We start from the raw sequence: 63,596 nt of genomic DNA, 5'->3' as shown, positions 1-63,596 counted from the left end.
TGGTATTATCTTGACAGCCTTTGACGGTCAAAGCCAGTTCCCCATTTAGTTACTCCGCCCAAACTAAATTTCCACCTGGTTTTGCTTTGCCAACCCTTTTTGGTATAATAAGTGTTCTGTCAAGTTATGGTCATGTCAAAGTACCCGTGCGCCGAAAATCAGCACCTCGCACAACAGGTTATTACGCAACAGCTGACCGCAAAAGCCCTTGACGGCCAAACCATATGCTGGCCAACTTTGTTTTCTCTGCTTTAGAACCACCTTTCGTAAAGTTGTTTCAACTGGAAGTACAGTCCCTTCCTACCTGTAAAATCTCCACCTCCCACGACCAGTGGTATTCTCTTGACAGCCTTTTCAGCTGTCTTAATGAAACTTGGCACGCTATAACACAACATTTTGAGTCCAATATTGGGTACAGCTTTAATTCTATATCCGTTAGAAACATAACTTTCACACCTGCTGTCTTAATGAAACTTGGCACACTTCGTGCACAAACTCAGTGAACATCTCACTCGCCTCCAATATCATCGTTCCAGCAGTCCTACGTTTACAGTGACGATCGAAATAAATTTCCCAGTCAGAGCAATTATGGTGGCGGCCGTCTTGCTTTTCGGAAAATTGCTCTGACTCCTTTTTCGGCCGCAACTAGAGAAATTACCCCTAATAACGACTCAAAATAACGGGGGGGAGGAGGAAGGGGCAGAATTTTTGGCGCAAGGATGGCGCACAGGAAACCGAAAACTAAAAACGCGACCATATCAATTTCTTTTCTTTTTTCTTTTGTGGAACGTTGTAGAATGTTGTAGGCACGTTAGATCTTTTTAAAGGGACCATGAAATGATTTTAAAATCGAATTTCATCCACCGCACGTCGTAAAAGGTGTGAAAACAAACACAAAAACACAAAACTAGGGAGCCAAAAAAATTATTTGCTATAGAACTTTTAAAAGAAAAGTGGACTCTTTTGCGCCTTCCTTCCTTCGCCTGTTCACTACGATGCATCCGCGGAAATGGAGCACGTCAGCCAAATCCAGGTCGCCTATTGGGTAAGAGCCTACCTCACCAGCACCGCGATCGTAAACAATAAATAGCCGGCGAATGTTTCCTAAAAGTTTTGTTAAATAATATTCAGATCCACATTTTGTAGCATAATTAGAGATGTGTGGCGAAAATTGCCAAATTTGATAATGCTGAGAGCCAAGCGCCATCTATCGTGTGGTAAACGAAGCAACCACTGCGCGTGCGCAGTAGGGCAGGGCCGAGTTCAGAACGGTGATGTCCTTTGGTTTCCTTCCTCTCAGAACTCTGACTGACTGAACGTTTATTTTTCTACGTCTTCATCTCGCGCGTGCCGACTTCAAGCAGCAAGAAAAAAATGTACTTAAAACAGACCACGACGAACAAGAACGCTGGATCCACAAACACCCGAGAAGAGCGACAACAGCCGCGAATCCCGCTCCTACGAAGCTCTCAGGATATAGGCCTAGCAGGCACTCCGACTCGGCGCAGCGTTGCTTCGTCGCAAGACCGTCTGTCTGCCTACGACCGGCTGGCGTGCTGAATGGAATATGCCCGCGCTACCCTTGTGGACCCTTCCCGTATTATAGTTTGATCGCTGACCTCAATTTTAGGTTAAGAGGTGAGGTCAATCTCTTCCCCTTGTTTTCCGAGGCAGGGTTGACGAACACTCGTCGAAAAGGGACCCTCGTCAATTCTCTCTTCTTGTTTTGTGTGATATAGAGCTGAAATAAACGCTGTATGGATTACCTTCGTAACACGGTATGTACACTTTGTTATTGGTATGCCATTTTTATTCTGACAGACTGCACGTCACTGTCGAGCTGTAACAGTTCGTGGGAGGTATACGCGCAATACCGGTCCAACCTTTCTTTGACGAGTGTCGCGTCAGTATCGAGTTGCAATCGTAAAAGATCGGTCCCGAAGCGCTTACCAACAGCGCGAATACAGCACTTCCATCAAACACGCGCGTCCGCTCCGAGTGTGAACAGGTATTTACGTGGCTCTTGCTGACACTCGTAGTTCAAACGTATCTTTTTTAACGTCGGCTCGCTCCTGCATCTCCGAGACCGCGAAAAACGCCGCGGCAATTTGTTTCCATCTACGTCGCTTTGCAAACGACTGACACTGGCCGCCTTTTACCAAAAATGACAGTTGGGTTAACTTCTGGAGTCTTCACCGGAAGACTCGCTGCACTTCCCAACAGGCATAACGGCGTATGGGACTAGTCCCATGCTGTCGCTGTAGCGCAACGTATCTCATTGAATTTCACTCAGCTGCGATGCGGCGATGAGAGGCGCCGATTCAGAAAATACGTCGGTGACATCGGCGCAGTAAAACCTACCGGCACACCCCAACTCGTCGCCGCTAACGCTCCCATCTCCAACTGCCGAGAGAACTTCCGGTTCCGGAAGTTCTCTCGGCTTGTTTTGCGCTCAAGAAAAAGTCGATATTTCATTAATTTTTTGTGTAGAAGTTAATAAACCGAGACGAAAACGGATGCCTGTTCGGCATTCAGTGAACATTGACGGTTTAATGTAAAAGTTATCTGGAAAAAGTAAAAAAGTCATTTCATGGTCCCTTTAAGGTTTCTTGATTTTGTTGGTCTACGATTACTCTCAGAACGTTTCCAGCTCTAACCATTTCTTTAAATTTCATAATTATAGAGTTAATTATTCGAAAGTAATAAAAGCACCTGCACCTGGAAGGGCGCGGGTACTCCCACCTTCCAGGTGCTCTATTAGGGAGCGCAGCTAAGGTCGTCTCGTTGACGTCGTGCCATGTCATCGCTGTTCAATGCGCAGGAAACACTCGTCGTCGTCATCACCGTCGCTGCTGCCGGGTGGTGTCTCGACTGGGGCTCTAGACAGGCAGTCGGCGTCGATGTGCTTGCGGCCTGACTTTCAGACCACGGTCATCTTGAACCCCTGTAGGCGAAGACTCCATCGAGCTAAGCGTCCTGAAGGGTCCTTGAGGTTCGCAAGCCAGCAGAGCGAGTGGTGGTCCGTGACTACACGGAACGGGCTATCGTACAAGTACGTGTGAAACTTAGTGATTGCCCAGACGACCGCAAGACACTCTTTTTCAGTCGTGGAGTAATTTCTTTCGGCCTTGGACAGTGTCCGACTGGCGTAGGCGATGACTCGCTCGGTGCCTCCTTGCACTTGAACCAGTATTGCTTCAAGTCCTTCGTTACTTGCGTCCGTGTGAACCTCAGTTTCCGCATCCTGATAGAAGTGTCCAAGAACCGGAGGAGCCTGGAGTCGTCGCTTCAGCTCGTCGAATGCCTGCTGCTGCCCCTCTGCCCATTCGAACTTCTCGGCGCAGAGAGATTCGAACGCGAGTCACCGCGAGATCCGTGCTTCGAATGCAGCATATGGCAGTGAGTTCCAGGAGAAAACTTGGCACGCGGCATTCGAACCACAGGCATCGCGGTGACTCGAGTTTGCAGACTTCCTTTTAGTATGATGTGTGAACAATGTGACCCAGGCTTGAAGGAAGCGTGAAATAGAACATGCCGCAGATCACGTGAAACAAGCGGATCAGGAAATACACACAGTTGACAGAAGCTATATATTCAGTACAATTCCTGCTGAATTTTGGAGACTATTCTATTGTGTGAATCAGGGGAAAGTAATAAAGGAAAATAGAGCATTCACCTTAGATAAGGCGATACCAGTCGACAGAAGTAGGATGTCTCAAATTTATATTTCATCACGGGCGTTGAAATCGTCAGAAATGAGGATACGATATCGATCTACGGCCAGTTTATCACCTAAACTGTCCAGTTAATCAAAAAAGCAAAAAAAAAAAAAAAAGAAAAGAAACATTAAAGGGGCATTGAGGTCATTTTTCGAAAAAGGTCGTTTTTGATCTATTGTTTGAAAGGTGTTAGTTTTCACATATACAAGATCCTATATTACAAAACCGCCTATTAATCTCGGGGCAATTGAAAAACATGTGGACACTTTTTTCTCGCGGACTACATTGTGTGAACCAATGAAAGCCCTACAATACGCGCGGATTCCGAGTGATGTTATTATAACTCGTTTCGAAGAGAGTTTGATAGGTACACATTCGGATAAAACTTTTCTTTTTCTCCGCGGGCGAAGCCATCGCTTGCAACTCGCCGACCACTTCACTCGGAAAAAAATTCTTCCCAAAAAGGGCGTGTCGCGATCTTTGGACACGCTTTTAATGAGGAAGTTAGCTACGCACGATTGTGATTTCGGGTTTGTTGGGATGCTTAGAGCGTCTAGATTGAGTTGTCTCCACAAAAGGACGATCTCAGAATTGATTTCAGTGCCCTTCTTTTAAGACTCTGGGAAAGTATGAAGGGCCAATTAGTAAATGTTATCTTGGAGAGTTATTTCAATCCAGACAGATTCGCAGTTGAGTTCAAGATTCCACCAGGGAACAGCCCGCAAAATTTTTTTTTAACTGCAATAAGTACTCCATCTCCAAAATTAACAGACATATTTTCTATTCTCAGTCTTGACGGAACACTGAATAATCTGGTTGAAAACAATCAGTTGATACAAATGAGCTATACAACCATGTTTCACAAGTTTATCAAAATAATAACATAATGAGATAGAACAAATATTGTTAAAAACAAAAGCCTTGTTGCGCAAACCACGGATATCTTGGTGAGAAAAGCGCTTTGGTCAGTGTAGTACAATCGTTAACATGGGGTTAATCAAAGCAATGACGCAAACACTTTATATGTTCATACTGGTACACTTTCACTCGTATTGCTTAAGGACTTTTCAGAGGTTATTATTCGCCGATGCCCACACACGAAAATTATAAATTGACATCAATTATACGCAAAATATTTCATTAAAACTTGAAGTTAAATAGTGGCAACTTTATACACAAGCCTATATTCGTTTATCTTCATAATGTGATTATGGAATTATCTGTTTATTTTTAATTTGATGTGGTAATATAAATTTTAGAAAATTCTAAAATATTCTTCTCTGAAAAACACTGCAAGACATAATTCATAGCTTGTATAAACTGAGCTTAACATCCAAGCGTTTGTGACAAAAGTTTGTTTAGACAAAATGTGTATTTTCGTAAAACAAAATATATTTTCAAAACGTTTAACACTATCTTTCTTGATAATTCAGTGCTTAAAGAAAACCACTAATTTGTGCCTAAGAACAATATAATGCCTAAAAAATTGATTTTGTTTTTTTGTTTTTCAGAACCTAATATATGTATGTGTTATAATCATCGACAGACACTATAATGATAAAGAACCATCGTCAGCGCACATACATGCACTAACCTTTTCCTATAACCTAGTAGTTTCATTTTTCGCTCACTTGGTTTTGAAATATCTGTAGGCAATCGGCCGTTAGAATGGTTATGACCACACCACACAGTGATTAAGATGATTGACAGCTTACTATCGTGAAAAAAAGGGGGCGGGGGGAGGGAGGGGGCTGTGGCACAAACACCGACTTATCTCGGGTTTTCCGTGGATTATCGTTAACTGCAGCCCAGGTTTTCCACGTGATTTTAACCTTTGGTCGTGGCCTGAAGAAGTTTTTAACGCGAGCTTTATTGCTGTTTGGTCCATGCCCCCGAATAGGCGCAAACAAAACATCAATGTGAAAATGTCCTCTTATCGACACGAGTACGGCACACCCACCTCCGTGACACTGAAAATAAATATTGGCGTCATTTCGTTCGAAGGATACCGTCCAGATAACGTTCGTTTGGTCTTCCGGCGTACAGCGAATTGACGCATCTGCGATTGCAATGGCGGGAATTCTGGTTCCGCGCAGGCAAGACGCTAACGCGTTGCCGGCGAACCTTGCAACGGACGCGGCGTCTTTTTCCTCCAACGCTCTTTGTTGATCGTTGCTTCCCCGTTGACGGAGCGAGCGGGAAAGCCACGTGCTCCATTCATTTCAGGAACGAGCGAGAGCGTAAATGACATCAGAACGGATAACCAGTAGCTCTTCAGGAGCGGAAGCTTCGTGGTTTCGAGGATATATAAACATGGCGGAGCCCATGGCGTCCCTTTCATTCCGTGGTCGTCTGCTGCACTGCACGTACCGCGTCTTGTCGTCTGCTTTGTGTGCCGGCCCGAAACTCGGCAAAAACGGCGTCTTCACGGTGCGGATTTTGTCTACGCAATCAAAATGGTGAAAAGAACCGACAAGGTAAGGCTGTGCTTAAGCTTTTGTAAGATATAAGGTTTGTTTTGAGTACATTTCACATTGGTTTGTCCAATTTAACACTTTTTCTGTGAACTCGAAAAGGTGTTTTCGAAATTTAATCATATATATTTACTTTATTCTCGAATAATTAATGTTTCGTTGTCTCAGTGGTATAGTTATGTTGCTCTGTTTTGTTTTAGCTTTTTGCAAGGATTATTCCCTCCCAACACACATTATGCCAGTTTTGTCGACAAAATCGTTTGTAAATCTTAAAAAAATAAAAAAAAAATTAAGAAAACCTGTTTTACACGTTTTTTTTAAGACTATATTTTGTGTCCAACTTAATTTCGAAACCATGTTTACTACCCGTACTGATATTTGGAAACTCTTCAAAAAACCCAATTGATAGATATATCATTTCTACAATAACTAGTTTTTAAAAATAAATTCTCGAAAATCTATAAAACGAAAAAAGGTAATCCGTTGCGATATTATGTCGGTTCATTGTTATTTTAACAAAAGAAAAAAAAATGGCAGTAGGTGAATTCACTTACCGAATAAGGACCTCGCTGCTATTATTATATAACTTTGATTTGCCATTTCTGGCAAATCAAAGTCAAATCAAACCTTTCTGACAGTAGTTTTTTTTTTTTTTTTTTTTTTTTTTGCGAGCGCGATTTGAATTTAATTGCCAAGGTACCTCCAATTTAAGTTCATAGTAATTTTTTTTAAATGTTTCCTAAGCGCGTCTGCTCCACATTAGGGTGTTTATTAACTATTCGGGTTATAGACCAATGCGTCACAGAAATTGCTTAAGTGAAACAAAAACAGCTAAAACTTGCCTTCTGTTGTTGAAAAACTGGGTTAACATTCGTCCAGAACGTACTGAAACCCTGTCAATGGAAAGATAACAATAAAAAAAGTGAAACAGCCGGTTAGGCGTTTTATAGACGAAATTTGTCTTCAGATTTGTTCGCTTGTTTATACAAACAATGAAATCTCAAAGCGGCACGTGGAAGCAGCAGTTTCACAAGTGCCGTTATAAGCGTGGCTTTTACATAACAAGCAAATCTTCGAATAGCGACGTCCGTGACACTGGATTTTAACAGGTGGCGCTATTAGGCTCGCTTATACAAAACAAATATTCTAATAGCGGCGTTTCAGAAACTAAAGTTTGAGGTGCCGCCATTGTGTTTCTTTATACGAAACATACCTTCTAATAGCGGCGACGGATTAACTGGTGTCTGGCAGGTGCCAATACAAGCCTTTTTTGCACAAACCAATATTCTAATAACGGCAACTTTGCTTCATTGCGCCAGGTATTTTCCCAGCGAACGGCCGCCCGTCCCGTCCTTGGAAATACAGTAACATCCTCCGCGGCGTGAGTCAGCGTGAATCTTAAGAATGCACAGAAGTCCGGATGCTCCAGACTAAACACTCCAGCTATTAACAGCGTGGAGCACCGCATAATAAACAATCAAACACCCACATAAGAAAAACCCGCAGACGTCTGGTGAAAACGAGCTAGTGAGGCTGTGTGCGTGGCCTTGCGTGACGTCCAGCTTCCAGGCGGGTACAGTCAGTGACCTTGCTGGCTGGGGCGACTGGTTGCGCGTGTGACGGCCAAGCGTGCCCGGCGGTCATGCCGTGCATAACACAGCGACCGAGTGCGGTTCGGGTTTTTCTTTTCCCCGAAGGCGGATAGTACCTACTACCTGCCCACTACCGCTCCCCGTTCACCCCTTAAGCTGACAGTGGGGTAAAAGCTACGTAATCTTTGGGCTAGTCACGCGTCTGTCTTTCTCCACGTGATCACACCCGCACCACCACTCGGAGGGCGGGGTCTGGTGACGATTGGGATGTGGAATTGATTGGTCCCTGTAGCGCTTAACTCCCGCCGCACTGTCAGCTAGGGGTTGAACGGTGAACACCTCGTTTCAGCATAACTTGGCAAAGAGCAGACGCTGCGGTCTTTTCGGAGCGAGGGAGACGAGGCACGTGACACCCCTTAACCAAAGGTACAGAGAGGCGAGAGCCTAGACCAAGCAGTTTGAGAAGTGGGGGGAAAAAGGAACTCGGGGGCCGTGTCCAACTTATCCCAGACGTCGCTCTTCTCCCCCACTCCGGCGCGCTGATTGGCTCGCTGGAACCGTAGCCTTGGTCGTTTGCCAAGTTACGGAGAGCGGCGTCGTGCTGCGCTTGGGCACGAAAGGGTTGGGCGCCACACTTTGCTTGCTTGCATCCTGCGCGCGTAATTATGACGTAATGGGCAGGTGCGAGACGGATGCCCGGCCATGTTTCGCGGAGCTCATCTTCTTTTCTTGGTTTTCTTCTCTCGGACGAGTCTTCCTCCCGGCCGTGCAACGAGCAACACGTGTAGACCCCATCACTTTGCGAGCGCCTTCTTTTCAACGTTGTATAGTTTCTTGTCGGAGATTGCCTGTGTGTGTGTGTGAGGTCGGAATTTCTTCACGCACGGCCTATTTTCTTTTTTGTATGGTCATTGGCGGAGAGTTTAAGATATGTAGTACATTTAAAGAGACGATGAAACATAATCTGGGAGTGGGAAAACGGATACTTTATTATTCTTTCTCTCTCTCTCTCGCTCTCGCAGACGTGGCTAAGCGTGCGCGGGAAGTTTGACCACAGGGTATGACATGTCGTGTTCAGCAGTTTCCAGTCGTTCTTCACAAATTTTAAGTGTATAAAAGATATGGTTGTTTGGATGTAGTGCGAGTTCCAGCAGCTATCGAAATCTGGGAAAGAAATTTCTCGTTCACATCGGACAGTGGAGAATTCTAATCGATCGTTCCGACACCTTCGATACCAATACGCGACAACCATACAATGCATGCGTAAAGACGCCGGCTTTACTCGCCTATCGTATCGGATCGTATCGTAATTAGGGAGTTTTAGGGAACCGTTATCGCACATGCGATGTGGTACGATGGGCTCTCCGGTACGAACTGCGCATGCGCCATAACGCAGAAGACTCTCCCATGCGCAGTTCGTATTGGACGGCCCTATCGTACAGTATGTGATGTGCAAAAAATGTTCCCTAAAGCTCTCTATTGGAATTATCGAACTGATCCACTAGAACTTCCCACCTTGTTTTCGTACTTTCTTATCCATTTTTTTGGTCGTAGTCGAACGCAGGTGTGTGAAACTGTGGACGGGCCTTGATACCTATTCTACGAGTAATCAGAAACGCCAGTATTCCAAGGCGATATTCTAATGTGGTACCCCTTCTTGATGTGCAGCCTGTGCATACACTACTTTGCGCAGGGGGGTTTGTTACAAAATGTTCGCGAGTCCAATTACCAATCGCGAAACTGTGCGAATCACGCATATCCCCGCCATTAATCAAGACTGTGTATTTTACGTTGCACAAGGCGTCTTAGTTAATCCCTGATGCTTATTTCATAAAATCTTGTAAACAATTTGGAATGGAGTCTGTCATAGGAAACAAGCTGTGTTTTAACGGGTTCGGAATGTACCATAAGGATTTAATCGATTGGTATGTTTTATCTTTTTTTTTTATTAAAGTCGACTTGTCCGAAATATTTAACTTTTTTCTCTAAGAAAAAGCGTTGCCAAGGTAAACGCCCCAGCCTTGACATTGTTTTCCTTTCTTGGTGATATCTTAGAACACCGACTGATATCTTTGTTCCGAAGACCACCACCACCAACTGATTGCGTAACAATCGCGCAAACCGGCCCGTAATCTTTGTTGATTTGCCGTTGCCCCAAAAGCCCCCCAAGCAGATTGCACCTCGCGTCAATAGCACGTGCACATGCGTTATATACATTGCTTGCACTGGCGTCGCTTGGTCAGACATATTGGGGGAAAGGGGCGCGTTCGCATCTTGCCACCAGAAAGAAGGGCGGACTGACGTCAAGTGCAAGCCATGGCAGGAATGAGAGCGGAAGAGAAGTTTCATTTGTCGCACCTCCAGCGCTAGCAGCTTCCTGCCTTCGACGGTGCTTCGGCGTCTCGTGAGCCTCGCGGGTGCACACGGAGCCGAAACATGGTGGAAGGCAGCGAGCGTGTACTGTAGGCCGGACATAGGGAAGAGATGTCCTGCGCCTTCTCACTGCGAGGTCGAGGTCAATCGGTTAGATGGAGGGTCACTCTGTTCTTTCGTGTGCGAGGAATAATGAGGCTACCCAACGAAGAAGGCAACAACAACAAAAAAAAAATAAAGAAAGATTCTTTAATCTAAGGTCACCGTTTGAGGAAAGTGTACGCTAACCTTCAAAAGGGGGTAATTCCTCTTTTAGGTAATGCAATGTAATAAGATATAACGACCTCTCTTACGCATTTTCTTTTGTGAGGGATTGTTTACTCTTCTGTTTTTTCTTCGTCGACTGAGAAAAATGTACTGCTTGGCTGGCCCCAATTTATCCCCCCCCCCTTTTTTTTTCCTCCTTTTTTCTCTTTTTTATTAGATGTAGGCAAGGTACGACATGCTTTAAAAGTTGTGGCACCGTTTCGTGGTCCCTAGCCATTAACTAAATCACAACACGCGCACACATACACACAAACAAAAATCTTTGGTACTGGTACTTTGGTATGTTAGTTCGGCAGCCTCATCTCCGCTGTGTGACCGTATGAATACGGAGGCTGCCAAAATGTATTACAATTGCATCCTTGTTCCTCGTGTAACCTTTCACCGAGTATGCAAGCGAATATTTTTCGACCTGTTCTAAAAGGCGTTACGTAGTAATTCGTCTGAAAGTCTGAAGTTGCATGTTTAGGTGCTATTTCAACCCGAGGCAGATCTCACGCATCGCTTGAGCAGAAAATGGCGTCATGTTCATGCGTCGCTTGCGGGGTCGGTTCTTTTTGTTCGTTTCGCACCCTCTAAGGTTATAATCATGACGCGTTTCACAATGCCGTCGGCGCGCTCGGATGGCTAGCAAAAACCGCAACTCAATACACCCTTTTCTAAGAAGTCCGTCGAGCAACATGCATCGGTCGTCATTGCTTGGAACGAAGCGTATGTGATTGGTTCCGAGTGATCGCCGAACGCTGACGTCAGTCCTCGTGTCCAATACATGCTCAGAGTATGTGATCAAGCAATGGCGGGTGGGCTTTGAGGCGGACTTTTGAAAAGGATCTATGGGAAGACCATGCACCCTTTCCCCACGCTCTTGTCTCTGACGCAGCTCGCAATGCAACTGACTTGTTGGCAGTTTGGAGCACATGGAGTCGGAAACTAGGGCCAACTTGCTAAAAGCTTTCTTTTACAGTCTCGACCGAGACTGTAAAAGAAAGCACTGCCGAAGCTAGCGCACGAGCGAAGGGGCACGTGAAGTCTCTCTCAAGAGCTCGAACTCCCCTGCGACTTCGCCGGACTAACATTCCTCATCTATCATTATTACTCCGTCTACATACAATCCCCCCTCAAAAAAGAGAAAACAAAAGAGATGAATTTTGAGTATTTGTTTCCTCGTGGTGTTGAGGGAGCGCCCGCTGTCTGCTCGCTGTCGTCGTCTGCTCGGAAAACAAGGCGTAGTCCGCTGTTTTCGCTCGAACCGTATTTGTCGGGGACGTCGCACTTCTCGGAATGTTGCAGCGACACTCCTGATTTCTGTGACGGCGTTTTGCTTTCTGTGACGGCGTCACAACAACCTAAACCAGGTGTCTGCTGAATCAGTCGGTTTTGTTCGCTTTGAGTCATCGTGGCGTTTACACAAAAGGAGTCTGACGTTTTCGGATATCAGGACCGCATTGTTCTGACAGTTAAAAGGCAGTCTTTGGTGACTGCCTGTGGCGTGGTATCCGGTAGTTTGCATTTTGCCCATCCGCTTGGAATACTCCTGCCGAGCGGCCGACAGCCTATTTGTATGTATTCCCCGTACTGCAGCTTTCAATTGCACGTTCGTTCCAAGTTTTCCTTGTTCTTGTACGTCGGCCGGCCTTGCTTTTTTTTCTTTTTTTTCTTTCGCGGTTGAAGGTTTTAGGCCGATATGAGTCTACAGCCGTTTGTCAGCTATAGACCGTATGCAAAAAACCGCCATGTAGTGTACACATGATCAATTAGTAAATTTCCTCCATATTGGAGGGTTCCCGGGCGATGGTTTCGCCCGAGGAACAATGATCGCGGCAAAGTTCTTTATTTTCACTTCTTTCGTCAAGTAATTTTTCCGTCTTTAGTGAGCGCTCGCACTGCCACGTCGCAACATGCCTTTTAAACCTGTGTCTCGAACGGCATCGGGCCCTTCGAATAATTATAGTTACCACTTGAAGATGAACTATACTGCGTTGGCGTACACCGTATGTGAGAACGAACGTACAAAACACAAGGACCAAAAACAAAGGCACCAGAACACGCACGCACAAACGCGTACCGACTTGTACGCGGCTTCTTTTGTTTGCGTGTATTGTGCCTTCATTGAAGTGCGTACAAACACTAGGAGGATCAGAACGTCAGTGAAGTCTTTCATGATTAAAAAAAAAACCCAAGGCTGCCGGTAAAAACACACACTCAAAAAGTCTCCAACCGTTTTAGGGGGTCATTAAAATAACTTTTAAGGGTGCCAAATATGACAAGCTGATGAACATGTTGAGACGGGGTCACACTACTCGTACATGATACAAAAAAAAAAAAAACAGTCTGCAAACACGAGTTACCGCAATATCCGTGGTTCGAATGCCGCGTGCCAAGTTTCTCCTCTGAACGCGTTGCTATGCGGCATTCGAAGCACGGATCTCGCGGTGACTCGCATTCGAATCTGTATGCACACCGTCTTTTATATGATGTGTAAGCAGTGTGACCTCAGCTGCAGAGCTCTTTTCCGACATAATTCTTGTTCAGAGGGCACATGTGTTGGTATATATTCGGGAACCCGGCTGATAAACACCTTGTTTTGAAAACCCGAGACTACGAGACTAAAGGAGTTAGCGAAATATTTGAGATCGATTTTTTTTTTTTTACACGTGACTTGCCGTGTTGGATTTTATGCCTCTCTATAGCTTCCCATACAAATTACGATCCCAAAGATAATTTCAGAATTCTAAACAGGTTCCCGTGTGCCCAAGAACGATGGAACGCGCAATTACGATGCCACCGCACAATTCTTTGAAGTTGGGTCAAGGTTGCAGCTAGCCATTACAGCTCGATTTATTGGTATCGCTATCCGAGCTTGTGTCGTCTTTCTGATGTGCTTGGGAGCGGGTATAAATATACAAACATCGAGACTTGTCCCAGCCCCATGATTATGTGATTTTCCCAGTCTACTGATATCATCCGCCGGGCAAACTTGGGTATACATATCAAAGGGTTGCGTCGCCTATGTGAGCTCTCGCACATGCCATTTTTCTCTTGGAATTTCTTAAGTTACAATATATAAGTGGCCCCAAATATTCGAGCCCCTCTTAGCTTTTATGGTTGATTCTCGCACGGTAAATGCACAAACTGTATCAGGTTTAGTGCTGAATTTATGGTGGAGGATGTGATGGCCGTGGTTCAGATGCTGCGGTGTTTGCTACTTCCTCGTCTTCCTGGTATCACGTGCCGAGCCGGTCTTTTTCCAAATTATTGTTATTACAGCCCTACCGTCCCTTCTCTACTTTTTTTTCCCGGAAAACGTGTCGAGAATCTGCGTGGTGAAGCATGCGAGCTCTAGTGTAGCGATCTCTAGTGTTGCGATTTGTGTCGATGTATCCCAAGATCGAGCTCACGAACTGGACAGCATGTCTTGAGTTCCGGAGGGTTGTGACTGCTGGCTACGTTTCTTCCGCTTAGCGTATTTCTAAATATCGCTTGAAGATGTTCGTACCTAGGGTTAGTTTTCTGAAAACTCACAACAAATAACGTAATTCTGTTTTATTTTTAAGCTATTGTTGTGAAACGTTTGGTAGCATTTAATGGGGCCGTAGCAGGCTGCAGAGCAACCGTTAAAATTTCTAAATTCTGTCTTCTGCTTCTCTACATATTAGGATTCCTTGTCTTTTTGTAATGTTGACTCACGTTTTCTAGTGCACTATTAAACACATCAAAGTATAGTGTTATAACTGCGTAATTTTGGTTTTTCTCATAGCTTTTTTTAAACTCTTTTGTATTAACGTTTTTATGATTGCAGCAGTTCATTTTTACAGTATATCTTAACGTTCTGCTTGATCTTTGTTTCGAAATACCGCCATTTCACGATGCTCCGGAATTGAACTTTGAAAGGTGGAATGGTAACTGTGTAAGCGGGTAACTGTAAGCTTTCCTCTGTCGTTCTTTTCCCGACAGTGGCGGATCAGTTTTTATAGGCGATACGTATGCTCTTGACAGTAAACCGTTGCATGGGCAATATTTCATACAAACTAGCAGCTCACATAAGTTTTAATTGAAGGGAACTAATTGGTACGGCGAGTAATTATTATAATCCAGTCGTCGCAAGCAGAACTTAAATTGCGGACAGCAAACGTTAGGTTGTGGTGTACATTAATTTCACCACCTCGTTAACGAGAAACCTCGTTGAACTCGATAATGAGCAAAGCATTTGATACTTGGTAAGGCCCAGCTGTGTTGGGTACCAAGAAATGTTCGCGAACCACCGTTACGAAAGGGCTCGCGTATGAATGTCCTGAAATAAAAAAAAAAAAAAGTAACAATTTTTTTTAAAATTTTTATAGTTTAACGGTGCATGAAATGGCAGTATTAAAGGAGCCATTGTTCAAATTTGTTTCGATGATATAAGCATTCGTTTCGGGGAGTGAAAAACCTATGCAATTATCATTTTCCCTTGGTGCACAGGTCACATGACGTTCATTTTCCCGCCAAGTTTAGCGGGCAGATTAAATTGGTGTACAGGTCAGGTCACGTGATGTCAAACTCCCCGCTAGATTTAGCGAGGAACAGTCTGAGGTCCGTACCAAATTTTGAGATCGCGAGCTCCATTAAAAAGCTATAAACTACAACGCTGTGACAAGTTTGGTTTTGTTTCACATTGTTGTGTGCCGGTAAAATAAATGCCACGGTGGAGTGCGGTGACGTGAAGCTTGTTTGGTAGTTGCGAACGCAGCTGGTGACACGTATACAATATACTCGCCGGATTGGTTCCCGATCTTTATCAATCCCGGGGGAGCGTCTTGTTTTCTAGCGTAAACACCGGTGCAATGTCGAAAAAGCTCGAGATAAAAAAATATAAAAATGTTTGCGATCGACGGATAAATGCACGCGAGGTTGCCTCGACAATCGCGGGAAAAAACCTACGCACGTACTGGTTTTCCTTTTTCTCTTTTTGCCGACGCATCGAACGAAACCGGAACGTGTGTGATGCTATGCGAGAGCACGAGTCCTTCGGGGGAAGTGTGCCTACTACGTCAACACCTCTAGATATGCCTCGTTCCGTTTTCTAAAGTCCGCCCGCAGTCGAGGCCCTTGCATCGCTTAGTACTCGGAGGAAAAATGCTGAGTCAGTAAACTGTGGCCGCATGCACAGCGTCTGATATATGGTACCGCACAGCAGAGCAACCGCGCGGTGTGCTCTGAAGGCGTTCCACAGCCCAGCAGACGAAGATGGCAGAGCGCCGAAGGTGACCTTTGCCTTCCGCGCTCTGCCATCTAACAATGGCAACGAGTGTCGTGACGGTGCGCTTCGGGATCTGCTTGATTGGCTGGCCATCGGATTATCAACACCTAAACCAATTTTAATAAAAAAAAAAGAGATTGAAAGACCGGTGGAAATTATCTAGGGAAAATTGAATGACTTACAACTAGGCTAGGTGGCGCTAGGTATCGCCCAATATGCACTTTTCCGTTGCTAGACTGGCTCTAATGGGTCGTAGCGTCGACTCCCTACAAAAAAACCCAGTATAACTTTTCACTATCTGGATTATGGAAGCAGAAATTTGTTTCTGCAAACCCGAAATCCAGATTTCCGACAAAGGAATAATTTCTGAAAACCTAAAATCCAGATAGAATCCAGATCGATTTCCGGTTCCATAATCCAGATAGCGAAAAGTTCTACTGGGTTTTTCGGTAGGGCAGAGCCGCCGCCAATGGCCTGTTCTTCCGATCAGTGATTTCCCTACACCCCCCCCCCCCCCCCCCCCTCTTTTTTTCTGAAGGCACCCCCTTAATTCGCAACACTTCTCTATTCTCAATCCCCCCTCGATTCCTGGTGAAACCCCTGCCTTCGGTGGTCCGAAGAATGGTCGAAGAGTGACAGCATTGGTTTTGCGACACTGCGATCATACAAAGAAGTGCGACTGAGGGTTCGAATGAGATACCAATGGTTTCGATGAAAACGGTCATTTATAGCGGGTGCGCTTTATACGGGGGGTACTGCTAAGAGACCGCAAAATGCACTGCATTAAATTTCAAGGCCCAAGTGTGGTTGATTACTTTTTCTTCTTTTTCTTTCCCCTGAAACGTGTACATGCCTTCTAATGTGACGTAAGTGTGTGGGTGTCAAAGTTGCTTAGGTGACGCTAAAGACGACACCAGAGTGCCTAGAATGTCGGCTTGATTTATATACGACCGTGTACCCATTCACGGTCATTCCCGTCAGCAAAAAAGTTATCATCCTCTGCATTTTTTTATGTGACTTTATATTTATCAGAGCCTCCCCGCCCCCTTCCCTCCCCCCAGTTCCCCTCCGCATATACACCCAGCCACTATACATGTCTTGTATTTCCTGAGGACTAAGGTTGGTGAAACGACGACTTTGCAAGGTGTTACACCGTCAGCGAGGACACTTTTCTGGGACGCATGCCAGTTTGCTCAATGCGAGTGAATTTATGGCACCTCGCGCCGCCCATCGCGAGTAGTTTATACTCCGTTTTCGCTTAAGTCCAGACGCAGCCGATGCTGCAAGCACGAGCTCCGGGCTTTCAGCGTCTGACAATCACGCGCACTATACTCTGTTTCATACTTAGCGTGCAACGCTGTGAAAGCTACTGGCGCGAGCGTGGGGCTTGATCTCGCTGATCATTTGCACGCGTTCTCGCGCAAACGAAACCATAGATGAAGCCACGCGCTCGCGCCAGTAGCTTTGACAGCGTTGCACGCTAGGTATGAAACAGAGTGTAGGAAGTATTCACTGGCGGCCATAGCTGTGTACACGACTGCTGAGCGCGTGCTGATGGCGAGCTTCCACAGTTCTTTTGTAACGTGCATTTCGCACCCTCAAGATTGCCGGTCTTAGCAGCCTATTCATGTGGGCTCGTTCAGAGCATGCGCTCTAGACATCACCCACAAATATGGCGCCCAGTGCAAGCACTGTTCAGGGCCACATGCTCGCGCTCGTAGCAACGGCTGCGTCTCGACTTGAGCTGTAACGAAATATAGAAAGCAGTGGGTTATCTAAGCACACCTACGCCTGGCTCGCACTGACGTCCTCAGGCTGCCATTGTGGTAATCATGTTGCCGGCCGCGTATGTAGGGAGAATAAACAAGGTAACCGGGAACTAACTTAATATATGGTTCCTGAATAAACACGACACAGTCCAAATACTGCTACCGGATGTCTTGAAACACAATTAAACAGTCGTACGTTGGAGAAAACCGAGAGCCAAGCATAACGGGCAAAATTCCCCGGCGTCGGTTGGGCTCGAAGATGGAAATGGGCTTGGCCATGGTATTCGCGTTGCGTGTCAGTGACGTAATTGGCGAGCTGACACTGATATATGGCTCTGTACTCTATGAAATACAGTTTTGAAACTAAAATCTAGATGGTGCTTCAAACGACGGGAGGGCGAACCGAAGGGAGTGAGAAGAAATGGCCCCGGGAGTTCCGCAACTGAGCCTGACTGAGCTAATCTATGTCGGTGACAGGGAAAGCTCCTCTTGCCTCTTACCGCCGTAGCAGAACGTGTTGGTCTATATTCTGTTTCGCTTTACCTAACGAAAGCTATAAACACCCAAACACCGTGAAAAAAAAAAAAAGGCTAGAGAGCTGTTTAGGTTTCATTGAAGCGTTATTCTTATTATCATCCGGTGATATTTTTTTCTCATTCTTGCAGATGCACCTGGAGGCTCCTGCTTTCGTCAATCCGGCCTTCCAAGCTGATGAGAAGAAAGCGGAAATCATCTCTAATGGAGACGGTGCCGTCATGGTAAGTCCCCCTTTTATTAAAGCTTGAAATGAATTTTAACTCTGCCCCCCAATCCCAAGATTGTGTCCGTCCTGCCGTCCTTTCGTCCGTCTGTGCATCTTGCTCTAAATTTGGCGAGGAAAGGTATGTCACGTGACCTATTCATCGCGGGAAAATTGACGGCACCTGACCCATATACACCAATAGACCGATCTCACCAACCGTTCGGTGCATAAGCGAACTTGAGGAAGCAACCTTGGGTGCCGCCATAACTTTTGTTGAAGGACTCAACGCGACGGACGCGGTAGAACCGCGGAGGCTGCGTACTCGCAGGTCCAAAGCCTAGCTGCTGCCGTCACCTTGTTCCTTCGTTGACGCATGACACTACCAAAACAAGCAAAAGAGTTCAGCTTTTTTTTCCCCCACTCTAAGGAAGCGGGAGTACGCTGTCTGGCTTTTTCTTTCGGTCCTTGGTATTTGAACACGCGCCCCATTTCGAGGGGCACCGGTATGTCTCATGCTTTGGCCCCAAAGTTCACTTGCAGTGCTTAGGAGGGAATGTTGTAGACTAGCACCACGGGTTCAATGAATCCCTCCCGAGAAACAAATCGCGATTTAATTAAAGGCCGACGACCGGACCCGAGATTCTGCAAGGCAGAAGATCCTCCTCACCATGGGGGAGGAGGAAAAAGGCAACGGTGGACAGGGTAGAAGGGGGGAGAGGAGGAAGCGAGGGAAAAGTGGAAAGCGCGAACTGGTCGTCGGTCTTTAAGCCCTTTTTGAGCCGTGATGTTGTTCAGGGGCACACACGTATAGTGGCAAGTTTGATTTTTTTTTTTTGTTGATATAGACACGTTTTGGGCAGTAACATCAATGTATGCGCAATCTCTTGTGCCCGACATTTGTAAACCCGCCGCACTGTTTGTTAAAGATAAGGCTAGGGTTTAGTGTTAGTTTTTGCAACGTAGTTGTCAGAGGGGAAACAGTGCAGGCTAGCTGGTTAAACGACAAAGTTAAAACCCAGAGGAAAGGCTAAATAAAAAAATAAAAAAACGGACAAGACAACAGGAGTTGTCTCGTCCGGTTTTTTTATTTATCTTTTTCTCAGGGTTTTCAACCATGTAAATACTTGGATGGTTTGCTGACAAACATGCTGAGCAACATTTCCCTTGTCGACATTCAGACCACGTTTGTTTCTGCGTTATGGTGCATTGCGCAATGCACAAATTTTTTTCTCATTATTGTTCATAACTTGGCTTTCTGCTTTGGCAAAAACATTTTTTGGGTATTTTTGCAAACGAGGCGCTAGTTTACACATTGGAAATGAGCTTCGCCGATGCTATAGTTTATGCAATGTGTCTGTTCGTTGCTTCTACCTTCGAGGTAGGTTTTAAAACATTTGGTGGTATCCGCTCGAAAGCCTTGTCCTTGGGGCTCTACGTTCGAGGCGTGTACTTGGTGAGCGAGCAAAGGCCTGACAAATTGGTGAGCGAGCAAAGGCTTGAGTTTGACAAAAATAAAATAACGCTACCGGTAAACACAGGTCGAGTGTTTAACGAACGAGTGCCGAACACGAGATAGCAGGCGTTTCGGGACGCAAACACGATCGGAGACAAGCAGGATCGCGCTGCACCTCCGACCCAGGGTTCACTTCGCGGTTCTGTCGGTTTTATTCTAATCTATTCTCAACAACAAGGCAATCGGAATCCGTGTTTGTTTCTGAGCACACACAAGACCTATTTACCGTCCCTTACTGCCTGCTCGGCGAATTTCGGAAAGTTATGAAACCCAACATTCTTGTGTTTAATGCTGCTGCTGCTGCTGCTGCTGTTGCTAGAGCCAGAACTTATACCCGTGTTCGCCCCAAGAACCATAATAAAACGATTCCGGCTCCACGCAGAACGTTACTAATTTCCCCCTCCATGTGTTGAATTAAAATATAGGTGCATCTTAGAAATATGTTATTTTATCGAGACGGACATGTTCCAAACGCCAAAAAAACTTCGATTCTTCCTTGGACAATCAAATATTCTAAAAACTACTCGCGCAGCGCGTGAGTGATGCGCACAACCTTCACTTTTTTGTGTTATGATGAGTATAGATTCACTAAATAAGCCAGGCTTATCCCCCTGCCAGAGGGTAGATTTAATCTAATTTTCATCTGTGGCTTTAAACAGTGATCGTCTCGCTCGTGTTCTGCGAACATAAGCGCACTGCCGAGCTGTAGTGCAGTACTTGCTGTAAACAGTGTAGACAAGCAAATGTATTTTCACTTTTTTTTTTTGCGTTTGAGCGCTGGTACGTGTTTTGTTCGTGCAGCAGGAACCTTAAATAAAGCTACCCCTTCGTGAAAATAATAGTTTTGCTCTAAAACAGGCCGTGGGGATCGACATGCAACCAACCTACAATTTTATAATAATTTTATTATGCATCATACTCGCGAAATGGCATAACGTATCTGACATTAGCGGCAAGCTTGCAAGACACCCGTTCATACCTCCCGACATTTTATTTACCGGGAAAAGAGTACCAATCTCACCAGACCAGACAGCGATCCTGAGGGCTCATTTCATTCCCAGACTGACAGCCGAAGGCTTCCGAGAACTTGGCGAAGTTTCGCAGAGGAATATTAAGCTTAACGTCAGGCGGCGTCTCTCTAAACTCAACGAGCCTCTTCACGTAAGGAGCGCTGTCCTGCTCGCAGTGACTAAGCGCGTAGTAGACAAAGAAGAGCTGTTCCACTGTGAAGCCTCCGATGGGTGCCCTGGCCTTTTGGGCGGTAGCAGTGTCCACGCCAAGAACGTCGAGATAGTAGTCGTACAGCGGTGCTACTATTGCGTTCTCAACAATGTTGTCTTCCAGGTCCAACATGGGATCCGCGTTTGTGAACTTGAGCTGAACCTCGTCCGTGTACTGTTTTCGAAAGCAGTACTTGATGCGGCCATACTTTTTGAGTGTCGCCTTGCTCCACCAGTCCTGGAGCCTGCTTTGGTGGTCAATAAAGGAGCCTCTCTCGTCCACCGCCATAAAAAGACCCTTCAAGAGGAACTTGGCGACCATCGGGATGAAGAGGGGCTCGATCTTGCTGGTCCACCCTTTGAGGAACGCCAACACTGCGTACGGTAGAAAGAGGTGGTTTCGGCCGCGGACATACTCGACGTCCGGTTGGAGGCTGCTCACGTGATGCTGGTTATCAAGGTCCAATGATCGATGCCAGGGATCAAAGTATGCTCTCTTGGTGCTGGCCTGAATGTCGAAGAAGCTTTGCAGGAGCTTGGATCCGTCGAAAGGCACAGACTGTGCATTGTAATAGACGGCCGGAATGCTGAGATCCTTCACGGTGCCCATGAAGGCGAAGTCCATCCGTTCTATTTTTTCTTTCGCAATAACTTTCTCGATGGGGTTGAGCCAGTAAGCGTTCTTCGCGAGGTTTGACATGAGGCGTTGGGTGTGGTTGAACATCGTCTCAATTTGAGAGTCTAACAACGTTGAGTACTTGAGCGGATGGGTGTCTCCGAGGGACATTCTAAGGAACGCTGTCATTCCAAAAGGAAAAAGCTTCTCAAGGAGATGCACGCATGCTTGAAATCGCTCACCGACTCCTACTATAGGTTTCTCCAAACTCAGGGGAACTAGGAAATTGACTTCGTCTGGTAGCAGAGGAGCCAGATGCACCATAACCCGATAGCCAATGTAGTTGGTCAGCGTTGTGTACGATGTATTATCCATGATCTCGGCAAGCTCCTTGAAGTAGCCCGTGGCAAGATCTTCCACGTTCTCGACGCTGTTAGACGCGTAGTCGAAGATGGAGTTGGTGTAGTCTAACCAACTCCACTTTCTACTCCTAGACAGGGAGGCAACTGCCTTCGTCCTGAAGGAGGGCGGACTAAATTTTTTTGACTCGATCGCCTCTTCAAGTCTCATCTCCAGAATAACGATGTTCTCGGCAATTATGTCAACCTGCTGGAGGACGCGAAGGACACTCAACGCTCTCGCTACCATCTGCGTGTAGTTGAAAACGTTTTCTCCAGTGTGCCATAGCTGGTGACGCCGCAAGATTGTCCTGGGAGCGTCCAGTTGAACGACGTGACCCTTTACATACTCTTTTGTGACCCTGATCTCGGTGAAGGGGAAGACGCCCAGGGTGCGGTCTACAAGACCCGCGATGGCTGAGATGTTTTTGTTCGAGGGAACTCTGGTGAACGGCCATCCTTCAAGGCCCAGCTTGGGGAGCATTTCCTGCCAGGGGTCCCACCCGAGGCCGTTCCGACTGTAGATTGACGTGCAGTTGGGGATGAAGAAAAGGGCCTGGCTGATGAAAGTCCCGGGAAAGTCGTAATAGGTCTGAGGCTTCATCTTGAAGTAGTTGTGGAGCGTCTTCGGAAGAGCGTGCATTAGTTTCGCCGAAGTCTGTATGAGGTATGGGGCGTTGTCGACCTACAGTCGTCCAAGAAAAAATACAGGACAAACACATGTTCATCAGCATATCAATGCAAAATTCATAACTGACATTTATAGATAAAAACATGGTGACGCTGCGACTGCCTGAGCCTCACAGTTGTTTAATTTTTTTTCTCGGATTTTTGTTTTTTACTTTAGCGTTTTTTAAAGATTCAAATGAGTTAGCACTATGCATACATACTAAAATTGTTGGGGTGTATACTTGATTCTCTTCCACTAACTTGCAACTCTCCCGCGCGGTGTGATGAAAGCTAGACATCTCAGTTTTGACAGTAAGGAGAAAAAAAAGTAAAATATTCATGCCAGATCTCTTTCTTCGTTGATACTCAATTCGAAGGCACAACAAATAAACGCTGTCTCACATGCATACCTTTGCGTCCTTGGCGGCCCAAGAACGCGAACAGACGTAGGCGTAGAAATCCTCGCAGGGTTCCTGGTATTTCTCCAGGTGTTCTCGCAGATAGGCGTCCTGGCGTTCACACACTGGCTGGCTACACACTCTCACGTCGCTTCTAAGTGATGGCCTGTCTAGCAGGGGCAACACCGTGGGTACAACCCCGCCACCAATGGCAACAGCAACATTAGCATCAGCGCTCGCAGAACCAGTGCCACCGATGGGTGACATTGAAACACGGGTCTTGGTGATTCTCCGCTCCTGTAGAAACCTGGATCGGTCAAACGAAGTCCGATTCCTGCAAGAGACCCACAAGTCGATGCCCTTGCTTGACGCCAAGACCATTCACTACTTCTATGACCATTCACTACTTCTGTGACCATTCACTACTTCTATGACCATTCACTACTTCTGTGACCATTCACTACTTCTGTGACCATTCACTACTTCTGTGACCATTCACTACTTCTGTGACCATTCACTACTTCTGTGACCATTCACTACTTCTGTGACCATTCACTACTTCTGTGACCATTCACTACTTCTGTGACCATTCACTACTTCTGTGACCATTCACTACATCTGTGACCATTCACTACTTCTATGACCATTCACTACTTCTATGACCATTCACTCCTGCCAGCTTCTTTCGGTTTTGCAGGACCTGTTTGGATGTCACTGAGCATAACAAAGAACCTATCTGAAGATGCTTGATTCTCAAGAAGACAGCCAACAATCAAGTTTGCTGTCTTCCTTCCGGGGCCGTTGATTTGCCAAGAATATTGTGGAGGGCAAAGGCCTCGTCAGGCTTTTTAGCCTTTGGCAACACGTATCTGATCGAGACCCTCAACAAATATAAGCTAAAAATAAATAAATAAGTTTCCCATGGGGTCTAGTTGAATGACGCTATGTTCTAACAGCATGATATTTGATAGAACATTTCTGAAATATTGAATAGAAACGTTTTTTCATGGCGTAAGATTGAAAAGTGTCAGGATTTTTCAAGCGTAAGAACCATTTTTACCAGATGTCGATATTATAGCGAGGAAGTTTCATCAGATTTCTTTTTCTCTTTTGTATAACGGTATCCGTATGGCGAGCTCGCAGTGCCTCTTCGCAGCATGCTTTGACGCGCGCCTCTGGGGATGCTGGGCCCTCGAAAACAACTTGCTAAAACTCTCCTATTCCCAACACCTGCCGCTATAAATGACATAAAGTTCAACCCAGAATGGAAGGCATGAAGCACGGCCACTGATATGAAGGATGCCGTCGCTCTTGCAAGCTGAACGACCAACACGGTGTAGACAGAGGCATGGCTTGTGCTGCTGTCCGATCAGCAGCTGTAGGAAGTATTTACTGGCGGCCATAGTTGATGCCGCGGCATCGGAACGCGTGCTGACGGTAAGCTTCCACGGTTATTCTCTTGCAACGTGCATTCCACACCATGAAGATCGCCGGCCTCAGCAGCCTATATATGTGACCTCGCTCCGTGAACAGCGCACCGGCGTTCAGTAAATGCCCCTATTGAAGGGCATCGCTTCTGCGTACTACCTTCACCACAAGAACAGTGTGTCCACAAAGGAAAACTGGCGGTTCTCCCCCAGCTTTCTTTGCAAGTCAAGATTCATCGCAAGTTCCTCGACTGTCTCTGAGACAGGCCTAGTGAGAGACAAGGTGTCCCCAAAATAGTGGTGTTTTATTTCTTTATATTTTTCACTGCAAAAGGAAATGCGCATCGCCGAAAGCGCATCGCCGCAAGCGCATCGCCGAAAGCTAAGCAACTAAGCAACGAAACCGTTGCTTAGTTTAAAGGTTACAAGCGATTTTCCGAAATCTTCAATGGTAAAATGGCGTCTGACAGAGCTCTGGACTGTACGGAGCTTTATGGCGCCGCTACCAAAAAAACGTTCAAAAATGGGCCCCATCTTTTCCATTTAAATATTTTGAAAATCCCTGATAACTTTTGAATAAGACAGCGGTTAGCGATGAAACTTTGTGGCATCTCACTCGAACCGATAGCTTTAGATTTTTGCGGAAAACTGAGCGTTCGGCAAAGCGCAATTTATTTTTGCGGTGAAAAAAACAAACAAAAACAAAACTACAATATTTGGGGGAAAACGAGCTTATAGTTATAGGCCAAAAAGACCGGCAATCCTGATGCTGTGAGAAAACAAAACGCAAAAAGAATGTTGCAGAAGAACTGTGGAAAGCCTGCCCTCAACACACGCTCAACAGCCGCAAACTCAGCTATAAGGCCGCGAGTGAATCCTCTCGATTCCTTTATGCGGTGCCAAATATGCGGGTTCTTATTCGGACCTTCTGCAGCACGCATATTTCGAGCCGCTGAATACGTTTTTGTTTCTCGGCAAGAATTGGTGTGAGTGACTAAGTGGAACAGTGGGATGGCGTCACGCGCAAGTCACGTATTGGCGTTAGGGAGAAAGGCGAATGGAACAAGGACGGTGCACGATCTTTGAACGCACCATGCTCTGGATTGGGCTGGCTGTGTCTGGCGTGCCCCCCAGAAGAAGACGGCCCCTATGACGATCCCGGTGGTCAAGACCAGGACCCAGAGCGGTTGACGGAGCCTCATTGCCGGCGGCGTCTTGTTTGGGCGACCGGGTTGCTGGTCCGCTGGTCCCGCTGCTTTTTCCTCTTTAGCCCCGAATGCTGCCCTCGTGCCCGACAGGGGGACACGAGCTACTTCTTCTCCGTGGAGCCCACTCGCGCGTACCTTGTTAGTAAAACCGAAATCCCTACCCCCCTCCCCCCAAAAAAAAGAATATTGCTGGAACACGTGTGCAATTATCAACCCTAAATAAAACGGAGTTCAGGGCATGGGCGAAATTCCTTCCAGCTTCCTTCAAGAAACCGGGGAATTTACTGCACGAAAATCGAACTTTTCGTTTTTTGAAAAGCCTAATAAAATTTTTGTGTGACAAAAAAAAAAAAAAAACTATGCCCGCGGCTTTTTTGTAAAAAAAATGGTGTGGAACTATTTTTTTATGTTACAAAAATCATGCAATTTTCGCCTATTTTTTTCCTGCACATGTGGTCTTGTTTTTAATGACAGATTCCAATAACGCGATTTTGCTTGAAAATTTGCAGGTGCATGCTACGTCGAACACAGGAACTTCCCCCAGTTTTTTTTTTTTTTTTCGTACGAGTGACGTAGCAATTGCGAAATCGCAAGTGAAATCGCACCATGCGATCGTTAAGTCTAGATCAGATAATGCTTGGATATAGGCTAGTATGTTGTTTTTTCTTGCACCTACGCAGCGTAGTAAACCATCACAATCTAGAGCAAAGAACGACTTTCTGAAGCCTTTCAGAAGTATAAAGTGTGGACGTGCATATATTCTTGATTGGCGCTCAATGAGCGCGAGAGCCCACACCATTGACATTATTTACTCGGAAAGTTGTACTCAAGTATATCTCATTCTGCATCACTCGAGAATAATGCACACGAGGAACCTGAATATTTATTTTTGATTGGATTGTTTACTGTGCTATCGATAAAAGAAAGGCCTTCTGGCCGGTGCTTTTATCAGCATTCTTGCTTATGACTACTCCGTTTCACTTGAACGAGCTCCGGGCTTTCAGCGTCCCTGTCAAGCGCTCGGGCTCGTGCAGAGCAAGCATTGTTCAGGACCACATGCTCGCGCTTGTAGCATCGGCTGTGTCTGGACTTAAGCTGAAACAAAGTGTCGAACCTGTGCTCGCTGGGCTGCGGTGATCGCACGCTGTGCTAACACATTATGTTTATATTGACTGATGTTTTTTTGTCATTTCTTTTCGTTCTAGAATGGCATTCACGCAGCAGAGGCTGCGAGTCCTGTCGCCAAAGAAGAGCATCCAGAGAGGGGTCAGTGGGCCAACAAGACGGAGTTCATTCTATCCTGTATAGGTCTCTCCGTGGGCATCGGCAACATTTGGAGGTTTCCGTTCCTGGCCTACCAAAATGGCGGAGGTGCGTGAGCTTTTGCACTCGCAGATTATGTGAAACTTTGTTAGACAGCGGCAGTCAGCATTATCCTACAAATCTAAAACATCTACAAAAAATATATATGTATATACTTCCAGCTAGTAGGTAAAGGGATCTAATTCTTTAATTTAAATTTTTTTAGGAATGATCAGTACCTTTCTTACTGCTACATAAATTGGTATTCGAGGAACATATTTGTATACGACGTTCACTAGAGGATTGTTCTAAATTTGATGTCTTATATAATATGGATTCACTATCTTATTCAGCTCCTTAGTTGAACCAAAGGGATTATCGGCATAACACATAGCGGGACTTGTTAGGAATAAAAAAACAACAACAGTTACTTTCTGTTGAAAAAAAAGAAGCAATTGGACTTTCTTTATATATCTTTTACGTGAAAAAGGACGCATTGCTTCCGTCTTGGTTCTTTGAACAAACTTCAGTCGTTTCGCCTTTTGCTATAGGAGAAAAAAAAAACTAAGGTTCTGCATCCTACACAACTTCTGGGTCCCCGTAACTCAAGAAATGTAGAATATCTAACCCAATCAGTTATAGCCACTACTATTTTAAGAAACGAAGTGCTACTGGTTAATGAAGCAATATCATTGATAGATGCACGGGCCTCGACACGCTCCGCATTTATTAAGTAGCCAGTATGACATATACACACCCACTATATTCCGGGAGTCTAAAAAAATTGGTTCTGGTGTACATCTCTCATCTAGGAGCCTTTTTACTGCCCTACGTCATCCTCATGCTGCTGGTAGGGAAGCCCATGTACTTCATGGAAGTTGCCCTAGGTCAGTTCACGAGTCTGGGACCACTCTCGGTCTGGAGGTGCCTGCCCATCGCCAAGGGTGAGTTAGCATTTACAGATCCTTTGGACTCTGTCGTTTTCGAAGTTTGACCCTGCGATTTCTAATATCGCCGTGCATATAAGTAAAGTAGCCGTGTTGTGTGTACGTCTATGTAGTGGGGTGTTCGTTAGTTGGTCCCAATGGGCGTCTTGTGTCTTCGCTTTAGGTGAAAAAAATTAACCAGTGAACGCAACCAAGGTCCTTGTGAATTTTTGAGTTACCCCAACTAACTGTATTTCGGAATCGCCGGCCTTTACCCTCTCCGATATGCTATGGTAGTATCGCGAAATTCAAAATAGTTATTGGGAAATCGGCAAGTAAGAATGATGCCAAAGCCAACTACCAATTTTTTGCCAATTGTTTTGAACGATTAATCTTTAAAGAAATATATATTTATACGGCCAAACGCCTTAATGCTCGCGCTGTACACAAAACTGCGCTGAACTTCTGCAGTATAGTCCGAGAGAACCGTTCTCGACTTCTGTTATCTATGCTTTAAGAAGGCTCACACAGAAGAACAAGTATCGGTCAATGGAAATAACCGGACAATTTTGTTTTCGCCTCTAGGTGTCGGCGTTGCAATGGTGGTGGTGTCCCTAATCGTCGCCGTCTATTACAACGTCATCTTGGCCTACACGGTCTTCTACATGGCACAAAGCTTCCGTTCCGAGCTGCCCTGGGTGAACTGTCACGAGTGGTGGGGCGCAGACCTGGAGACGTGCTATGTCCGGAGCAAAAATGTGGTAAGTGTGTGCATCCGAGGTTTTTGACGGAATTAATATTTCACTAGGCACTCGTCTACGCCGGCCAATAAAGCAATTCAGTGAGGCGACATGTCGGTCTTGAGAACATATATTAAAAAAAAAAATACTGCGTCTTTTTTGTGATGCGAAATGTGAGATGACGTCACGACATATTGTGTATTAGAATAAAGTGCGTTGATGTTCATATATACTATTTAAGCATAAAAATGACTAAAATACATATTTATATGCTGTTACTGATAGGCTTAATTTTTATGGTTCCTAATTTACCGAATTTTAAGAATCAACGTGAGCACTACACAGCCCAGGGTTATAAACTGGCCCCTGCAATGTTGGAGAGCATGGAACGAAGATCACACTTGGATTGAATCATTTTGTTTTATTCTTAAAAACAAAAACGGCATACAACGTAAACTCCAAAGCTGAGCACGATCGACACCTCGTTTGATAAGAAAAACAAATATTAAAATATATTAATATATAGCTTTTAAAAGTACTGTAATATGCTTTTCACTTGTCAAAGAAATGCCCCGGAGCATGCACATTCGTGACCAAATTGGTTTACGGTGCGGAAGCTGCGCCCTTAAAGCACGCAAAAAAAAAAAAAAGAAAAAGCCGCTGGAGCGCAAGGATTGATTTTTGGCTGCGCCAAAACTTATGTCAATTAAAATTATCGTTATCATATATATATATCGTACCTAAAGTTTTTTTTTTTTTTTTCATTCTTATTTTGGTATTTTTTCGAGAGTAAGCAGTGTATTCGTAAAAAGGTCAATCTTGTAGAACTTGTCCGCGTTTCGTGCTTGTGAAAAAACTGTTCAAAATCATTTTTTGTTTGTTTTTGTTTTAGGAACGCTGCGTGATGACCGGCAAGAATCTTATCCAAGAATACATGAACTCCACGAACATCACGAGCGGTATTGCACTTCTAGGCACCGACAACATGACAGTCTTCGTTCCCGAGGACGTCTACACAGCTCGCTATAGCAACTGCACAAACGCCACGCAAACAGCAAGTCAGCAGTTCTGGGAGTAAGTTCTCATTCGTGCATTCTGAAGCAGTTCAATATGTACGTTAAACCCTCGTTGCCCCACTAAAAAAAGATGACGTTTTCCGCATTATGCACGCGCTGCGCGACGTAATTTTACAAGGTATGGGAGTATGGGGGGGGGGGGATGTCGAAAGAATTGTTTTTTTTTTGCGTTTGAATTGTGTACGCCTCGATAAAATAATGCAAAGCTAATCTAAGATGCACCCACGTATATCTTAATCCGACACATGAAGGTGGACAATTAGAAAAGTTCCGCGAGAATCCGGACTTCCTTGTCCGCCATTTGTTTGGGCGCGTACCCTGAGCGTGTATTGGACACGAGAACTGCGTCAGTGTTCGGCGAGTAGTCGGATCCAATCGCACACTTTGAGCGATCAAGAAATGGCGACCACCAAGTTTGCTCGAGGGGGTCTTGAAAAGGGTCGATTGGTCGCTTTAGTCGGTACCTGACAGGTTAAGAATCCCCAAGATTCTCCACCTCGACTGCGAGCTTTGTGTCCTTCATAACTTTTCGTACCACGCGCATCCAAAGCACGGCGGGAAGGCAACCAGCGTGTGTTGGAGGCGGAGCATCTTCTGGGTTCGTTACCTCGCACAGACTGGAAATGGCATCAAGGGATTGCGAGGGGGCTGCAAGTTTGTGTTAAAGAAAGAAAGATATCTCCTGGTATATATGTTAACGTTAGTTGTCCTGTGCTTTATTATATTTTATTTTTTCAGACGCTACGTTCTCAATATAACCGGCGGCATCGAGGAGCTCGGAGTTGTTCGTTGGGATCTCAGTCTCTGCCTCCTTGCCAGTTGGGTGGTAGTCTTCCTTTGTCTCATGAAAGGAGTCAAGTCTACCGGAAAGGTATGGGGCTGTCGACTATCAATGTTTAGCGTTTGGTGTCACAAACCTTCACAAAAGGCAAACCAAACTTAAAATAAGATTCGCAATCGTTCCGCAATTTTGAGGCAGTTGTTTCGAACTGCCGAAGCCGCAGCTACACTGCTCGTTCACCATACAGACGACTCGGTGTTCGATGCAAGCATGATGACGAAGTGTGTGCGGATAGCATGTTCGAAGCAAGTTTGCTTCGTACATGCGTCCAGACATGTTTTCGTTTGACCAATGTGAGCGCCTTTATACAAGAAAACAAAAACACCTCAAACAGCGTTTGTAGCCTGTTTTATTATGATGTATTTAAGCAGTCTGATCGCGGTTTTGTTCACTTTGGAAAAATCTCGGCTGTGTGTACAGAGAAGATATTATAAAAGTGTTGTGACACTGGTGTTGGGGTGTTTCATTTTGTAACACGACCAAAACACTAGATAAACATTCTGGAAGATTTGTATATTTATCTTTCTCACCCCCATTGCAGGTGGTCTACTTCACAGCGACATTTCCCTACCTCGTTCTCTTCATTCTACTCATCAAAGGAGCCACTTTGCCTGGAGCAGTAGAAGGCATCAAGTATTTTCTCATTCCCGAGTGGAGCAGGCTTCTGGAGATTGATGTAAGTTGGGAATTTCGGCGAGCCGTCGCTTCGTTCAAGCGAGTCTGATACCTTCGATGGAGATATCAAGCGGCGGTCTGCATTCTTGCAGATTTGGCGCAAAGCTGCGGAACAACTGTTTTACTCTTTGGGCATATCTTGGGGAGGCATCATTATGTTCGGAAGCTACAACAAGTTCAAGAACCCTGTTCACAGGTTAGTTGTCACAATTCTTTTCAGCTTCGCTCGAAGTCACTTTATCGGCCCAATTGAGTTCGCTGATGACCAAGCGAGCGAGATGATTACAATCTGGTCGTGTTCACGCTCTTGCAGGGATGCACTGTTCATCAGTACCATGGACTTCTTGACAAGCATCATTGGGGGAATCGTCATCTTCTCAGTCCTAGGCAACATGTCCACGGAACTTGGAATCGACATTAAGGATGTTGCCAAAGCAGGTATGTAAATCTAATATCCTTAATATTATGGAAGCTAAAGTTGCTAAGTGGGACTAAAAGGACTGGAGAAAGGGTCAGCTCAAATCTCCTTTAGCTAGTTACCCACTAGATGACCAAAATCAGACAATGTTTAAGACGATATGACAGGCAACCTAATCTTCTTAGAAGAGAGGCGATCGGCATTTCGTCAGAAGACACTATTTTCCAAATTAAACATAATTTTTTTCTTTTTTTTTTTCGGGGGGGGGGGGGGGGGGGCATTAAGTTGCAAGAGCATGGCACAAACGAGTGCGAACGTTCCTTCCATCAACGAAGTCATATCTTGTCTGCTCCATTTAGGTGTTGTGACCTAGAGTGAGCTCCAGAAATCTTGATTTTTGCCCATTGTGAGTCATCTTTTGGTTGTTTCTTTTTTATAGGGTTAGTTCACCAGTTTTCCTGCGTTTTTTTTCTTTTTTTTTTTTGCACTTTAATAATCTTTCTTCTCCAAGTTCGTACAAAGAAGCTTTTCCGCTCGCCTTCCTAATTGATTCCTTTGTTTTCATAAGTTTCCTTCCAATGAATCCTTGAACCGAGCCTCCGAGAGGGGGACGGTCTACCAAAAGTGGTGACTTGACGAAATCAGTAGTTTGTAATCCGGTGATACTAATTCAATAGGAGCAATAGAAAAGGCCCCTTTTCAAACAAGCAAAGAAATTTGCCGCTATGACAATCTGGAGTAACTGACAAAGTAACGGATACTTTTTCAATTAATTGTCCATTTCTTTTCTCAAGTAATATAATAAAATACTTTTTAACTAAAAGTAATTGTAATTATAATCGATTACCTTTATAAATAACCAGTACAACACTGGCACCAATGCACCCAATAGCAACCTTTTTTCTCGTGTCATTTTTTTTTAATTTTTTTTTCTTCCTTTTTTTTTACAATTTATGAAGTTACGAGGCATCCCAATTAATGTGGTCGTTCCGTTTCTCAGGTCAGGGGTTGGCGTTCGTTGCCTACCCCGAAGCCTTGTCCAGGCTGGTGGTTCCACAACTCTGGTCCTTCCTGTTCTTCTTCATGCTGTTTCTGCTGGGTCTCGACAGCGAGGTAAGTTTTAAAGATAATTATTCGTTTAAAATCTAAAGGGTTTATTTTTTTAGATGGCGTTAAATTGCTCGGAATACTTGTTTAGAAACTGCGCCTATGAAACGCAAGGCCGGCGTCGCATAAAAGCAGTGTATTGGGAGTACAGTAAGCTGCTCTTAATAGTGCTGTTCACTGCTCTTGCTACCATTGTTTATAAAAAAATGGAATTCGTAAACCTGTGTACTATGTCTGGGATAGGCATTCAATAGTGTGCCCTCATAAACGCAGCAAATTACGTTACAGGTTTCTGTGGAAATAACTCCGGGATTCGGGTGGTAGGCTTCAAATTTTTTGTGCGCATCTAACTAACTGGTGCAGGCGCAACCTCGTTTAAACCTATGGCTGTTGAACTTTCCAATGGCTACCCAGTCTACAGGCTGGTCACATGTCAATAGGTGTCTGCCTTGTTCACGGTGGTTTCTAGGAACGCCACCAGTGTAGCAAAGAGCTGATGAGCTGTGGGCAATGCACACGGTTTAAATTGAGCTCCAATAAAGGCCAATCAATCACGCCAGTCGAACAGGCGTCCTAGGAACCTTAATCTCAGCAGTCAAATGACGCCGCGTTTCCTCGTCTCATTCCAGTTCGCTCTGCTGGAAACCTTCTTGACGGCCTTCTACGACGAGTTTCCAAACTCCAGAAAGTACAAGGTGCCCCTGACCTTCGGCATCTGTCTGCTCTGCTTCCTTCTTGGAATTCCGTGCGTCATGCAGGTACGCCTATTGTTTTCCTCGTACCCCTTAACGACCGCTAGTGTAGGTATTAGGTCGTTGGGACCGTTTGCTGAAGCGAGTCTATAATCTCTAACCGTGCCACCTGTCTTAAGGGGACGCGAAAAAATACACACCGCGACTCCGATTACGGCCTTCATTCGTTATTTAGAGGATCTCTCTCTCTCTCTCTCTCTCTCTTTTTGTTTTTTGATACACGCACACAAATAGTATTTCTTACCCTGTGATTGAGCAGGGTAAGACTGAACAGGGAAAGCGAAGTCACAAATAACAGGACATATCTGACGTTGTTCGTGTTTCTTTTTTTTTTTTTTCCGTAGCGTGTTAAGCAAACTAATAAACGTCAATATTTATTTTTAAAAAAATCAACTCTATTAGTTTGTTTATCTACGAGCAGAGGGACAAGCGCTAAGCGTTCTTTGTAAATGTCTAGTTCATGCGTCTGAAAGCCGCGCTCACACCGATAATACATCATAGATAAGACAGTCTACAGACAACGTTCGAGGCATGTCTTCTCCTTGTATGATGGTCTTGTCCCGTTGATTGCGCAAATGCAGACAAGTTTGAAGCACACAAATGTACGCGGAGCGCAAGCTCGTCTGCTTCTTTTGCAGGGCTTGTGGTGGCGTCAGAACGCCCATCTCTAATTGGCTCTGATTGAAGGATAGTGGGATAGATTGATAGACCTCAAGTCAGCTTGCTTTTAAGGTCTACCCACTATCCTTCAATCCCAGCCAATCAGAGCTCAGCCTTCTGACGTCACCACAACCCCTGCAAACGAAGCAGACGAGCTTGCGCTCCGCATAAAGCAAGCACGCTTTGAACGTGCTTGAGGCGCGTCCGCAGACACTTCTGTCGTCGTAGATTGGCAGTAAACAGTGCTTTTTTTGTATTTTTTGTACGCTGAATTATTTGCGACTGTGGCTTTATGGAATCATGTGCGCGCAGCTTTTAGGGGCCCCTTTATAACATTGCACATGGATGGATGAAAGGATGCTAACGGCTGTACCCTTTATAACGGGCGGTAGCTTGCGCCACCTAGCCTAGAAATTAAGAACCATATTGTTGTCCTTGTTTCCAGGGTGGCCAATACATTCTCAATCTGATGGACACCTACGCTGGAGGAGGCGCCGTGCTGTTCATCGCCATCTGCGAGATCGTCGGTCTTATGTGGTTCTATGGTACGTTCTTGCGGATCGTCATCTCCTTTCAGGATGAAACATGAAGCAGTCATTTAATGTACCGTAAATGTCTCACTTCGCGAACTATAAGACGATTGACCTCTATGATGTCTCCCGACAGTGCTTCACAGCTTAGATGAAACCGAGAAGCACCTTATCTCACTGACACTGAAGAGCAGGGTATTAACGTCATATCGGGACGACCGAGCAGAGTAGACACTCCAAAGCACTGTCAGTGGTGCAGCCTATAGGACCTTTGATAACCGTGGTTAGACGGCTGTACCTTGGCGGTATGGAACCGCTGTCCAGTTGAAAATACAAATATCAGAGGAAGAAACTTCTCTGCCAATCAAGTTTTGCGTGCCTTCAGAGTTCGCAATGTCGTAACGGTATAACGATAGGTCCCGAAGAGCTACGTGCGAGCTCTGTCTTGCATGCACACATTCCTGAACTAACCCGTTTGAACCTTAGTCACGCCATTGCAACGTGCCGTCCGTTTGCTACCGTGTACTTTTATAGCTCTACCTTGTCTCGTGCGGGCACAACCTGCTTTGTAAATGTTGGCACAGAGGGCGACAGGCTGCGGTGTGAACGGTTTGCCCGTTGTTCTTGCAAATGGGACAACTACGGGCAATTTACACAGCGTGGGGAAATTTTTACTTTCCTTGGTATAAAAATGGACACAAAGTTGCACTTGTAAGTTTCCGATTTTTGTGTTTAGGAATGCGGCGGTTCTGCGCCGATCTGAAAATGATGCTGGGACACGAGATTGGATGGTACTGGAAGGTCAGCTGGCTCGTCTTCTGTCCTCTCATTCTTGGAGTGAGTATTTTCTTTCCGAGTTTCACCCTGTCCAGGTACATCACTTTCGAGCTTGCCGAAATAAACCCCCATTCAAATTGAGCCAGTAAGTTGTTGCCATAGATAGAATTCCGCGTTATCAGTATTTACAGAATAATTCCAAAAACTGCCCACCCAATCTTTTTTTTTTAATTTATATTTTTATTGAAAAGCTTTAAATCTTTGAAGTTTGCTTTGTCAATCACAAGGGATCCTGCTTCCGACGTTTCGAAATCGCTACACGGCAAAACAGGCCCAAAGCTGGGATGAGGCTGACTTTAGAAGTGTTATTTTGCTAGAAGACACTTCGGTAAGATTACAATAAGTAAGGTCGTAAGCAGGGTTCAGTATTTCCTGTATGCAACGATATATTCCGAAAATGAAGCACCGAGGCTCGGGGTTCTTCGAAACCAGACCTTTTATTTCGTTTTCCTTCTCTCGTTGGTGCCGGGACGTTTTTCTAGTATTCGGCTTACGGGCATGCTACCCCGAAGTTGGAGAATCCCATCCTAATATGTTCTGTTTCGTTTTTTCGTTTTCTTCTCAAGCATAAGCCAAGATATGTCTATTCTTTGTCTGACACCAAAAATGAATATCAAAAATCAGCAAAACCATGAAAAATAGGCCCCAAAACGGGGAGCTTATAATCATTAGACAGATATGCGAGGATGGCCCGCTTCTCGAGATCATTTGCTCAGCAAGGACACGAAGTTTCGTTACTGTGGTCTCGAGGTGACCACCATGAGATGTCGTTTATTATGAAAGTATACCTTTTCTAACCTTCTGCGAAGTACACATGCCTTATGTATGCGGTCGTATTTTTGCTCGCAGTTCTTGTTCGTCTACGGCCTGGTCAAGCACAAGCCAATCATGTATGACGACGTTGTGAAGTATCCTGCCTGGGCCGACGGAGTTGGCTGGTTCCTGGCGCTTATTTCCATGGCGCAGATCCCCATCTGGGGCCTTGTGATGCTGTTGATCAACTGGAAGGTCAGTTCTCGGAGGATTCGTGCAAAATTATATATGTGTGTATGTATGTATGTATGTATATGTGGACATAAACGCATCCAATGTCTGTCCTATACGGTATTTTCTGTGGGCTGTTTTATACGTCGCTTGCATTGACTTCATACCGGCGGCCATGTTGTGGCACTGCTGATGAGCGCGTACTTTCCGGTGCATACAGTGGGCACCATCCGACTTGTTTATTTACCCAGAACAAGTAGGCATGGCCACTACTAAACAAGCTACGCTTCAGAGTAACGACATCTCAGTCATCTTGGTACTTAAAATCATGGATGCCGGTTTTCTGAAGCCTTATCTGAAATCGCAGGATACGTTTTTCCGTCCTCCAGAACTGTTACAACAGTTCGCGACCATGCAAAACGATATCACGTGAGCTCCCCAACGCAGTGTCTAAAGCTGAGGAAGTCACATTTTTTTTAATTGGGACGATCGACAGTTGCGTCTGCTCTGCTCTAAGCACCAAGATGGCGGCGCGCAGAAACAGATCTGGGAACGAAGTGCCGATACTCTACGCGTAGCTGATTTAGTGGCTCTAACCACCACCATGATGCGATGACGTCAGACGCAAACCGTTATGGCTCCCGTTAAAAAATAAAAATCTTGCTACTTGTAAACGATAAATGGGATGTGCACATTAATTTTTGAGGCTTTCCACCCCATAGGTGGATTTTTTCCCCAGAGTTTCTAACGAGTCACTTTTGTTTTTCCCCGATTCTAGAACCCTCGAAAAGCATTCACGCCTGAGAACCGATGGGGACCCGGGGACCCAGACGAAATGGTGCTCTACAACGCCCCTTCGGGGATCACGAACCTGGGTTTCGACTACAATCCCGACCACATCAAGTCGATTATGTAAAAAGAAAAAAAAAAAGAAATAGACAGTGACCAGTGCATTTTTGCAGAAACCAAGTCACAATGTACAGACGCTTCGAAATGTTCTTCATATGTCCACATCTGCTAGAATGTAGTTAACGATGCCGGTATTACCCAGAAAAATATCATTTAGACGGGCCTTGATTGTCCCTATAGTAGATTTGTTTTGTGTTTCTCGGGTTATTCTTAACCAAACAATCCAAGCGGTTTTTTTTTTCTTTTTTTTTCTTGTTTTTTTTTTCTTTTTTTTTTGGGGGGGGGGGGGGGGATACATTTTAATGTACGGCATTGTCATGGCTGCCCTTTTGTTTCCTAAGACAAAAGTGGGTTGCTTGCTTAAATTTCTTTTTTTCATTGTTTTCCGAGAAGTTGTTTTATTTATATATCGTATGAAATGACAAAAATATTTATAAACTATCATTAGACTCTACCGCTTTTTATACGGCATGTGTGGCCAGCCAACTGACACACTTGTTTTCATATCCGAGTAGACCAAGCACAGGGAACTTCTCAAATATTGCTTGCTGGTCAAGCAATTGTGGACCATTTTTTATTAGATGTTTTCAGCGGTTTTAGTGTCCTGTGATTTCTAGGCAAAATTAATCTCTCGCCAATTGTGATAGCTTGCATAAAAGGCGAGATCCGTATATTTTTTTTTTTCTTGTAGCAGCTACGCTAATGACGTCATGAAAGTGTCTTTCATGTAAATAGACTATTGTACGATTTCAATTATGATACTTGGGATGATTGATTATTTATTCGGTGCAGTTGTGTGTTGCACGAACTGAGTGATAGTTTTGTACATGTATGTGGATTTTTAAGCGCGATCCAGAGACTAGCTGGGCTAGTCGATTGTTCGAGAAATAAAAAAAATAAAAAGTCTATTATTTTGTATAGCCCTTTTTAACGATGCACTGTACATAATGTCGCGCTCTTTTTAAAACAACGGCGGAACTAGTTTTGTCGCCTTTTTTGTACGAGACACTCGTATCTTGTGTCTATTTTTATACTTTATACGAATGAAATAAATTATTCATACGGGACACGCGATGTTCCGCTGCTTTCGAAATGTTTTCTTTTTGATGTACGAGTGTCTTAAATGGTGTTTTCTTTTGGCCACCCAGATTTCCAAAACGAAAACAAACCAATTTTGAATTTTTCATTCTATCATAATCCCGGAATATTTTTTTTTTCTTTTTGCGATTTTTTTAAGTAAAGCCACGGTCATACGGCAAATACAAAATACAAAAGACTGCCCCTGTAGACCCTGCCTGAGGAATGTGTCTCTCTTTATGGTGCCCCGCAGGGGGCACCTGTGAAAGCAGGTGTTTGGAGAGTGGCGTCTCCACGGACCCCGAGCCATGCGGGTTCGCCCGCCCACGTATGGCTGTGCGTGGCTTTCCCGTGTCTGGGGAAAAGGGCATCCTGGTGGTTGAGCCGAGCCCGGGGTAGGTTTGGACCGTTCGGGGCCCCCCGGGCGAGGCAATACACCACTTCGGCCCCCGCTTCTCATAGACGGGAGTCCTGGTAAGGCCCGGCCAGGACGATTCAGTCTAGTCGCCACTTCTACTATCCCCTCCCTTCCTTCACCCTTGTCTTCTCCTCCTTTTCACTCTTCTCATTTCTCTTCTTTCCTTTTTCAACTCTTTTGGCGGCAAGGGCTAACCCTGGGTGGCTACAGACACCTTGTCTAGAACCACACTTGGTTATAGAAACTGGGCAGCACTAATAGAGTAACGTCTTCAGCCAAGCCATTCTTGTTATGGAGCGTTACCTATTCCCTTGTTGGGCTCGGTGGTGGGTGGTGCACCACAGTTTCCGAAAACCCTCCCCCTTCATATGGGTTCCAAACTTAAACCTTTTGATCGGCCCCCCAAAAGGGGCCGCACCGAAGCACTGAACATGATGAAAGAATCTTTCGTACTGCAGAAATTCCCGAAATTCCTTGTAATGCACTCGGAAGGTGACAAGCCACTTGGCAAACTTTCTCCCTTTCTGGTCTCCAAAGTTCTTGAAGGTGTTATTGGCGCCAATTACAGTGCAAAAGAGATGGCTTCTGATGATCTCCTTGTCGAGGTCAACACAAAGCAGCAGAGTGATGCCCTTCTCAAACTCAAACTCAACTCAAACTCAACCGAAACGCCGGTCATTTCGTGGAGCTTGTTTCAGAACTCAAGGTCACCACCGAGGACAGTCTAGTGTCATTCGATGTAATTTCACTCTTCACAAGCGTTCCAGTGCCCCTGGCTGTAGCCACAGCCAGGAACGCTCTCGAAAATGAGAAAGACCTGAACGAAAGAACCTGCCTTAGCGTGGATGAAATATGCTGCCTCCTTGAATTCTGCCTTCACAGCACCTACTTCAGCTTCCAAGGAGAGTTCTTCAGCCAGACCAGCGGAACCGCAATGGGAGCTTCAATTTCGGTTACTACGGCAAACCTGACGATGGAAGCAATCGAACAAAGGGCGCTGCACTCATTTCCGGCTAGCCCCAAAGTGTTCCTACGGTACGTCGATGATTGCTTTTGTATCCTAAAAACATCAGAGGTGGACAACTTTTTAGCTCACCTCAACTCCATCGAGCCGGCCATCCAGTTTACATTAGAGCTTGAAAAAAACGGCACCTTGCCGTTTCTGGACGTGCTTGTCAAGCGAGTAGGTGAAGACATGGAGTTCACTGTATACAGGAAGCCTACCCACACTGGACGTTACCTTCGGTTTGACTCATACCACCCTTCGAGTCACAAGGCGTCGGTGGTTGCGACCCTGTTGTCCAGAGCTCGGAACATCTGCTCCTCAAAGAAAGATAAAGAAAGTGAAGAACAGGCTGTCATCGCCGACCTCAAAAAGAATGGCTACACCAACAGCTTCATCAGCCGTGTTGCCCGTCGTCTTGGTCGCAGTCTTGAGCACCCACAGAATAGCACGCAGTCCCGCCCTAACATCCGCGTCTGTGTACCTTATATAAAGGGAACTAGCGAAACTCTGGCGCGTACGCTGGCCAAAGAAGGTATTCAGGTGGCTCACAAACCTGTTTCGACACTTGGGCGCCTAATGCCTCGTCCGAAAGACCGTCCAGCGAGAGAAAAAGCACAAGGCATTGTGTACCAGATTCCCTGTGCTGAGTGTTCCGCTTCATACGTCGGCGAAACAAAAAACCTCAAGGAAAGAGTCCGCCAACATAAGAATGACGTACGGAAATTTGATCGAGAGCGTAGCGCTGTTGCGGAACACTGCGAGGACAATGACCACCGCATCGACTTTGAAAATACCCGAATCCTGGATGTAGAAACCAACTGGCGGCAACGACTCTTTATTGAATCATGGCGCATACAGACCACACCAGGAAATATTAATCGATCCTCCGGCACCTTGCCCTCAGCATACGTCAGTGGACTACGACACTTAGAGAAAACACCAAAGAAACAGGCCCCTACTATAGAGGAAAACGAAGATGCTGATCCTCGTTTGTAAATAACCAACTTCGAAGAAAACGAAGGTACCGCACCTGGTTTGAAAACTAACCACCGTAAAAAAAAAACAAAGATACTGCCCTACATTCACTGCAGAAGAAGAGAAAGAAGCTGCTTCTCCTTTAAATAGCCCCCCTGAAGAAGGTGCCGAGCCGGCACCGAAACGTTGGGACCCTACGATTTTTTAGGGATTGGTTGGCGTTTGCCCTTTATTCATTTATAACATTTAACCCAACCAGGCAGACGTCTGCCGAAATGTTCACCTTCAAACTCAACCTTGTCTCCGACTACAAAGTAAGCGTCAGTCCTCACCGCAAACTGAACAGTGTTCAAGGCGTCATTTCTGAGGATGACTTGCTTGACTCACCTGAGCCAGAGATAATTGAGGGCCTCTCTAGTCAAGGAGTTACAGATGCACGACGAATCACTATCCGCCGTGATGGTGTGGAACGGAAGACAAAACACATCATTTTGACTTTCGATTCAACCACTCTGCCACAGACTGTAAAAGCAGGTTACCTTCAGTGCCGTGTCCGACCTTATGTGCCGAACCCTCAACGGTGCTTTAAGTGCCAGAGGTTCGGCCATGGGTCACGGAACTGTCGGGGAAGGGACACCTGTGCAAAGTGCTCCAGCAAGGAGCACGTCGCAGATGCGTGCAATAATGAGCCCCATTGCGCAAACTGTGGTGGCAACCACCCGGCATACTCCCGCTCTTGCCCTGTGTGGAAAGACGAGAAAGAAGTTGTTACATTAAAAGTCACTGAAAACATCACGTATACTGAGGCAAAGAAGCGTTTTGCCTTTGTTTCAAAAGGCACTTATGCCGAGGCCGTGCGGAGGGGACCAGCTCGGCCAATGGTTTCGATGGGAACGCAGACGTCTCCGGACGACCTGCATCTCCCATCACGGTCCCCCTCGAAACCCCCGGGAGCGGCGCCAGTGGCACCGCCTCCGAACCGCAAGGTGAATGCTGCCTTGCCAGCATCCACCCCAGAACAGGAGATGACGTCTCCTGCTCAACCAGCTGCTTCGACCTCTCGGGGTCGGGGCCTACCTCCCCACACCTCTGCTCCCCAGAGGAAGCCTGGGGAAGTGCCAAAGCAGTCGACCTCCAAGGGCCAGCTGCCAGCAACTGCAGACGAGCCCATGGATGAGGGTGGGTCGAGATCTGATGAGGAGGCTCTCCTCTCAAGATCAGAGTCCACCCCCTCTGCCTCCGGTGACTCTAATCGGAGGCAGAATAACCCCCCCCCCCCAAAAAACAAAGTGCACCGCGTATAAAAATAGATTTTAAACCGTAAGGAATATCGCTTTTTAGTAGAATTTGTATGTTATACTTATTTTGTTTTAAATGGTTAAAAATATAGGTATAATGCAGTGGAACTGCCGCGGTCTTTTTCGAAATATTGATGATGTCAACTTTTTTCTCGATGAGCTCCAGCCTGTTGCCATCTGTTTACAAGAGACTCATCTTAATGAAACACATACACAGGTACTACAGCGACATCAGGTTTTTAGAAAGGACCGTGTTTCTTGCAACAGCTCTTCTGGTGGAGTAGCTGTGGTTGTGCAGAGTGGTATTGCCTGTGCTCCTGTCCCTCTCGCGACCCACTTGGAGGCAGTAGCAGTTCGTGCTCTGCTTGACCGCCTAATTACAATTGTCTCGCTTTACCTTCCACCAAACCTTCCAGTGCATGTACATGACCTGCAAGGACTTGTGGGCCAACTCCCGCAACCTTTTTTAATCTTAGGAGATTTTAATGCACACCACCCCATGTGGGGCAGTGGTCGTCAAGACTCCCGTGGTGGTGTCATAGAACGTTTTTTACTGTCATCTGGCCTTTGCCTTTTAAACAAGAGACAACCGACTTTTTTTAGTGCACCTCATAATACTTTTACTTCCATTGATCTTTCCATATCATCACCTGCTTTACTTCCTTGTTTTTCTTGGAAGGTTTTAGAAAATCCTTTTGGTAGTGACCATTTTCCTGTAATTTTAGAAAGTTCAGTATCCCTTCCTTCTCTTCGAGCTTGTGCTCCCAAGTGGAAATTAGATAAAGCCGATTGGGCTTTATTTTCTCTGGAGGCAGCCGTCGATCCCGCTGTTTTTTTAGCTATGTCTCCTGAGGAAGCGACTCTTTACCTTACTGAAAAAATTATAAATGCTGCTTCTCTGTCAGTTCCCCGAACTTCTGGAAATATTCCAAAGAAATGCAAGCCTTGGTGGAACAAGGACTGTACGACCACCATAAAAGCTCAGAATAAGGCTTGGGGAAGGTTTCGGCGGTACCCGACTGTTCAGAACAAGATTAAATTCAAACAGTGCAAAGCAAAAGCTCGTTGGACACGAAAACAAGCCAAGAGGACCTCATGGGTAAAATATGTATCCTCTCTGAACAGTTTTGTTCCTGCAAAAGAGGTATGGGATCGTGTTCGGAAAATTCGGGGTACTTACCACTCCTTCAGTATTCCCCTTTTTCCTTCATCATCCCCATCACTAAAAGATCAGGCTGACATTCTTGCTGATCATTTTCGAGAGGTCTCCAGTTCTTCAAATTACAGTACTAAATTTAAAAAGTTCAGGTCTTTGGCAGAAAAACAGCCAATTGATTTCTCTGGAAGTGATACTGGTTACAACCGGCCGTTCACAATGTATGAACTTGAAATAGCCCTTGCACTAAGGAAGCAGTCAGCACCTGGCCCAGATATGATTCATTATGAACTGCTGAGGCACTTGTCGGCTGAATCCTTGATGAATTTGTTGTCTTTCTTTAATCATTTATGGGCAGCTTCTTGTTTTCCACAGTGCTGGAAGCAAGCACACATCATTCCCATCTTGAAGCCTGGCAAAGACCCTTCCCTACCAGCAAGTTATCGGCCTATCGCTTTGACTAGTTGTCTAGGAAAAACTTATGAACGGCTTATAAACAGAAGGCTAGTATACATTCTAGAACAAAAGAAAATTTTCGATAAAAACCAGTGTGGTTTTAGAAGAGGTCGCTCAACCTTGGATCACCTTGTCCGGTTAGAGACTTTTGTTCGTGAGGCTTTTGTGAACCGGCAGCATTGCCTTTCTGTCTTTTTTGATTTACAGAAAGCTTATGATACGGCATGGCGGTACGGAATACTTCAGGACCTGTATAGGTGCGGTGTTCGAGGTCGCATGCTGCGTTGCATAAAGGACTTCTTGACAGACCGTTGTTTTCAGGTCCGCCTGGGATCCACGCTCTCGGATGTTTTTACACAGGAAAACGGCGTCCCACAGGGAGGTGTCTTGAGTGTTACCTTGTTCGCAATTAAGATCAACAGCCTCGCTGCAGTTATACCATCATCAGTTTTTTATTCATTGTATGTAGACGATGTCCAGATTGCTTTCTCCTCATGCAACTTGTCAATTTGTGAGCGCCAATTGCAGATAGCAATAAATAGGATGAGTAAGTGGGCTGATGAAAATGGTTTTCGGTTTGCACCAGAAAAAACAGTGTGCGTGCCTTTTTCATTACGTCGGGGGTTGTCGCTAGATCCCAGCTTGCAGATGAATTGCACTGACATAACCGTTAGGCATGAACACAAGTTTTTGGGTGTTATTTTTGATAAGAAGCTCACTTTTCAGCCCCATCTAAAGGAACTGAAGCGAAAGTGTCTTAAATCTGCCAATGTTCTGAAGGTACTTGCACACGTGTCCTGGGGTTCTGACAGGAGATGCCTCCTGCGACTCTACAACTCGCTGGTTCGTTCCCGTCTCGATTATGGTGCAGTTGTATATGGCTCGGCACGACCGTCATCTCTAAAAATGCTGGATCCTGTGCATCACCTTGGGCTTCGACTTGCCACGGGGGCCTTCCGAACGTCGCCTGTTCCGAGTTTGTATGCAGAGACGCACCAAATGCCACTAGAAAAGCGAAGACAGTTCCTCAGCCTATGCTATAGTTATAAAGTCAAATCTGATCCTGAACACCCATCCTATCGTTGCTTGCAGGTATCTCCTTTTTCACGTCTTTTTGAGAACAAGCCAAGTATAGTACGGCCTTTAAGCCTCCGCATTCAATGCATGTCTACATCCCTGCAACTTGCGCTCCCTGAGCGTAGCTTGATGACGAGAGTTCGAAGCATTGCTCCTTGGAAGGCGGTTCACTATACCTGTGACTGGTCGCTAGCGAAATACAATAAGCGATCTGTTGCACCACTAGTTCTTCAGCAAGAGTTTATGGCCTTGCAAGCTAAGTATAAGGACTATGCACAATTCTTCACTGATGGTGCAAAAACTCCACACTTTGTTGGTTCAGCTGTATATTCAGAACATTTTGTAAAAGCTCGACGGCTTCACTCTGTTGCCAGCATTTTTACTGCAGAACTTTATGGTGTGCTCATGGTTATTGAATATATATTAGGCAACAACATCAAAAAAGCTATTTTGTTTGTGGACTCCCAGAGTGCTATCCTCTCTCTCTGTTCCCTCAATGATTCTAAGAATCTGCTCGTGCAACAAGTACAGGCAGAGTTAAACCTGGCTTTCCAAATGGGATACAATATCAAGCTGTTCTGGGTACCAAGCCATGTGGGAATTTCAGGTAATGAAAAGGCGGATAGGCTAGCAGCCTCCGTTAAGGATGCTCTGGAAACACCTGTTCAGCTGCCTCAAGAAGATTTTAAACCGGTTCTCAAAAAAGCAGTTTACTATGCCTGGCGGCAAGACTGGGACAAAGAAATAAATAATAAGCTACATGTTATCAAACCACGTTTGGAGTTATGGGAGAGTTCGCACCATAGAGACCGTCGCCATGAAGTCTTAATGTGTCGCTTGAGAATTGGACATTCACGTATCACCCATCGACATCTTCTTTGTGGTGAGGACACCCCAGTCTGTGAGCATTGCGGTGAATCGCTAACTATACTGCATATTCTATGGCACTGCAAATTCTTTGATCAGGAACGCCAGACGAGTTTTCCTTTACTTTCTGGATATCTTCCATTTCATCCAGTCTTCTTACTGGGAGATGAACCTTTAGTTCCTTTTGGTCACATTTTAGATTTTCTTAAAAAAACTGGCTACCCACACCAGTTATAGATCCTCTGCATAGTGCATTGCATAGTAATTCCTTCCTTCTACTATAGAGTCTTTTAATTATCTCTTTGGCGCAGCATGGCCTATGTTGCTTTTTGCGCCATTAAGCACCTAATAATCAATCAATCAATCAATCTTTATGGTGGATTTCGAGTCAGATCATCGAACGCGTCAGAACATCCATCGAGTCAAAGCATCCATTCGTGGATGTTTTGCCTCGGTGGATGTTCCGACTCGGATGGTTGTCTTGACTCGTTGGATGTTCTGACTCTGGTGCCACGTGACCTGTTGGATGTTTTGACTCGATGGATGTTCTGACCCAATGAATGTTCTGGCCATAAGCGTTTATGATGGCCCTGTAACGTTGGTCATACAAAAGCTCTCTGACGGACTTGTTAGAAGCGTACATCTGTATGAAGGAAACCTGTCGTCGAACCTGTTTGAGGGGCGTCCTCAGATAATTTTTTCATAATGTCAGCCGCAAACACCGTGTCTTTTGTCTGGTGCGTACGAGCAGCGCGGCGGCGGTGGCTGAGAGTCCTCTCTTGGGGAACTAAGCTCGGCGGTATAAACTATTTTTTGTAACGCGTTGCGTGTAGTTTATAATTAGGCACCGGTGCGTTGAATTTGGAGAATTAACATCCGCGCAGTGAGACAGCAGGATTTTTGCCCCAGTCGCGTGCTTTCCAATGATGGCGAAATTTGTTAACATCGAATTTCGTACAAATTTCACGAAAAGAATGAAGCAACTTGACTTGTAAAGTATACTTTCATTACCAGATTTCTAGCGATTCGGTAAATCGATTGAGTCAACGCATGTTCCTTTAATTGGGAGCTTAATTAGTAGATCGTTCCAGTAGCTCCGATAACGACACGCGATACTCCGCGGGCTTTTTCTTTGGGCATGCATCGCGTCGTTATTGGGTGTGTGGTTATCGGAATTACCGGAACAACCTATACTAAAACTGAAAAGGACATCGCTGAAGAGAAGCGGTGGTCCACACCGTCTCGGCGTGTTTGTCGTGTCAATCAGACACCGGGAAATGGAGAACCGCGTTTGGCTAGGGGCATCGAAGCTAGGTGGGCTAGTTCTGCAACGATTTAGGGTACCATATGTGCGTTTCAATATAATCGGCGGAATATGGCCCTCATAGGAGAAGCGGCGGGGTGTAAATAGCCTCAAGGAAAACAGCGTAAAAACGGAGCCCTTTTTGTTTTGTGTATGTGTGTGTTTGTGTGTGTATGACTTGAAATCGGATGTGTCGCTTAAATTTCTTTCTTCCCTCTCGTAGATCATGGCATAGCCACCTCTGTACTCACAAAACCTGCCAGGTCGACGACGAAGCCATAGAGCGCCCCGTCGTAGATTTGGAGTGCAAGGATTTGGTAGCACACAGCATCAAAGAGTCATTTCTCAGGGAATCTGGACGTCAGCGTGCAGCTTTTGCAGCGGCGAGGACCCGAAACACACTTGCTCGCTCGGAAGAAGCGCGTCTCGGCGTCTCGCCGCAGCGGGGTGCCAGTCACGTGGCGCTCTCATCCGTTGTCTGCCGCTCTACCTTCTTCATTTCGGCGGCCGCTTCTCGAGGCGATCTGCCAGGCTTTGGCAGTATGTAGGAGGCTGTGGTCATGGCAATCACGAGCGCGCCCACCTGTCAGCCGGCCAATCGCGCGGCGATTTCGCTCCGCGCTTCCCAAGTGACCTTTCTTTGCGTGCAGACGATGTGCAACTTTTAAGTTCGTGTTCATTACTTCTGGTCTAAATCGTTTTATAAGACGGAAAATAGGAAAACTACGCGATATAGACTTGGTGAGAGACGTGGGGGATCAACCAAACTCTCTCGTAATCCAAACATTTATTCGGCACCGCAAAAAAAAAAAAAATATATATATATATATATATATAACTTTCTTAAACCGTCGCCGACTTCCCTATTTTCCCCACCCGTTCGATCGTCCTGAGCAGAGTCAGCACAACCGCCAATTCGTCACCACATAAAAAAAGAAAAAAAAAATTGGGAGGAAGAAGTATTTTGCTAGAAAGGGCTGCCGACTGAACCTGCGTCAAAGGTTTTCTACTTTGGCCGCCAGGTGCCGTCCATTTTGCAGAAGTCGCCAATATCGCTCAGTCTACGAATTATTGGATGTCTGCGTACAAGCTTATGCTGATGCATACTTCGCAGAAAAACAACAACCGCATCTCCACATGGTGGATGATGTTGATTGGGGCGAAGCTCTGGTGGTGCTTGTCTGCGTAGACGCTGAGCCGCAGTATGCCGAGCCTTTCGTTCGTTTTCATCCATGTCACGCTGCGGTCAAATGCTCAAATGCGTATATAACCACGTTTCATACCACACATTCTCTTTCTGACATGGATGAAAACGAACGAAAGGCTCGGCATGCTGCGGCTCACCGTCTACGCAGACAAGCACCACCCACGGTGGCACCGCCAGAGCTTCACCCCAATCAACATGATTCACCACGCGCAGAAGCGTTTTTTTTTTTTTGCCCTACACGAGCACGGGTGCACGTGCTCACGTGCTCGTGAGCACGAGCAGCCGACGCCGGACATCGGACGGACATGCGGACATGGCTAGCCCCTAAGGAGCTTCAAAAGTGCATGTGTAACTTCCATTTTTTTAGGCCAGTAGGAACTTTTTCGCAAGGCGTTGCTATTTAAACCCGCTGAAGCGTTTTTTTGTCTTGCTTTTTTTCCCCAAGCCAGCGCATTGGATTTGTTTCGAGTTCTTGCAAAGCGTACACTGGCTGCCCATTTTAGAAATAAATAATTTGATATAGACAAAGTCCCACAATTTTTTTTTTAAAAGCAATAGCGAGTACCATCTAACAAAGCCGCGTACTGGCGTTTAATATGTTTCTAAGGTACAAAAGGAGTACACAGTATGCACGTGTTCGATTGATGTACAGAGATCAACATGCGATTGCCGCCTTTTCTTCTGTTTTATACTTCAAATCCAAACAACTCTGGCGTGTATGTCTTCTACTTCTTTGCGAGAAATAGACAAAAGTATCACGAAAAACAAAAAGAAAACACCCGCGATTTTTTTAGAAGCACGAGCCGAGACTTCCATCTGCATGGCATCTTCAACTTGAAACGCTTTGTAAATCGGCAAACGTTATTAGTCAGAAAAATATATTTAAGGTCTATGCCAGAGGTGGGCAACATCTGCAGGAGCTAGGGCCCTGACTGCAGCATAACAGGAAAATAGGAAACGGGAAAAGAAGCACTAATCGTCGGCAGAGATGAGCGACGGCGAAAGCACGGGAAACAATAGTTCTACTAAAGTGATGTCGTAGCGTAACGGGTTTCACAGTGTTGTTTCAGCAGCCACTAACCCATTTTTATTATATTATAATATTATAGGGCATTATATTACAAAATTTCGAAACACTTTTTTTAGCTTAAAACACGAAGAGTCATCTCCGTTTCTTATTAGCTCATCCCTTTAAAAAAAAAAAAGAAAAACATCAAGAAACTGTGTGTGTGTGCGCGTGTGCATGCACATGTGTGTGTGGGGAGGGAAGGGAGGGGCGCTTGGAATGCTTTAGCATGACTCTTGGAAACGCCACACACGTCTCCCTCTGGGAAACGCTAACGCTGACCTATTCACTTTTTTTTTTCTTTCGGCTTCTTTGCTTCCTCTATTTCTTGCTGCCTCTTTATGGCCCTGTTACAGGGTCAATGTCAGCATTTCCCAAAGGAGGACGTGTGTCGCGTTCCCAAAGGTCATGGTAACGCATTTCCTAAGAATCCACCAATGAATCTTCCTGTAATTTCCTTCGCCCCCTTCTCTGCGCTTTGCCTCTAAGAGTATGTCGACGCCCTAGGATACGGCCGTCCATATCACTCGTGGAAAGAACCACATCCATTCCCCTGATGGAAGGAACCGCATTCATATCACTCGTGGAGGGAACCGCCGTCCATCGTTTTAGCTACTCACATACATCACAGCCCACACACAGTATACTACGGAAAACCAGAGAGAAGAACAAGCGGCGAATGCGGAGCTGCAACTGAGCACGCCCGCATTGCACCGGGCCGTTGCGAAGCGTGTAGTGCTGAATGAGACGGCGCTATTAGGTAAGGCCAACGCTGGGCGCAGATTGGACACGACGGTTGCGTCAACGTTCGGCTCAAACTTGATTCGAAGCCAAGCGTTGCCCTTCTCTGATGACGCCATCTCATTTAGCACTAAGGCTCTATAGGAGGTGTTGCGCAGCGTCTCCTCCTCTCTCGCTCCACGCGAGCTGTGCGCGTGGCAGACGAAAACGAAAGGCTCGTTCTGACGAAAACCCGCGGCGGTGTCTGTCAGTTTGTCAGCGCCAGGGAGAGGGGAAGAGATTGACGCGGTGCTGACGTCAGCTCTTCGGACCAATGGGAGCACCGCACGCGTTTCCCTCTCTCCCTCCTTCTCCCTCTCTCCCCGGCGCTTACAAACGAAATACACCACCGCAATTTTCGTCTAAACGAGCGTTCTAATGCTAACGCATTAAAAATTGCGCGTGGCATTGTCGAACATTGATGACATCGTTCTTAATCGGAATGACAACAATATTCGCCTGGGACAGGAGTAGAAGTAACGCAGAAACCCGATGTCTCATCGACCGGAGAGTAGAGTATACTTTATTGACACGAGTGTTCTATTTCTTAAGTGCCAACGTCACACCATCGGCCAAGGTGAGCATGCACAGATGAATGCGATCATCTCGGTGCAGTTTTCGATTGAGTGCTCGCAGCGCCACCGTTCCTTTCTCGAAGTAAGGATCGTCGATGGTACCGTAGACGTACCCCATCCAAAAGACCTTAAATGAAGAAAATAACGAATAATTCAACTCTTTATGCGCAGTATAGCCATAGGCAGTTTAGCACACGCAGGGAGGGGCTTAATACGTTCAAGCTTCTACAGCCACTACGCTGCTAATATACCATACAAAACACAGTCTGCACACACTGTCTGAAGCATGGCTCTTCCTTGTTTGACAGTCCTGCCACGTTGGCCATACGACTGCCAGCAGATAATCCTGCCATCATGTCCTCAGCGAACACAATGTCGTTTGTGGGATTTGGGAGCACGACATTATTAAGAACAGTGTAAAAGGACGGGACAAAAGTAGGAGCACACAGGAGGGACGCTGACCAACAACTGAATGTTTTTTGGAAATTCCACACGAGCGCAGTGTCTCCCACGTGCACGCGGTCGTCTAATCACATATCTTGTGGGGTCATACTAAAATCGCCACGAGATAAATCCGAACGCTGGCTCGAGCAAACCAGCTGCGTCACACGCGATGAGCGTAATCAGGTGGATGAAGAAACTTGAACTCCTTCCTGCAAATCCACGCACGCGTAACACCCAATCCCTCCGTCTACTCAATATCTACAGCCTCCCTCAAGATCGTCATGCACGGTTTGACAAGTTGTTTGAAGCCGCACGCTGCAAGGGTTGCGCCACAATCATTGGAGGCGATTTTAACGCTCCGCATCCAACTTGGGGTTACCTTCGCGACACACCTAAAGGCCGAAAGCTCCACACTCTGATTCAACAACAGAATCTCACTTTACTTACTGATTCATCGACACCCACACGTCTTGGAACCAGCGTTGCACGAGACACGTGCCCAGACCTTACCATGTACCGTGGCACTAAACCCTGCACCTGGCAGAACCTTGAGGAACAGCTTGGCAGTGACCATTCGATTCTTGAAACCCGTATCCACACTAAAGACTTCACAGGGGAAGCACGCCACATCCGTATCACAGACTGGCCTGCCTTTCGTGCATCATCCTATTCTTATACCTCCTCCGACACACTCACCGATTGGGTGCAGGCACTGCAAACCCGGCTAAACCGACACACGCGCACTCTTACTACCACTCCAGATGCACCGGATATAGACTCCCACCTACTCCATCTGTGGGAAGCACGTCGTAGCCTAACCAAACGGTGGCGACGTCAACGCCGCAACAAGAAGCTAAAACTACGTATTGCCCAACTTACTGTTGATGCTGCAGACTATGCTGCCAACCTTACTGGTGAAAACTGGCACGCGCTATGTGACAATCTCAATGGCACGCTCGGTACCGCACGAACGTGGTCCCTACTCCGTCACCTCATACAGCCCGGTCAAGCCAAATCGGACAGGACCAAGGGCATTCATAAACTTCTACGCGCCACTAACCTAACAGACGCCCAATGCCTCACTCAGCTACGACAACGCTACCTTCCCCCTCCTGACGCTCCATGTTACGCGGACTACATGGGTCCCCCCAACACACTCTCTTATCTTAACGCACCGATTGCAGCAATTGAGATTCGCGCTGCACTGACCGACATACGCCGCAACACATCCCCTGGTCCTGACCAGGTCCGCTACTCTCTTCTCTACAACCTCTCTGATTTGGACACCACGCAGCTTACTACCTATACTTGAACGAGGTGTGGGAGTCGGGTACCCTTCCCAAGGAATGGAAGGAAGCAACAGTGGTTCTGATTCCCAAGCCTGGCAAACCCCTCTCCTTGGAGAATTTGCGCCCGATTTCTCTTACCTCGTGTCTGGGCAAACTGCTTGAGAAAGTTGTACAGCTTCGCCTCCACAAATTTCTTGCGGACACATCAGCTCTTCCCGACACCCTTTATGGATACCGTAGTGGCATTTCTACCCAGGATGTGCTGCTCCGTCTCCAACACGATGTTTTAGACTCGCCGAGCACTGCCCAATATCGCGCCGTCCTTGCCGCAGATCTTAAGGGGGCTTTTGACAACCTCTCTCACGATCTGGTCCTTGAACAGTTGGCAGCCACTGGCTGCGGAGTGAAAGTGTACAATTACGTCCGCAATTTCCTCCGTGACCGATCTGCCAGCCTCGTCCTTGGTCATCTTCGCTCTCCTTCCGCGCCAGTGGCAAACCGTGGCACACCGCAAGGCTCTGTACTTTCTCCGCTCCTGTTTAACCTTGCCATGCGAGGTCTTCCTCCCCTTCTGGATCAGATCTCGGATGTCAGACATGCAATTTATGCAGATGACATTACTGTCTGGGTAACGAAAGGCTCCCTCGGACACATAGAGACTCAGCTACAAGAAGCCGCTACTACCATCGAGCACTACGCCCGGCGTGGAGGCCTCACCTGTTCCCCCACGAAGTCAGAATTACTAATCGTGACCAAACACGCTCGCGGACAGGCCGACTTCCCCATTACCATCACATTAGACGGCAAACCCGTCCCGCGTAAATCGGCCATACGGGTGCTTGGCTTTGTGTTACAATCCAACGCTAAAGCAACTCAAACCCTCCATCAACTCACCACCCAGTGCAACCAAATTATGCACATGCTTTGCCGCGTCTCAAATCGTCGACATGGCCTTAAAGAGGCGGATGCCCTACGCCTTGTCCAGGCCTTGATACACACTCGCTTAACCTACCACCTTCCTTACCACAACCTCACCCAGACCGAACACACTCGTATGTCTGTATTGCTGCGGAAGGCGCAGAAACTTGCTCTCGGACTCCCTGTTCGCACAGCCACCGTTTGCCTCGAGAGGCTTGGGGTGACCAACACTCTGGAGGAGCTCATGGAAGCTCATCGGGCTGCCCAGTTGACGCGCTTGCGCTGCACGGCTCAGGGGCGGGCACTCCTTGCCACCCTTGGTTTTCCACCCTGTCCCGCTACCCTCGCAGCTGAGGGTCTCTCCCCAGCTGCGCGTGCCAGACTCACTGTGGCTCCCATCCCCCGTCATATGAATCCTACCCGCCACTCGGCTCGGCGCGACCATCGCTCGCGCTACCTCCGACGCGCGTATCCGGTAGGTTGCGATACCGTTCGTGCCCTCTTCACGGACGCCAGCCCGCAGGGTGTGCGCGGTGGTATTACAGTTGTCGTGGACTCTGATCTCAGGACAGTCCACGCGGCCACTGAGCGTGGTCTTACCGACGTCTCCGTCTTGGAAGAACGAGCGGTCGCCAGGGCAATACTTTCTACCTCCTTTCTCTCCTCCTCCATGCCCATTCACATTCTCACTGATTCGCAGACGGCCTGTCGGCACTTCCTATATAACACCTTACATCCTTCCACTGCATCTTTACTCGACCCGTTCCTATCCTCCACCTCCCACAATTTCCGGCTGATATGGGTGCCTGGGCACGCAGCCGTCCCCGGTAATGAGCGCGCTCATGCGCTCGCCCGAGACCTCTCACACCGGGCGCCAGGGGAAGACTTTGTCAGCATCCAACCAGCCCCTTACTCCTACAGCACTCACCTTGCAGAGCTACGCCTCGCTCGGCAGCATTATCCGCCTCCTCACCCTTCCCTTACTCGCAGAGACGCCGTCATATGGCGACAACTGCAAACTAACACTTTCCCGACCCCCCTCTTCTACTCTTACCTCCACCCGTCACTCAGCCCGCCTCAGTGCCCGCACTGCGGCGACCGTCCCAACCTTTTTCACATGGTCTGGCAGTGCCAACTCATTCCCGCCGTCCCACCCAATCCCAATCCCACCCCCACCTCCTGGGAGGAGCGGCTGACCGATGACACGGCCACTGGTCAGCAATCGCTGGTGGACCGCGCCAAGGCGGTCGCCGCCACATATGGGGCCCCGGACTAGGGGCTCCACCCGAGAGTTTGTCACACGTCGCTACAATAAAAGTTTATTCACTCACTCACATATGATTAATCACTGTTAATGAATTGCGGTTCCCTGCTCGTCAAATGTATACAGGCGCGACACTGCTAGAGCGATCTTGTCCGCAGGCAAGTATAAGGGTAGCTTCCAACATCTCCGTCCTAACGTTCCTCTGCTGAGAGGCTGCCACCTGGGTGTTGCCCAACGAGAAAGAACAACCACATTCCCTGCAGTGTATTAGCGAGTGAGACTGATAGCCGTTGAGAGCGAAGCCGCGTGCACTCGCAATTTGTTGTTAAAAAAACGACCGGTCTGGCCTATATACACTTCTACAGCTCAGAAAAATCCTGTACACAACTTCAGTGGCGCAGGGCAGGAGGTGCTTGGCGTGCTTCTCGACGCATTGCTGCTTTCTTTTTTTTTCTTCTTTTTTTTTTTTTTTTTTTTTTTTTGGGGGGGGGGGGGTTGTTTTGTTCCCGCTCAACATCGCGCACATATTTTTTATACTTTGCAGGAGGCTGTGAAAACGGCATCAACGTTGAAATTCGCTCTTTTACGTTTCAAGTTATGTGAGACCGTCTGCACGTAGGGCTTCACGTGGAACATTTTTAGCCGTTTTCAAGGTGCGTTCTCGGGGTTTTTCAGCTTCTTTAGCAGGGATTCTGCCACTCCTCCCAAAAGAAAAGGATGGAAAGCTGACTGTTTCAGACGAAGTACCTGACGGTCAAAGCTTTCGCGAACTACGTGTGCACGGGATTTTAAAGGAATACTTCAACGAAATTTGAAATATACCCGTCGTGTTCAAAAATTTATGTTGAATATGATCCACAATATCCGTAAATGACAACCCCACGTTTGTATTTTGAGCCTGGTGGCTATATTTTTTGTTATAAACGGCCCACTGTGGCAAGCGCTCGGAGAACAACCAGCGGAGAGCATGACATCCAACGCAATCGTGACGTAGTTCGTTTCGAGACGAGCAAAGCTACGGCGAGGCTGATGTTGAGAGGATGGCCCAGTCGTTCCAGCGGGATATTAGTTCCAGTTACCGAAGTGGCTGCTTTTGTACGAATTTTGAGTGACGGGTTAATCTTCTATAATTTTGTAGGGGGACAATAGCGACTTTTGGGACACACAAAAGGGATTCTCGGGAAGAGGGGAGTTCATCCTTCCCCTCTTCTCTCGTCGTGGCCGGAGGCGAGACAGTAATCCTCACTATCTCTCAAGGTTCCTAGATGGGTATTACAAACGAGGCGTTAGCGACATCCACCAGGTGCTCTTTGCTAATCGTTTAATTCGTTTTAAAATTCTTATTCGTGACATTTTTAACAAGATATTGCTATGATCGATGTGATACTGCTCCTTTGAAGACATATAGACCAAAAAATGAGCGCTCAAATTCAACTCATCTCTGTGACGTCACGGCGCGGTGGTGGCGCGTCGGTCGCACTTCCGGTCTGGGGCTGTGGGCAGAAGTCCCATGCCAGACTTGTATTCCTGCGTTGTTTTGAAAGGAACCAGACAAAAACCTGCCTTCTCGTCAAAACGCCGCGACTGGGGCCGTACCAAAAGTGTCGAGAAAGGTTTGGAGGTCAGTTTTCAGGTGCTCGATTCGTCTGAGAAGGATATGTGCCGTAAAAAGGAAAAAGCAGACGCCTTCGGACAACGATTGCTTGGGCGGGAAGCACTTTGGGTTGAATTCACGGATACTTGTGGTCATCAGATTTATTTGTTTTGTTGCAAATGAACGCCAGAGAACCATCAAGTTGTGCGGACCACCTGCGGACTACGTTCAGTGCGTCTTCAAGTTCAAACGGCCGCCTGATCGTTCGAGCTGTCGTCTGCTCTCTCAAACGTTTCTGCTTGTCGTCTGCTCTCTTAGACGACGCCGGCCCGTATATGTTGGCCCGGTACTTGCGATAAGAAGTAAGTGCAGGCCTCAAAGGACTTACGTTTGAAGGTTGGTAAGCAGGCTCGATGTAAACAGTAAATAAAAGATGTTGATCATTGTTACCAGTGACTATCACTGACTTGCTATGCCTAATTGACTTGGTCCGATTCTGCTTGCAATTTTCAGTATCGACGTCGACCATCTCAGCTACGGTTCACGCTTTTGCAGCCCGAGCGGCGTCGCGACTGAAAATTGCGAGCGAAATCTCATCATGCGAATCAGGTTTTAGCGTTCATACTGCGGCGTCCACGCGGAATGAATCGCCACATGTCATATTATTCGCGCGAAGTTTCGCGGTTTAACGAGCCTTGGTAATTTCGCTGACGCCGCTCAAGTAGTCGGACATCGCCAGGAAAACGTAAAATCAACAATTCGAACGCGAAAAAGAGCAGGGGGACTCACACCGACGCCGATAACATCGCGTTTCAATGGTTTGTCTATGGGCGACGGCGAGCTTTTTGCCCACACCCCCCTAGCGCATGCGCGGCGCCGGTGGCGTCCGCTAGGGGCGCTCCGGTTTGTTTGTAAACATGAGTTGGTGTATACCTTTAATAAAGCCGAACGGACGCACCGTGAGGCAAGGGGGAAAAAAAGGTCTTATTTTCGCCTCGAAGTGGTTGGTAAACTTCTGTGTAGTAATTTAAAAGAAAAACACACGAAATAAAATATAGAAAAAAGGCGCAGAGCCGACGCGGGTCTACGGGAAGCAAAGAATGCTGAAGACGGCAGCAGAAGGCGAGACGCGGGTCGAGCCAACACCGCCTTAAAGAAAAGGCCGTTGTGCTGATATTTTTGCGTCACTAGCGAAGGCCAAACGCTGTACAAAGATTGGAAATGCGTCAGCGTTCGGCTTCGAGTGAAGTTTGAGCCGAACGTTGACGCAATCGTCGTGTCCAATAGAATGGCGCAGACAGGGTCGAAGCTTATGGAGCTTCAATCCCCCCGCCCCCCCCCCCCCCCCCCCCCTCTTCCCTTGAAAAAAATTCCCGGATACGCCACTGGCCCAATCTGTGCCCAGCGTTGGCCTTCTTTGATGACACCGTCTCATTCAGCACCACGGCTTTGTTATCTAGGAGGTGTTGGCCGAGAGCGCCAACACTTAACGAGGTATGTGAATGTGAGTTCAATCCTATCATCTCAAGAACTCAGAAGACGCGGTAAGTCAAGGGCACACTTTCGGCGATGGGGCGGTGGCGCCATCTATGTTTGCGTCTATCGCCGTTTCAGTCAGACTGGAGCGCGTCGCGTTGAAGGGAGCAACCGAGAAAGTCAGCAGATAAGAAATTTCTGCAGAAACCACTAATGTTGGTGTTCTATGAATTTCGATAGCATTCGTCTAGGACAACCTCAAGGACGACGTCTAGGACGACTTCAAGGTCGACATCTTTAAAGGACAACTCCGGTCCATAGTTTCGATTTTGGAATTATGACTGTTTTTAGCGCAGTCAACGTCCCTGAATTACATGGTGTTTTTTTTTTTTTTGTTTTTTTTTTTCTCGGTATTGCGCGTAGTTTGAAAGATATCGACGCCTCAAAGTTTTGTTTGAGGCGCGGTCGACAAAACCGAAACTAGCCGCTCGAGGTCCCGGCAACGCTGGAAATCAGCCGCTTGGCAGACTTGACGTCACTGTCGTTCTCGTTCAACGAGTACGCGGTCCAAGCGGCACCTGCCTCTGTGTCACTAGCCGTTTAAAGATAAAAGGTAAGCTGCTTTCGTTTTAATTCTGTATACCTGGTAGATGTCCAGCATATGTAGCAATAGTTAGTGCGTATAGACCGGCACGCTGTTTACAACCAAGCCCGCGTTTGCCCACATCAGGTGTGGGCACTGCGCGTGCGCACAAACCACATTCGCGTGAAGCGAAGCGTCCGCGCATACGCAGTGCCGTCGACAGCGCCACCGCAGCTGCGTGACGTCAAGCCCGCGTGTCGGTCTTGGCAGGCGAGTGAACTCGTTCGGTGCCGGCGTAGGACGCCGATCTCACTATCCCTTCGCTTCGACTACGGGAGTGGTTATGCCGTACGCCAAAATCAATACCGTAGTCGTTTATTTCGCTAAAACGGCCCAAGTAACTTTCTGTGGCAAAATAGCCTGATTGTTTGTTGCTGTTTGTATGAGCAGTGGAACGCGCGCGCGCGGCAGGCGTTGATTAACTTTGTACCCGGTGGCCGTCGCCGTGCGCGCGCTTGTCCGTGCACGTACGTTGGGACTGGCCCCCAGCGCGAAAGCGAGAATCCTACATACAAACAGCAACAAACAATCAGGCTACTATGCCACAGAAAGTTACTTGCGCCGTTTTAGCGAAATAAACGACTACGTAGTCGTTTATTTCGCTAAAACGGCGCAAGTAACTTTCTGTGGCAAAATAGCCTGATTGTTTGTTGCTGTTTGTATGAGCAGTGGAACGCGCGCGCGCGGCAGGCGTTGATTAACTTTGTACCCGGTGGCCGTCGCCGTGCGCGCGCTTGTCCGTACTCGTACCTAGGCTTCTCGCTTTCGCGCTGGGGGCCAGTCCCACACACGAAGCTTTGGGGCTCTCCGGCGCGGGCTGCGGCGTCCGAACACGCGTGTGCTGGGCTGTATACGTTTGTTTATTCGCTTTTTTTTTTTTCCTCAGGCGCGTAAAAAGGGAGTTTGTAAGTTACGACACTGTAATTTACCACATAAGTTCGTCTAGGTAGTGGATCTAATTTGTGAAAATATCAAAGAAAAGGCTTGCCGCACTCTGAAGTCAAACAACAAACACACACACACAAAAAAAAGCTTGTGATTGGAGCTAGTTGCCGGTTGTAGTCCTACATGCCTATTATTCCCATTCAACGGAGCGTGAATGCTCCATGTTCAACAGTGCATTTGACAATGACTGCTTTATTGATCGGGTTACTTTTATCATGTTTACCTTTTGTGTAAGACATGCCACTTATTATTGTGAAGTTTATTGCTATGCTGACTGCATGTTTTACCTCACGTCTTCAGTGTGGTTCGGCTGGAATCATCATTTTCACTAATTTAATGCAGAGCGTAGATCGACAACCCAGAAATGTTTTCTTTTCTTTTTTTTTCTTTTTTACACCTGAGCTGTTAAGGGCTAGGTTCCCCAGGATCGTGTCCATGTATGTTGACACAAACCTACCTGGACAGCTACCGCCATCTATAAGCGACGGCGGCAAGCACACATCCAGTGTGGTTTCCTCCGTCGCTCGTAGATGGCGGCAACCTTTCCAGCTATAATAGAAGAATCGATAGTTGGCCGCGTTGGTGGGAATTCACCGTAGGAAACAGCGCGAACAATAGACGACGACGAAGGAGAAGCACACAGTGTATCGAGTACAGCTCCGCTGGTCTTCCTTCTTCACAAGAGTGGAAAGGCTGAACAATTTTATCTCTGCTGCCTTTCTCCATGTGGAATAAATAAAGCGTTTGATTTTGAATCCCCACCTCAATGTCGTGTGCCAATTTCCAAACTGAGCGGGCTTCTTTTTTTTTTTTTTTTTTCAGCAGGCACGTTGTTTAGTGAGACATCGAAGACGACGATAGCTTTAACTAGAGTGTACCTTAACCCATATGCACATGACCCACTGCCACGTGCTAACGAACTTCGCAGGAAGAGTGCTTCTGTCTGACACCACGATGCGCGCGAGTGCGCACCGAGTTGCTCGCTGAAACGAGTCTTGGAGTCCTCACAAGCAAATAAACAAAAGGCTATACCGAAGCTAAGCGGGCTACAGATAAAAGCAACGGCTAAACACGCCAAGCACCAGCCGAAGTAGCGGTGGTAGCGACTCACAGTAGCGCACTTTACGCCGCTCGACCGCGCAACGGGCCAGCCTAGGGTGCCTACATGTTTCCGCCGCTCCGCTGTTTAGGGTGGCGACAACGTTTGTGATACCTGTTGCCGACAAACCAGTGTTGCCTACCTCGTTACCATGGCAGCCTCCGCTGTTTCGTCGACCATTTTGTCACACTCGTCAGTCGTGCGCTCGCGCTACTCCGCTAATCCTCGTTAGGGCTAGGGAGCGGCCACCGCTCTCGTTCCGACGGCGAGGTTTCGGCGTGCGATGCCGGTCTGTTGCGTTCCATTTTGTCGAGGGGACTCACGTTTCGATAAACGCAACGCATACTTCTTGCTCGCAACTTTAAAGTATGAAACACCCGAATAAGGAGAGCGACAGCCACGACGACCGCCATCCCGCTGAGCCTCCGACTCGTCCGACTCCTCTTATGAACGGAAACGGAAGTGGCCTCACCCTAGGCCAGCCCATCCGGACCGGGGGAAAAAAAAAGAGAAAGATCATGACGTCACGGCCCAAGGTTGCTTTAGCGATCGGTGACCCGCTGGCGGCCCGCTAACGAGCGGCTGCTCGCAGCGGATCGCATTTTTATTATCGGCATTAGTTGGGAATGCGGCGTCCCCTTGACGTATATTTTGGCTAGGGTCGTTTTTTGTGTCACTAAAGCGATACAAGTCATTTGTTTTCTTTTGAATTTTGGCCGGAGTTGCCCTTTAAAGACGACGTCCTAGAGGATGACGTCAAAGACGCTGTCTAGGACGACCTCTGGGACGAAGTCGAGGACGACGTCAACGTCATCAGGTCGTTCGAAGAGGGTGCGAATATGAAGGAGTGTGAGAATCTGAGCTGAATTGGTCTACTGCACATTAGGAGGCCAGAAAGTCCAAGAAACCCAAGGGGGCAGGTAAAGAATGCTAGCACATTAAAGGGGCGATGTAACAATTGTTGTACTTCGCGCAAATACCGCTTAAAACGGATCCCTGACGTTAATGATCTATGAAACACGCGTTCGTTTTTCACCCCACGTAATCGAAGTTCAAAAAAAAAAAAATTAAAGAAAAACGAGCACCCTTCACCCCCTCGACTCGCAGCCAGGGGTGATTGGTGACCGAGTGGGCTAAACCGCACACCCAGCTCGACGCGCGTGGAGCGAAAGCTCGCGTTGCAGAACCCAGAGATCCTGGGCTCTAGCCCCACCCCTGGCCGTTTCGATCTGGATGAGCATCGTACCGGCGTGCGGTCGTGTATCACTACTGCGTGAGCATGGTAAAGACCCCAGGTTAGCAGTCGTTCTGCACTGGCAAAATTGCTCATCTACAGCTGGTGTAAACCAGTGTCATCTCATCCTGGCAGACCGACCTTACGTAGTATAAAGCACTAAAAACGTCAAAATAAACTCGCAGCCAGAACAAGCGGTCACGTGATCTGGAGCCAATTATATGCCGCCAATCTTGATCATAGCCACACGCTGGGGTTGGCAAAGCACAGGATACGCGCTGAGTTTCAGACATTGTTATGGGTCGGCTATTGTCGTCGTTGCAGCGATTGGACACGGGCCACTATTCGAATGCACGGCGAGGCATCGATTGTCACGAGCCCAGATCGGATCCGTACGCAGTCTTTGCGTCCACTGTGTTAGCAGCATTTGAATATTGTCACCGCAAAGCTCGATGACGCATTCCCGAGGATCGTACTGTTGCCATTGTTCCCACAGCTCCGTCATCAAATTTCGCGAAGGGGCAAAAGGTGGCGTTGGAAGGAGAGACTGAAAGAAAAGCTCCGCTTTCATCCTTTTAAATTCCGCCGCGACGAAGGGTGTCGAATGATCGACACCCGTTAATCGACTAAGTAATCAATTAATTGGTTTCGTTCATTCCAATGCATAATAGTTTTTATATTCGGCGCTCTGACGACGCCGCACACTCTAGCCTCCTCCTGTCCATCAGTCCCTTTCCGTAGAGTAAAGCAATCGAACTCACATTGTCAATAGCAATGATGCCGTTCTTTCTGACCAGCTGCAAACTCTTCTCGTAGTAGACGTCGCAATCATCCTTGTCCGCGTCGATGAAAACAAAGTCGAATGTTCCGGCTTGGCCTTCCGCTATTAATGCGTCTGAAATTGATCGGTTTTGGGAAGAAATTAGGGTGCTCGCTACCACCCTTTGCTTTGCGGCAGGTAAAGAAATCAGTGATCTATAAACTTGAAGCCAATCGCAGCCACCGGTGTTCATGACGTACCGACTGTAAGGTGGAAATTCTTTTAATATGGAAGACGGTCGTGATATATTAGCAACGAGGGAGCAAGGGGCTTCATCGAGGCCGACAGACACCCTTGCGTACGGGTTCTAACCATCGTGCACAGATACGCACCACCTCCTGGGCCATCCAGGGTTACTTACTCTCGTACAGAAATTATTATGAGCACAGAAAGTGTCTTATCGGCCTAATTCTTTAAGAAAACCGGCATGAAGAAGCGTCATGAAGAACCGTCATGAAGAACACTGACATATCACGTGATATCATGAGGTCATGCGACACCATGATTCCACGTGACGCCACGTCATCGCGTGACACCCTAAGGTAATCTGACACATTGACGTCACATGACGCCGTGATAAACTATCATAAGGTCACGTGACACCGTTAAGTCACACAGTCATGTGACTTCACGATGGCATATGACATCATGACAAGGCTTCTCACTTTATTAGCGCGTTGCAACGAGCAATGGCATCACTAATAAAATAATTAAAAAAAAAACTCGAGCATTATACGTAAAAATAATCTTAATTTGCAATAAAAAAGGCGCCTGCTTTTTTTTTTACGTTGGAATTATGGTATCATTTGCGTTGGGCCCGGGGAAATGGAAGGGGTGTTCTTGCTTACCCAGCGTCTCTTTGGCTGGCCCGATCCTAGTCTCAATCTTTTGATCCACGTCCGCCTTGAGCAAAACAAGAAAGCGTCAGAGGTTGGTGGGACTTTCATCCTTTCTCTGCTATATTCTAAAATTTACGCGTGATTTATTCTACAAAAAATATGGGTTCAGACGAATGTGAGTTAAGGGGTGTTACGTGCCTTCTCCCAGAAAGGCCGACCGATATCCACGTGGCACTCGTGAAGTTCCAGAGTAACCACTTTGCCGTCAGGGGGCAGCGCCAACGCAGCAGCCATTGCGCTGCACCCAGTGTAAGTACCTGCAGGAACACAAC

General features: G+C 46.6%; 2 protein-coding genes across 2 annotated transcripts in view; one reads left to right on the top strand and one right to left on the bottom strand.

Moving 5' to 3' along the window:
- Positions 1 to 11,985: 11,985 nt before the first annotated feature.
- On the top strand, positions 11,986 to 37,608 carry LOC120836358 (sodium- and chloride-dependent neutral and basic amino acid transporter B(0+)). The gene is given in 17 exon segments (XM_042286625.1): positions 11,986 to 12,041; positions 18,156 to 18,248; positions 26,887 to 27,052; positions 27,796 to 27,927; positions 28,495 to 28,670; positions 29,542 to 29,723; positions 30,464 to 30,596; positions 31,108 to 31,242; positions 31,334 to 31,437; positions 31,555 to 31,679; positions 32,660 to 32,772; positions 33,396 to 33,524; positions 34,624 to 34,723; positions 35,445 to 35,545; positions 36,395 to 36,557; positions 37,308 to 37,465; positions 37,468 to 37,608. Coding segments are annotated over 16 exon segments (2,100 nt in total). The 5' UTR covers positions 11,986 to 12,041; the 3' UTR covers positions 37,558 to 37,608.
- A 13,056-nt stretch (positions 37,609 to 50,664) lies between these two features.
- LOC8039017 (catechol O-methyltransferase domain-containing protein 1) overlaps positions 50,665 to 63,596 on the bottom strand; it is a 14,207-nt gene continuing 1,275 nt past the window's right edge. The window contains exons 3-6 of the mRNA XM_040205182.3: positions 63,463 to 63,581; positions 63,274 to 63,328; positions 62,367 to 62,500; positions 50,665 to 50,826 (exon numbers count right to left, since the gene is read on the bottom strand). Coding sequence (XP_040061116.1) covers positions 50,665 to 50,826; positions 62,367 to 62,500; positions 63,274 to 63,328; positions 63,463 to 63,581 — 470 coding nt within the window. The remainder of the gene's footprint in view (positions 50,827 to 62,366; positions 62,501 to 63,273; positions 63,329 to 63,462; positions 63,582 to 63,596) is intronic.

Source organism: Ixodes scapularis, unplaced genomic scaffold (genome assembly GCF_016920785.2).
Source record: "Ixodes scapularis isolate PalLabHiFi unplaced genomic scaffold, ASM1692078v2 PGA_scaffold8__174_contigs__length_109621045, whole genome shotgun sequence".
In the NCBI taxonomy this organism is placed as follows: domain Eukaryota; kingdom Metazoa; phylum Arthropoda; class Arachnida; order Ixodida; family Ixodidae; genus Ixodes; species Ixodes scapularis.
This window is presented reverse-complemented; position numbering and strand designations above follow the sequence as displayed.